The sequence below is a fragment of the Nicotiana tomentosiformis genome, chromosome 12 (assembly GCF_000390325.3).
Source record: "Nicotiana tomentosiformis chromosome 12, ASM39032v3, whole genome shotgun sequence".
NCBI lineage: Eukaryota > Viridiplantae > Streptophyta > Magnoliopsida > Solanales > Solanaceae > Nicotiana > Nicotiana tomentosiformis.
In genome coordinates this window covers 32929271-33000404 of record NC_090823.1, presented here as the reverse complement: position 1 = coordinate 33000404, position 71134 = coordinate 32929271, and the positions used below count along the sequence as shown (strand labels likewise).

At 38.4% G+C, this 71134-nt stretch overlaps 6 protein-coding genes across 7 annotated transcripts; 3 read left to right on the top strand and 3 right to left on the bottom strand.

Moving 5' to 3' along the window:
- Positions 1-7198: 7198 nt before the first annotated feature.
- Positions 7199-11184, top strand: LOC104097015 (ankyrin repeat-containing protein At5g02620-like). The gene is made up of 3 exons (XM_009603551.4): positions 7199-8017; positions 8868-9277; positions 9748-11184. Exons 1-3 carry the CDS (start codon positions 7627-7629, stop codon positions 10606-10608), a joined length of 1662 nt encoding a protein of 553 aa, XP_009601846.1. The 5' UTR covers positions 7199-7626; the 3' UTR covers positions 10609-11184.
- Positions 11185-11833: 649 nt separating this feature from the next.
- LOC104096945 (type I inositol polyphosphate 5-phosphatase 12-like) lies at positions 11834-19745 on the bottom strand. The gene is made up of 12 exons (XM_009603437.4): positions 18817-19745; positions 17182-17536; positions 16502-16754; positions 15587-16394; positions 14821-14945; positions 14552-14636; positions 14108-14273; positions 13982-14022; positions 13625-13892; positions 13398-13521; positions 12962-13322; positions 11834-12499 (listed from the first exon to the last, which is right to left on the bottom strand). Exons 1-12 carry the CDS (start codon positions 19342-19344, stop codon positions 12137-12139), a joined length of 3477 nt encoding a protein of 1158 aa, XP_009601732.1. The 5' UTR covers positions 19345-19745; the 3' UTR covers positions 11834-12136.
- A 19282-nt stretch (positions 19746-39027) lies between these two features.
- Positions 39028-39522, bottom strand: LOC138902444 (uncharacterized). Its single transcript, XM_070190312.1, has one exon. The coding sequence runs from the start codon at positions 39520-39522 to the stop codon at positions 39028-39030; it is 495 nt and encodes a 164-aa protein (XP_070046413.1).
- A 3668-nt stretch (positions 39523-43190) lies between these two features.
- LOC104088753 (probable thiol methyltransferase 2) lies at positions 43191-48811 on the bottom strand. Of its 2 annotated transcripts, XM_070191745.1 has the most exons (8): positions 48605-48810; positions 48003-48133; positions 47138-47224; positions 44905-45005; positions 44728-44827; positions 44248-44294; positions 44021-44099; positions 43191-43654 (listed from the first exon to the last, which is right to left on the bottom strand). In XM_070191745.1, exons 1-8 carry the CDS (start codon positions 48804-48806, stop codon positions 43601-43603), a joined length of 801 nt encoding a protein of 266 aa, XP_070047846.1. In that variant the 5' UTR covers positions 48807-48810; the 3' UTR covers positions 43191-43600. The 2 variants fall into 2 exon arrangements, with proteins under 2 accessions (XP_070047846.1, XP_070047847.1); XM_070191746.1 differs by lacking the exon at positions 47138-47224 and having other exon boundaries at positions 48605-48811.
- Positions 48812-57250: 8439 nt separating this feature from the next.
- LOC138902443 (uncharacterized) lies at positions 57251-57835 on the top strand. Its single transcript, XM_070190311.1, has 2 exons — positions 57251-57515; positions 57687-57835. Exons 1-2 carry the CDS (start codon positions 57251-57253, stop codon positions 57833-57835), a joined length of 414 nt encoding a protein of 137 aa, XP_070046412.1.
- Positions 57836-61814: 3979 nt separating this feature from the next.
- Positions 61815-69088, top strand: LOC104087734 (vacuolar protein sorting-associated protein 20 homolog 2-like). Its single transcript, XM_009592291.4, has 6 exons — positions 61815-62179; positions 63411-63563; positions 63708-63860; positions 65473-65556; positions 68594-68747; positions 68830-69088. The coding sequence occupies exons 1-6, from the start codon at positions 62078-62080 to the stop codon at positions 68853-68855; spliced, it is 672 nt and encodes a 223-aa protein (XP_009590586.1). The 5' UTR covers positions 61815-62077; the 3' UTR covers positions 68856-69088.
- The last annotated feature ends 2046 nt before the right edge of the window (positions 69089-71134 follow it).

Below are 71134 nucleotides of genomic sequence, written 5' to 3'. Positions count from 1 at the left end.
CTTTGATGTTCTCTAGAAGGTTTGTGCACATCTTTCAGTAGAATCTTATGCATACAAAATGTCGGACTGATCCCCTTAATATCTGTAATGGTCAAGCCAATTGCAGTCTTGCATTCCATTAACACCTGCAAAAGTTGTTCTGCCTGCACATCTAACAAATTGGATGAGATAATAACAGGTAAAGTGGATTTAGGTCCCAAGAAAGCATACTTGAGGTGAGACGGTAACGGTTTTAACTCCAATTATGGTGGCTCTTCAATTGATGGCTTAGCTGGAGGTGTTTTTTCTTTCTTCTAAGTGTAAGGGCTCGAATTCGAGCTCTCTTTTCTAGTACCATCTCCCTTCAAGGGCCAAAACCCACTCCACCAAGTTTTCACCATCCATTTCTTCTAAGTTCATGAGGTATGCTGCTAGAGGGTCTTTTGCGTTCAGAGTCTCATCTTCCTCCTCCAAGATCATATCCACAGCTTTTATCAGAGAGCAGTTAGCAAACTCACTGGGTCGCTGCATAGATTTATGCACATTAAACGTTATCTCTTCATCGTTCAGTCTCATCTTCTGCTTCCCAGTTTCACAATCAATTATGGCTCTCCCAGTGGCCAAGAATGTCCTTCCCAAAATTATGGGAATCTCCTCGTCAACTCGGAAGTCTAGAATGACAAAATCTGATGGGAAAACAAACTTCCCCACCTGTACTAATAAATCATCAAGGATACCAGGGGGGCTCTTAACTGTCCGATCGGCCAATTGTAATAACATGGACGTGGGTTTAGCTCTTCAAATGCCTAACCTTTTGTAGATAGCCAAGGGCATCAAGTTTATGCTTGCCCCCAAATCACAAAGTGCCTTAGCAAACGCATAGTTGCCTATTGTGCATAGGATTGTGAAACTCCCTGGATCAGATAACTTCTCAGCTATGGGTCTTATCACAACAACACTACATGTCTGAGTCAGTGTAACCGTGGCCAAGTCTAGAAAGTCGATCTTGCGAGACATCAAGTCCTTCATCATTTTTGCATAACTAGACATTTCCTTTAAGGCGTCAATCAATGGAATGTTCACCTGAATTTGCTTCAACATCTCCAAGAATTTCTTATATTGCTCATCTTTTTTATATTTGGCCAATCTCTGGGGGAAGGGTGGCCGCTTCTTTCCTGTGATTTGATTTTGAACCTGCTCTGGCACTGTTTCTATTACCTTCTTTTGCTCTGACTCAGTTTCTTTTGCGACTTCTTTTTATTTGCTTGTTTTAGCTGGCGCATGTTGTACCGTAACCCTGTTGAGTCATCTATCTCGATGGGTACTGGCACAAGTGTTTCAGTAGGCCGACTTTCGCGAGGCATCTCTTGCTCCAGATCTTGATCTCTACCATTTCGTAGACTCACTGCCATAAGCTGTTTTGGGCCCTGTTCTTTTGGATTGACTTGTGTATATGCAGGTAACATCACTTGGGGACGATTGTTTAGGGCCATAGAAATCTGCCCTAATTGAATCTCAATACCCTTTATCGCTGATTCATGCGAGTCTACCCTCTGTTGCATTTTTCCCGTGGATCCAATTAATTGTTGCAGCATTCTGTGGTTGTTGTCCATCATTCCCTCAAGTTTAGTAAACCCATCATCTGGTCTCATAATCTGTTGTTGTTGAGGTTGTTGATAAGTCAGGTGTTGATTTTGCTGGATGTAGCCATGTTGCCTTCTGTAAGGCGCAACTTGACCCAGTGGTCGCATAGCACCAGGATTGTTGTTGTTATTGTACTGTTGTCGCGTTGGTTTATATTGTTGATTATGTTGACCCCAATTCTAACCACCTTTTATCTGTCCCTCATAGTTGGCTACATAATTCATATCTTCCTGATATTGCTGGTTGTCACCTTCCGCACTCCACGAGAAAATATATGGTTGGTTAATGCATGGTGTATATAAGCCCCCATTAGTTGTGTCAACTATGTGAACCTGTTGCTTCTTGCCTGATTCATCAATCGTTTTGGTGATGATACTCATTTGTGTCATTAGAGTGGCCACATTCTCAGCTATGGAGTTGTTTGGGTCCAAAGCCATTGAGTGAACTACTAGAGTGATCGTAGAGGCTCTTGTCATCCATCCTGAGTTTTGGGCCATCTTATCAAGTAGGATCTTGCATTCTGCGAAGCATCAATATTGGCCTTTAAGCTGTCAGCCAGTCCCATGTAGAATCTCTGCCCCAAAATCTGATCTGGAATACCATGATGTGGACACTTAACCAGCATGCCCTTGAACCTCTCCCACGTTTCTTGTAGTGATTCTGTTGGTCTTTGTCTGTAGCTCAATATATCATCAATTTGTTGGGCAGTTTTATTTGGTGGGTAGGATTTGTTCAAAAATTGCTTGACTAATTCCTCCCAAGTAGTGATGGAATTTATGGGGAGTAAATTAAGCCAAGTCTGAGCTTCTCTTCTCACCGAGAATGGGAACAACAAAAGTTTTATTGCGTCCGGTGTCATGTTAGGTTGCCTTTGCGTTAAACATATCAATAGGAAATTCTTCAAGTGCTGCTGAGGATCTTCAATGTGTGACCCTGAGAACAGTCCCTTGTTCTGCAACAAATGTAGCATGTTGTTTGTGATTTAGAATGATTCTGCTTGTATCTGAGGGACTGCAATTGCGGTTGCCAGATTGTCGGTTGTGGGTTGTGCCCAATCATATAATGTTGCTTCTGGTACAAGAGGCACCACACCCCGATTGTTTGGTTCATTCTCATTGTTTCTATTGTTGATTGGATTTTCTATTCCGTCAGCCATGTCTGGTTCGATTTGTTCTGTCGAGTTTCGTTGCTATTTGCTTTTCTTGTTTGCACGATTTAGTGCCTTGAAAACTTTCTCAGGATCTGATAACGCTTCGAGCAATTCACCAATTCTTGAGGAGTTTCTAGGCATGCACTTGTAACACCCAAGACTACAAACGTTAGAATTTCAATGTATTTGATTTAGAATGAAGAAAATTGACTACACTAAGAATTCTAGTACTTCTTTTAGCTGCAATTAATAACACCGTTAATTTTTCCGGCAACAACGCCAAAATTTGATCACGCCCAACTATGCCTTATAAAAAGGACTTAGCGGTCGTTGCAAATATATTCTGGCTTATAAGTCCGGAGTCGAATCCCACATGGAATTAACCTATCAAACACAACTACTAGACTCGCACGAATTCACACAATCAATCTTCAAAAATATTTAAGTAATAATTTGGGTTTTTATTAACTAAATATTATGTAATGAAAATGCAATAATTAATAACTAACTACGAACGGGTTGTAAACAAGAATTGGAATGATCTAAGGTTGTGATTTCCCCTATTGTCGGAATCTTTTCCGCTACGTTTTCTATAAATTTGCCTAAATCTTCTCTATCGACCATGAGCACTCTAATTGTCGTAACTCTCTCCCGAGTAATTACCACAATTTACCAGACACATTCTCCCGAATTACGGTAGCTAGCATTAAGTACAACTCACTCAGATCGCACCAAGGTTTCGTTATCCCTAATCTCACCTTTAAACCTCCGTATTGATCCCTCATATACGTTTAGGAGTGATGTTGTTCAACAACTACCTAACTATGCACTCTCTCCCGAGTAATACATACTAAATAGGCACAGCTAATTGAGGGCCTTTCAATCAACCACAAGAATAATATAGTTGAACAAAATAGAGAAAATACTACGACAAATTTATATTAACGTAACAAGAAAATCATCCTTCAAAAGGTTCCATCAAAATCTTAGATTATGAATTTAGCTACTCATGATCAAAGTAACAATATCCAAAGTATGTTGCATAATTAAGTACAAGATAAAGATAAAGTGATGTAGAAATTATTGACTCTGACTCCCAGCGGATTGGACCTGGCCCCAGGCCTGACATCGCTAGCCTAACTCCAGGCCTGGCGTCGCCTGGCTAACACCTGGTTTTGCTTGGCCTTTGCCTTACCTCGCTAGCCTAACGCCAGCTTCAAGCCTGGCGTCGCCAGGTTCTCTCATTCACTGCTCCCGCGCACGCTTTCGACTTGTAGGTCTCATTTTTCTTCTACTTTCATCTCCAATTCATCTACACATAAATGGACCCTATTACACACAAATAAGGTGTAATTTATCATTAAAGCGTATAAAAAATGCAAGGTGAATAATGTGTTAAACCATGAATTATAGCCACACATCAAGCTTCCTAGCAGTTATTAAAAGATTCCCTAGATTGAATTCCCTAATTACCTCTTAAACCCTAATTACCAATTTCTTTCAGCATTAGGCCTGGGACAGAGGCCAATAAGCCCAGGATCGATCACTAGACTTGTTGCCCTTCTCAAACTCAAACTTTAATCTAACGGGTCCGTCTGTCAAGTAAAAACATGCCCAAATCTGAGTCCAACCCACGACCAAACAAACCAAGAGCTCATGCTCAGATTGAAGATTAGATAAATAATGTTTTGAATTCAGAACAGATTCTAAAACAAAACAAAATAATAAAATGCCATTATATTAAATTAACATATGAAATTAAACTAATTATCAAACGATTACAACTAATTAATCCCAATTACGAACCAAAACATGCTTTAGGCATAATTTCAAAAACTAGAACACACTTACAGAAACGGGAAGAAAATTTTACCAATTGACGCCAAAGAGTTCCGGCGAATGATATGAACTCTAATGCCAATCAATTAAACTCCGGCGAGCAAAGACTTTGGCAAGTAATGAAAATTGTAACATAAGCATTGGCCGAAATTTCTTCAAACGGCTAGTGCTTCATGTCACAATTCTCATTGCACGCTAAAAAAGAGGAAGAGACAGAGGTTCAAGGCGATTCTGGCCGGTCAACGGCCATTTGACCGGAATCCAGACGTCGTGAAATAAGTCGGAACCAACATCAATCAACTGCTCTCATCAAAAGTAGTCGATTAATGTAGGTGTCACCACCAAAAGGGGCCGGATTAGGAAGAAATCAGAAAGGGGATGAAAAGGTTGAATTTTTATTTTTCTGGTTCACTAATCGTGAAGTTTGGATGGGTTTTGGGGAAATAGATGATGGATTAAGGATGAGGAGTATGTGAGGAGTATTTTGTGAGATTTTGGGAGCATTTGGCGCTGGTCCGCCGCCAGGAGGCGAATTCCGTTCGGCGGAGGACGGCAGAAAGTGGACTGGGGCGGGTAATGTAAGCATTGGGCTGCTGAAAATTGGCCCAAATTGTTGAAGACTTGGCTAGCCTCTTTTCTTCCTTGATTAATTATCCACTTAAACTAAAACACTTTTTTTAGTACTAAATTACAAAACTAACCTATTCACCCATCTTACTCTAACAATGATTTAATTAACTTACCGGAGTTGTGGTTTAAGAAAAGAAAAAAAAACTAATCAATTTAACCTAGAAATGCTAATGTATTTTGTGATTTTGTGCTTGAGAGATATAATTATCATGCAACTAAATGCTAAAAACGAAATTAGCTCTATAATGTAAAAAGATGAAAGATAAAAATATTTTTGACTTTTCATGATTTTAAATGCTTTCTAATTATGCTAAAAATGTAAATAAATGCCAAACAAATAAAAATAAAAATAGAGTAAAATTCCATAAAGCAATTAAAAATTATTTTGGACTATTTTAGGAGTATTTTAAACATAGGACAAAAATTACGTGCTGAAAATACTTGTCCAAAAAATTCTTCCCCTAAGCAAAATTCTTAAACGCCTTATGCATTATTGTGGATGCCATTAAATGAGAAGGAAGGATTCTCAATTTATAGAAATCCAAAACCTTTTCTCTAAGAAAAAGGAATAGCCAAATATGAAAAAATTATATTTTTCTTTTCGTAAAAGTTAAAAAAATAATTGTGGTAAATATGTTGTCCTTCGTTCAAGGAATAGAAAACAAAAATATAGTAAAATTTTTTTAGGACAAACACAAAATAATTAACCCAATAACTGGTATTATTAGAGCCAATGGTTTGGCGGGACTATGGAGATGACGTAGGGGCCAGACCCGACTTAGTATCTTTGCCCGTCTACAAGGTTTACGATGACCTTTACCCATAGCTTTGAAGACACATACACAACCTTTGGGCTTTGGTGACCGTAAATACTCAAGACCACGTGGGTAGCACATAATCTCAACAAATTCTTGAGATTAAGGCCAATCATAGAATGGATATATTTACCCAACAATGGATATTTTAAATCTAGATCTGATGCTTCATAGAATCTAGTGTTCGGTTCGACATAAATATTGAGCGAAAAGTTTTTTTAAGTGTTGAATTGATTTTTTAAATAATCGTTTATGTATTTGGATAGAAGTGTTGAAACTGATAATAAGCTGTTGATTTATTTGGTAAAAAATGATGATAAATTGTTTATTTATTAAATGACTAAAATAAACTTAAAACTTTACAAAAGATTATAAATTTTAAAAAAAAATTTTAAAGAAAAAGTTGAATAACGAATAAGACACAACAATAAGAGGTCCTGAATCAAATTGAGCAAGCAAGTCTATATTCTATTCGGCTTACGGCTTCGTTCGTAGAGTATCGAGAAAGAAGATACAACGGCGGGGAATAGCTCCGAGGTATATAATGAAGAGAGAATTAGAAAATTTATTTTTAAAAAAGTATTTTGTGAATTAAAAAATATTATAAATAATAAATAAGTAAAAATATTGATCTAACTAAAAGTGCTTATAAGTTAAAAGTAATAAGTGACCAACTTATGATTTTAATTTATAAGTATTTTTGATATTTGTCAAATACATACAAAGTCAAAAAGTGTTTACAATTTGACAAGCTTAGTCAAACATACTCTTATTGTTGTGAAATTTATGATTTTTTTTTATAAGATTTATAATCTAAATATAGCATGAGATGTTATTGCATTGACCCTTCTAACTTATGTGTGCGTTCCATGACTTCCATCTACTCTGCCAACAGCGACCTTTCTTTTTATCTCCTTGTATTTTAGTGAATCTTTGAATTTTTAACTTTCAATGGCGGCCAAACATAGCTTCTTCCACTTACCAACTTCTGTCAACGTTTTACCAAAAATTAAGACTTTTAGAGACCTGACAAATGCAAAAGGTGAGAAAAAACCCAATGATTAAATAGGATACAACTATTTTATCACACGTGTTTTATATATCAAACATGCGTAGGAAGTTTCCTTTTACTGTTCTTCTTGATTTGCTGAAAAATTGTCTCTTTTGATATTTGGAGTGGCTACAAAATCAGAAGTTTGCACTACCCCATTACAAGTCCATGTGCCTTTCTTTTTGGACCTTTGAAGTTTCTTTCTTGCTGAGCTCTGAAAATCTTACAAATTTACAAGCTTAACTTGGAGTTTCCTTTTTGGTTTAAGATTTTGTGGGGTTGTGGATTTTAGTCTCTGAATTGGAAGTTTTCCATAAAAGTCATGTTATCAAGTGTTTTAAGCTAGAAATGGGAGAAAATATCTGATCTTTTTGCGTAGCTTAGTGCTTCAAAAAATTGACCTGGTAAAAAAGAAAAGTGAAAATCTTCAAGATTTACTGCAATTTGAAAGTGGAAAGAAGTTAGTACTGTCTTTAAAGAGAAGTGGCATTTCTGAAATTAGCTTCTTAGGTGCAAGAATGGAAAAACAACAGAGTTTTCGAAATGGGGTGATGGAAAATCAGAAAAGTATTAGGATAGTAATGGAGAGGCAAGTTAGTTTTGATGTTGAGAAGAAAAGGGATAAAGAATCACCGGGAAAACGAGGAGATTCGCCTCTTCATCTTGCAGCTAGAGTAGGGAATTTAGGAAAAGTGAAACAACTTATTGAGAAATTTGATGGAAAAGGCATCAAAAGTTTGCTATCTTTGCAAAACCAACAGGGTGAGACTGCATTATATGTTGCTGCTGAAAATGGCCACACTTTAGTTGTTGCTGAGATGTTGAAATATTTGGACCTTCAAATTGCTTCTTTTGTTGCAAATAATGGCTATGATGCATTCCAAGTTGCAGCAAAGCAAGGTCATCTTGGTAAGTCTTCTAACACAAAACAACCCCCCAACCCCCCCACCCCTCTCAAAGTAAGATATATATATATATATAACGACAACAATAAACCCATTATAATTCCAAAAGTGGGGTCTGGGGAGGGTAGTGAGTATGCAGACCTTATCCCAATAGACCCTCGGCACGAAAGACATATAAAGTATGATAAGAACTATGATAAGAACTTTGAAAAAAATGAAGATCATGTTTCAATTAATTGTATGAAGTTCTGTTCATATTGTCTTTAACATTTGGTGTTGATGCAATTAACTTTCAGATAAAAAGTGTGTATACTTCATGGGGTTAGTGCTTTGCTAGTATATTATGCACTTGACCTTGACACTTAGCGTGCCACTTCCATCCCGGATTTTAGCTTCTGAACCCTCAAATTAGATGGTACTTGGATGTCTTATAGTTTTTTTTTTTTTGTTAATCTTTTTGAAGTTCTCTAATCCATGACTAATGAACCTAGATAATTCCTACTTTTTTCTCCTCCCATGGGTATAAGCTCTAAATATCACATTATAAAATTGTTAGAGTTGTGAAACTATATTGTTCAAGACCAAGATAATGATACATCTTTAACAAAATGATGGGAAAAGACATTTTTCTGCGTCAAGAATGGACTTGCACCTGCCAATTGCCATCAATTGATACAATTGCTCAATAGTCCTTACTCCAAAGTATTACGGCTTAGGTGTTTGCGAGGACAAGTAAAAAAGAAAAATTGAGTGGGTAATTGCTTGAAGTTTGTTCTGTTAACACTTGTTCGTTACGTTCTTTTCTTACCTCCACTCTTTGAAACTCTTTTTTTTTTCTGGATATGACATTGCAGAGATACTGAAGGAACTATTGCATTCATTTCCAAACCTGATTATGGCGACAGATTCATCCAATTCTACAGCCCTACATACAGCAGCTGCTCAGGGACACACTGATGTGGTAAATCTGCTTCTGGAGATTGATTTGAACCTTGCTAAGATAGCTCGGAACAATGGGAAGACTGTGCTGCATACAGCAGCAAGAATGGGCCGCTTGGAAATAGTTAAATCTCTTCTGAGCAGAGATCCTGAGATTGGCCTTAGAACAGATAGTAAAGGCCAAAGTGCCCTGCACATGGCTGTAAAGGGACAAAATGTTGACATTGTGCGCGAATTAATCAAACCGAATCCTGCTGTATTGGCTTTGGAAGATAACAAAGGAAACAGAGCTCTTCACATTGCAACAAAAAAGGGACGGGCACAGGTTTGTCTCTGTCTGTCTGTATGTTTCCTTTTAAAACAGTAATCCAGAATTCATGTGTTTTGCGGTGAATGAATATTGTGTTTTACATCTTGAAGAAAATGCAGCTAAATTCAGTCAAATTGTTTGTTAATACAGGTTGAAATTAGAACCTTTGTTTTTGAACAAGTGGAGGGGCCTCCACTTATATGTGAATTTGATACTCCTCGTGTTTAAAGGGCAGCCCGGTGCATTAGCTCCCGCTATGCGCGGGGTCCGGGGAAGGGTCAAACCACAAAGGTCTATTGTACGCAGCCTTACCCTGCATTTCTGCAAGAGGTTGTTTTCCACGGCTCGAACCCGTGACCTCTTTAAGCAACAAAAAGATTAGGTTCTTTGGTTGATTAAATGCTCCATTTAGGAAAACTAGTGTCCTGCTCCTGCTCTTCTGTTTTTAGTGTTCATGTTGAAACTTTCCTATGTTGCATTTGCAGATGGTACAGTGTCTGATATCAGGTGAATGCATCGATCTTAATGGCACTAATAAAGCTGGAGAAACGGCTCTTGATATTGCTGAAAAGTTTGGAATGCCAGAGCTTGTTTCCATTTTGAAGGTGGTGGGAGCTACCCATTCCAAAGATCACGGAAAGGCCCCAAGCAATGCTAAGCAACTCAAGCAGACTGTCAGTGATATAAGACATGATGTGCAGTCCCAACTCCAACAGAGTCGACAAACAGGCTTCAAAGTACGGAAAATTGCAAAGAAGGTGAAGAAGCTGCACATTAGTGGCCTCAACAATGCCATCAACAATGCTACAGTGGTTGCTGTCCTTATTGCTACTGTCGCTTTTGCTGCCATCTTCACTGTGCCTGGTCAGTATGTTGAACAGAAAACAGATGGCTTTTCGCTTGGTGAAGCGCATGTAGCTGAAAAAGCAGCTTTCATAATCTTCTTCTTGTTTGACAGTATGGCCTTGTTTATTTCCATTGCTGTTGTTGTTGTTCAGACCTCTCTTGTTGTGATTGAACCGAGAGCAAAGAAGCTACTCGTGTTTTGGATAAACAGGCTCATGTGGGCAGCTTGTCTCTTCATCTCAGTTTCCTTTATTTCGCTTTCTTATGTGGTGGTTGGATCCAAGGAAAGATGGCTTGCTATATATGCAACTGCGATTGGTAGCATCATAATGCTCACTACTATTGGCTCTATGTGCTACTGTGTGGTTCGACATAGGCTAGAAGAGTCAAAGATGAGAAGCATAAGAAGTACTGGGACTCATTCACATTCGTACGCAATGTCTGTGGTATCAGATACAGAGCTTTACGCTGAAAACTACAAGAGGATGTATGCAGTATAGGAACAAATAAAGTCAGGCAACATTTTGCCTATAATTTCAAACCTGAAGCTCTGTGGACAAAAAGTACACGTCTATACCATGAAATCTGATAAACGTCTGAGCATGGCACCAGATTCCAAATGGTCAAGCATACGAGAGATTTATGCTAGTTAGGAGCAATTAAGGGAATGTTTCAAATAGAGTATAGTGCAGTAATACGGCAATTCTCTGATTTGGTGTTCTTGCAACTACTGGAGTGTTGCAACCTGAGGCAAGTCTTGCTCAGAAGTTCAAGATAAAGGCTCTAACAAATCTTTTGGTTTTGTTTCCATAACATTTAGCAGTTCAAGGGCAGTTTCCTGACTATATGGCTACAACAAGTAGCAAACCAGAGAGCAACTTGGTAACAAGAAGGTTCAGATGCCTGATATTGATCTGTACACAACCAATTTCTTAATGAAAGTGTACAAACAGAAAAGCTATTTTTTTTATTTATATATAATTCATTGTATTTCTTCTCTCTTCATAAAATACATGTTTTTCAGCTTTCTAGCCACTACTCTTCGAGGTGATGAGGTGGAAACTTTCTTACTCCATCTTGAGAGTAGCAACAATGCTTGATCAAATACTAACTCCTCACTCAGAGATGCTTCTGATCTATAGAACAAGAAGAGAAGGGAAAAAACTTTACCTATAGCTGGTGTTTACACCAAACCATACTAATTTTGCCATAGTTAAGTCATAAACAATGTGTAACTATGGTTTAGTCATAAGAGTGTACGTAAGACATGCGTCATACATTCATTAGAAAGTGTCAACACCAAGTGTAGGTAAGTTAGATAGTGTCAACACCAAGTGTAGGTAAGTTTTTACCAGAAGTGAGAAATACCACCCAAAGTAACGACCCCCACGACACACATAGTAATGAGATCTTTTGATCACTCATTTTTGGAAAACCCTTTTTGGTAGGGGCCTTTCGTTTTCCACGTGAATTTTCTTCCCCTTCTGGTGTTAATGCCTCTGAAGCACCAAAACCACAAGATCATAACGTTATCGTAGTTTACTTTTGTGGCATGCATATGTGCTGGCAAGCAGAGATTTCTAAAGACAGGTTTCTCCCTTAATGTATCAAACATAAGTACAGGACTGGAAACAACTTTAACTAAATATGAACTGCAGAATTAAGAGCTAGCTAGAACTATGCAAATCAAGAACAAAAATGTATTTCTGATGATGCACAACCAGATTTCAGATGACCGAACTGCAAAATTGATCATAAAATTCTCAGTTAAAAATTAGCATATCAGTACAGAAATTTAAGATTGATTCTACCAAAAAGAAGAAGAAGAGGTGAACGACTTTATACCCGTCTATCAAGATCTCTGAGGTGGAGACTCATCTCCATTCTAAATCATCTATGAGTATTTACATCAAGATCCTATCAAATAGTATTGCCAGTAAAAGAAATCCCAACGTTTAAACATCTGAGCATTGTCTTGGAAACTCTTGTGAATCAGTTTTTTTGTTTGTCTCACAGGAATTCATGTAGCTATCTAGGACCCCGAAAGCTTTCATTGTCAGTCATCATTTCAGAGCCACTTCCTACATGTCTAAGTGCAGATCTGTGGTGGGAGCTACCACCACCTTGACTTCTTCTCGAACTGCTTTTTGAAGTCGTGCGAACTGCATTAGCTGAGAAGCTGTGGCGAACATGCACTTTATGCGTTCTTGCCTCTGTCGAGCGACTGGCTGTCACATTGATCAGCAAAATCACCTCCTTATCTCTGGTGTCCTCACGCCACCAGCTTTGTGGAATTCCATCAACAGTGTCTTCTAATTTGTTGAACTCTTCATGACGTATCAAGATTTCAGCAGCTTGATCCGGTTTGATGATGCCAGCAGCAGGTGTGACCTGAATAACAAAAACATAAGATGTTGCTAGCAGAACAGGTCCGTTTTCGTCTAAAGAAGTGCATTTGAAGCTACTTTTAGTTTTTGGGTACAATCAAGAAAATAGAATTGAAGTGAACTCGGATTCTCTTAAGGACACTAACAAAGAAACAAATAGATTTAGGCATCAATCCAGAGAAAATGGCTTGCTTGGCTGATCAGATTAACCAATGCCTTCTTCACATTTCAAATTTGTTACGCTCTCCGTCAAAATTTATGTGTCACTCTTTCCTTTTTAGTCAGTACCAAAAAGAATGTCATCTTCCCTATGTAGAAATAATTTATATTTGGATTCTTACTTTATCCTTAATAGATTGATTTACAGCCACACAAATATTTATGGTTTGTTTTAGACCATAAGTTTCAAAAGTCTGCATAAATTGGGAGGGAGGGAGTAATATGTATCTAGTAAATTAGGAATCACCTCAAGCCACCGGGGAAAACCGAAGGAACCTCTGGAACGATACTCTGATTGTTGTTCATCCTCTTTGACGGTGGATTGACCTCCACAGGTTATCTGGAAGAAAAGTTTGTCTTCTCTGCTTCTACTGCTGATTCTTAAGCTGTATGTGTCTTGATTCTGAAGGACTATCTGGCTCGTGCTAACAATCGTTTCAGGAATATAACGAAATTCTTGTAGTGAAGACTTGATTTTTTCATTGCACTGGAAAATCTTCCCATATTCTTGTCTCCTTACTGATCTATCAACATGGGCTATTTCAACATTAAACTTACACCTTACCGGTTTATGATCACTTTCTGTCACTTCCATGCAAGCCTCATACCTATCACATGAGAAAAGTAAGTTTCAAGATGAGGCTAAAAATCACCAATGTGAAGAAAGCCTCGAGGGAACTTACTGTATAATGGAAGAAACTACGGGGCATTGTAAACTGCATTCTGTGGATGGAGTTGCCCTGCTGTCTCGATATAGTACTCGGTCACACCAAGCTGGAATTCGTTTTTTCTCCCCAGAATCATATCCTAAAATTGAAAAAGAAATGTATGTTTTAGTCCTTTTTAGTATCTCATCTATTAAGTTGGACATATTCCGGGAGGTCAATCTCTAACTACAAATATGTCTCACCTCCTAATCCTGGTTTTCCTCTTTCAAACTTGTACGTCGGAGGAAATCTTATGATTGCTTCCCGCATCCCTTGGAAAACCTTACCAGCTTTCATTTCTGCTCTCAACTGATCTTTTTCACGAAGCCAATCGAAGCATCTTTGCGAAACAAAGTCCCTTGCTTCATCATAAGATATTCCAAAAAGACGATAATTGAAATCACCACAGAATATCACCAAGTCAGCTTCAGCAAGCTCGGGTTTTCCCTCATCAGGATTAATTTGTGCAGCCTGTTATAATTAACAAGGGTTAGTTTTACATGAATTGGATTAGACAGCAAGATGAGTTGACAATTACTACAAGAAGTTCAGGTCTATACATTTGCACCGCGAAGCATCTGAGCAGAAGATGAGACACCAGCTGCAAGAGAGAGGATACATGCAAGTCAGACGAGTGAATAGACAAATTAAATGTGGAGGAGATAAAAACAGGTAAAGAAGCATACCAGCAGAATTAGTTAGAAGGTTGGAGGATTTGGTGAAAACCATTGTTCTAAATATATGGTTAAAATCAGCATTGCGACGGTTGACTGCTTCTAAATGTGCAGCAAAGTGACAGTTTGTAAAGCACATTATTCGATCAAAAACTCTTAACCTCAAACCAACTCCACCCTGCATTTTAAATGTATAACCATGAGAGAATTATATTAGACATTTTATTGTTCTGAGGGCAAAAAACAATAACCGGTTTGAAACGTCATTTATTATCTAAAGAAGCCGAGCCAAAATCTGTTATATATTAGCTTTAGTGTCTCAATTATCTTAATTAGATGAAGTGCGCTTACTGCAAAGTAAGTTCACCAATTTGAACACTGAAGTAGCTTGTTCAAATGCTAATCAAAATGAATGTTATGATTTACGATACAAGTTAACATAGAGAAGAAACTTACCTTATTACCAATTGCACGTCCAATTCCACATGCAACTGCTCCAACATCAAGGTCCCCCACATGAGTCCTAATAGATTTTCTAACCCTGTGTTTTGAAGTACAATCAAGAATATTAGTATACACAGGCAAGAGCCGATGAGACTGCCAACTCACCCCATTTAGTCAGAAAGACAAAGCTTAACGAAGGATGAGGTTCGATGAGGTAGAGTCCGGACTGCAGCCAAAAAAAATAGAGAAGAGATTACCCAAGTAACCTAAAAGGTTCTTACCATATAGCAATAAGCAAGGCAGCTAGTTGCCTTGATCCTACTCGTTCAAAAGTTGATCCTTCGTTCAATGCCTTCCCTATAGCATCCTGCCACCATTGTCCAACAGAACTTCCTTCTAGTCCTACCTAAAGTTGACATGAGTTATTAGGATACTGCTACATACATTATATAAAATGAAGAAAGAAGAAGGTTACAATATCTAGATTGGCCCTAAATTGTGTATCCCCAATCATCAACTCTATCAAATACAATATGTAATTAAAGATAAACTTGACTACCACTAAGATAAAAAGGGCAGTCCGTCACGCTAAGCTTCTGCTATGCATGGAGTCCGGGCAAGGGCCTGACCACATTGGATCTATTGTGTGCAACCTTACCATGCGTTTCTGCAAAAATCTGTTTCCACGGCTTGAGAACTAAAAAGAGATGCAAAATTTTGAACCTAGATCATTTCTTGCAATTTACCATTTAAAGCCATGTAGTACTCCACTTTCTGCAATCAATTAATTATTTTTTGAATTGCAAAAGTTCAAAAGGGCAGCCCGATGCACCAAGTATCCCGCATTAACGCAGAGTCCAGGGAAGGGCCGCACCCCAAGGGGTGTGATGTAGGCAGTCTACTCTGATGCAAGCATCAGTGGCTGATTCCACGGGTTCAAGCAATGATGATCAATTCTTTTTACTGCTAGCAGTTGCAGAAGGTGTTTAAATTCGTTAAGCTGCTACAATCCTAATAAGATGTAAAGGGTGTTAGTTGATAGCTTACCGTTTCTTTTGCAGCAGACATAGCAAGAAATCCTGCTCCCATTTCTACTTCTTGCAACCCAATAACTACAATCCCGACATCTGAAACTGTAGAACCCAACCATGTGGCAAGTGCTTCTTGCGAGGCTCTTCCTTGGCCAACATTCCAGGTGCCAACCAGAACCCTGAGATTTTCTTGACTCGTGTATGAATATTCTTTCTCGGCTAATTCTGGTCGTAATATGTTGTCAATAGGTCCTGGAGACGTAAGGTTCCATCCACGAATACCACCATGATTTGCTAAGCTAAACATATAGTCATTCCCAACTGCCATTTTTATTACAGGCCCATTGTGTGCAACCCAACCAGCTAGCAAATTCCCGTCAAGGTCCAATGCCTGTACCATACCACTTACATAGCCAACCCAGATTCGAGAACCATGAGCGCATAAGCACAGAACTGCACAACGGTGATGATGAAAATCTTGCAAACGGTTGCCATTCCCATCCCACTGCACAAGTAAGCCACTTGAACATCCACTCCAAATCATCCCATCAGCTGCAAGCACAAGAGCCTCTGTTTTCTTACTATCTTCTACAAATGCCCCCTTTGTCGCAACTCGACGAACAGCATCTGCAGCTCCCATTATAGCATTACGTGACCTCTGCAAAAAGCTACTTCCTTGTGACTTTTCTTTTTTTGATTTGGAGACAAACTTAACATTCAGATCATCTTCCGTTGATTGGTCTTGCACTGATGATATATCAACCCGGTTCTCAATCATACCTTCTACATTATAAACTTTCAGGAGTTCCCTACTCCGTGCATCCCTGCAGTTTCGCAACTATCGGAGTTATTAGGAGTGACAACTAATCTGTAAGGAAACTCTTGCCTATTTCATAAAAGATTCAGATGGAAGCAATAATGAGGAACATACCATAGTGAGAAGGATAAAGAACCAGCTGCCCACACTTTTGCCCTTACATGATCAGATAACAGACACTTTACCTCAGATGATGAGATGTTACATACACCATTAACCGTAACTAGGCTCCTAAGGTCAATTGCTGACCTCTCCACGAGTAAAGCAGCCATGTGTTTTTCTTCTGGTGATAAAGAAAGGGATTTTTCAACAGATTCCCATGGCCATACCTTTATGATACCACCCTCAGATCCAGACCATATATCACCTAATATCGACAAACAATTAGTCATAGTTGTTGTTTGGAACAAAATTAGAAGCAACAAATCATTTCACCATTATTTGATACGCTGATAAAAGCTAGCAAGTGAGTTTCACCATTTGAACTTGTAATTTGTTATCTAGGAGATATCACTTCAAACTGAAGCATTCTACAATTGTAGATTCCTCTTTAATCCTTTCGTCAAACTTCAAGCGCAAAAATTACAGCTATACTAGAAATGTAAAAGCAGAAAGAGTACGTGATTCTTAGAAGTTCAGAGTTCATCGGTGCATCAAAGGACAAATAAAGAACAAAATGACTGCTATGTATATCCAAATATTGAGCTCATGAAGAGGAGAAGCTATCTATAAATTGAGTTAATAATAAACATGGATCAGGATCAGATATGTTCGTTCGGAAATCTAGATATTACCATAAGAAGATATGACCATTGAGAGAACTGGACCGCGATGAGCCTGCCAAGAGAGTCCTTCCTTAAAAGGAGAATCATCAGAATTAGGTTGGTCCATCCTCCACGATCTGATCTTTCCATCCTTATGTCCAGTCCACACCAGCTTACTCCCGCTATCGACGGTCAAGCATATTGCAGGTGATGTATTTACTGACTCGTAAAATGGTGCAGCATCCTCATCTCCTCTCTTTGCCCTTCCATTAATTCCCAGTCCGGCTTCATATTGATCCGAAAAATTCCATACTCTTACACCACATTCTTGTCCTGCCCATAGTTGTGTTTCTGTGCAGGCAATGGTCCTTAAAAACCTCCCAACCTGGAGTTATGTTTCATTCATTACTAGAATTGAAAGAGGAAAAAAAAAGGAAAAGGGAGGAGAAAATCAACAGAAAGACATTCACTGCTCATCAAAATCTCTCCTTCCATTTCAATGTTGTTCAACTTATTTCTATTTATTCCATACCATGGACATCATTCGAGAAATGTAAATAAAGGAGGTTAAATATTGCTGCTCCCATTTCGCGCGCCACTACTTCAGGAATCAATTTTGTTTCTTTTTTCCATTCAATACGAAATATTCGAGCAGTCGATTCATTTTTTTTTATCTTAACTCACTGGCTGGTGAAGCTGTTATGGATCAACCTAGTCAAAGTGCCAAGGTGAAGACTCGCAAGCTGGTGACATGGATAGCATGACAACAAAGATGTCGTCTCCCTCTTTTCTCTCTTTCTCTATTGCATTTCGTCCACCTTGGGACTTTGACTAGGTTGTTCTGGCCCTTCCCCAGACCCCGCAGTTACTTAAGCATGAGAGTCTGATATATATCATATGATAACTTCATATCCAAGAATGAACAAATTCTACTTTGCATCGTTTAGCAAGTCAACAATTCAATCAAATGATATTGAACATGTTTCCCATGTCTTCTTAAGAAAGAAATACAAATTCAAATTTCTGACTATTTGACTAAAAATATCAACAGCAAATTCTCTACTTAGCTATAATAAATATCTTATTGTTTGATTAATCTCTCTGGGTAAGTTACGGAAGTTTGCTCATCAAATCAGTCTTTATCTTACAAAAATTAAATCCATAAACATGAAAACAAACCTTTGGAAAGAAAATGAACCTTGAACCTAACTCAACCCAAAAAATTAGCTCATTCATGAGACTATCCAAGACCATACAAGGAGACAACAGTCGTTTCCTCAACCAATGTGGGATAATCTAACTCTTCATACCTATACATCTAAAGCGCTAAAAACATAAGATGGGAGCATATTTGCTGGACTTTAAAGGAGCTCCGACATGGATTATGTGGAATCCACGTGTCAAAGAACTTTAGGGAAAAGGTCCAAATTTACTCATCTATTCTTTAAGATGGTTCAAAATAACTTAATTTCCTTATACTTCAGGTCAGAGCTCCCCAAGATAAGGGCAAATACAAGACAATTTGTTAATGGAGAGTATAAGGAAGTATAAAATTTAAATTATATAAATGGGATGCTTTTTACCCTTTCCAAAATATCATGGACAAAAAATAAAACCAAAAAAACAATAACATAACAAAATTGACAAAATTAAAGATTTTGTCACCTGGGATTCTCTAAGGGGGTGAGGTCTCAATTCATGGCAAGTTGGACGAGAAGGATGTACAGCAGCACGAGTAGGAACCTTAAACATTCCAACACCACCACCCGTTGCAGCGAATTCCGGCAAAGGAAGCTGTTGATCATCATCCAAACAATCAGGAATCACACCAAGCCCAGCAAAATTCTGACTCATCAAATGAAAATCTTGGCGATCACTTCCACCAACAACAGGGCCCGAAGCAGCAGCAACACTACTGCTAACAACACCGCTATTTATAATGTTGGAATTTGTAGAATAAGGATAAAAACCTTCATCATCGGACGAATCCTCGTATAAACCGGAGTTGTTAATGCTGTTTGGCATGTAATCATCGTCAAGACTGTGTTTGCGGATTTGGTGGTGGCGTTTGTGATGTGTTCCTGTGTTTGTTCTGAGTTGGTGGCTGTAGGAATGGGCTTTTCTTCTTGGTGGTGGGACTTCGCTTAGACCTTCTAATGCATGCTTCTCGTCGTCTTCAAATTTGTCCTCCATTTCGAACAAAAACTTTAAACGTGGAATGACTATAAGTTACGGCCACACAAGACGGATCCACAATTTAAACTTTAACGGACGAGGTACTAACGGGGGATGAAGACATTCTCTCATACAAATCTTGAACGTGAATTTAAACGCGGAACGATTCGAAGGTACAAATAATTAGAGATGGATCCAAAATTTTAACGTGACAAGAATGTGGTTCTAATGGGGCTTCAACACATGATCTCATACAAATCTTGAACGTTTTAAATCATTACTCTAGAGAAAGAAAATGTTGGTAACGTTGGAAAAGGGGAAAAAAGGAAAAGATGAACGTGGGAGAGAGAGAGAGAAGGAGAAAGAAAGATTCAAGAAATTAGGATAAAAAAATATGGGAAATATGAGTGAAGAAGAGAGGGAAAAGGACATGCATGGGAATAGAGAAAATTGAGAGGAGAATTAGGCGAAGCTTACTGAGATTGTACGGACAGAAATGTTCTTAATTCCCCCCCCCCCCCCCTTAAGAACTGTCACTGTTGGGTATATTCTAGGAGGTAATGACGTCGCTAATTAAGGGTGTGGTTTGGTGATCCCCGATTAGAAAATTACTGACATAATTTTATACGTGCAATAAAACAATAAGGAAAAGAACAAAAAAAAAAAGAGGTAATTCTTATTCAAATGATTTAAATAGCTTCACTTAGCCACAAAGTAACAAACTCTTTAAAAGATAGACATTCACTCTAAGTACAATTCTATTTATAATACCCTCTTGAATGTATATTCAATAGATAATGTGCCTCGTTAAAACCTTAATTAAAATAAAATACAGTGAAAAAAATGCTAGAGAAGGAAAAAGAGTACGCATGTTTAGAAATACACATTTTGGTTGCCTCGTTAAAAAACTTGCAAGGAAAACCTAGTGGGACAAAACCTTGTAAGGGAAAAAGAGTACAACGCATATTAACTCCCCCTGATGAGAGCATCAATTCACATCCTTGAGTCTTCGCATCCCAATCTTGTACACTAGTTTCTTGAAGGTTGACTTTGGTAGAGATTTTGTGAACAAATCAGCCATATTATCACTTAAACGAATCTGTTGCACATTGATATCACCATTCTTTTAAAGATCATGTGTGAAAAATAACTTCGGTGAAATGTGCTTTGTCCAATCTCCTTTAATGAATCCTCCCTTCAATTGGGCTATGCATGCTGCATTGTCTTCATACAAAATCGTGAGTAGTTTGTCACATTTTAAACCACATTTGTCTTGAATAAGATGTATTATAGACCTCAACCACACACATTCTCGACTTGCTTCATGAATAGCAATTATCTCATCATGATTAGATGAAGTAGACACAATTGATTGCTTAGTCGATCGCCAAGATATGACAGTGCCTCCACATGTAAACACATAGCATGTTTGAGATCGAGTCTTGTGTGGGTCAGATAAATACCCAGCACATGCATAACCAACAAGGTCGGGATTACAATCATTGCCATAAAATAAGCCTATAACGGTAGTCCCTTTTAGATACCGCAATATGTGTTTGATTCCATTCCAATGTCTCCTTGTAGGAGCATAACTATATCTTGCTAAGGAACTAACTGAAAAAGTTATGTCAGCTCTTATAGTATTAGCAAGATACATTAGTGCACCAATTGCACTAAGATATAGTACTTCAGGACCAAGTAGCTCTTCATTCTTTTCTTGAGGTCGGAACAGATCCTTATTCACATCAAGTGATCGAACCACTATCGGAGTACTTAATGGATGTGCTCCATCTATGTAAAACCGTTTTAATACCTTTTCTGTATAGGCAGATTGATGAAAAAAAATTTCGTTTGCCAAATGTTCAATTTGCAAACCCAAATATAATTTTGTCTTTCCGAGATCTTTTATCTCGAATTCTTTCTTTAAATAATCAATTACTTTTTGGAGTTCTATAGAAGTTCCAATAAGATTTATGTCATCAATATATACGGTAAGTACAATAAATTCCGATGTTGTTTTCTTTATAAAAACACATGGACAAATGACATCATTTATATAACCTTCCTTTAATAAATACTCACTAAGGCGGTTATACCACATTCTTCCTGATTGCTTTAGACCATACAAAGATCTTTGCAATTTGATTAATAATATTTCCCGGAACTTTGAATTATGTGCATCTGGCATTTTAAATCCCTCGGAAATTTTCATGTATATCTCATTATCAAGTGAGCCATAAAGGTAGGCGGTAATCACATCCATTAAATGCGTGTCAAGCTTTTTCATGGACAACAAAACTAATGAGATAACGAAATGTTATTGCATCCATAATAGATGAATATGTCTCTTCATAATCGACACCAGGCCTGTGAAAATCCTTGTGCAACAAAGCGTCCCTTATATCTTTGTATCTCATTTTTCTCATTTCTCTTGCATACAAAGACCCATTTATAGCCAACAAGCTTAACACTGTTAGGTGTTTGGACTATAGGCCCAAAAACTTCACGTTTCGCAAGCGAATCCAACTCGGATTGGATTGCTTCTTGCCATTTGGCCAATCACGTCTTTGTCGACATTCTCCAACAGATTGAGGTTCAAGATCCTCACTATCTTGCATAATGCATGCAACATTATATGCAAAGACATAATCCACCACTATATCTAATCGATTCAAATTTGTCTCAATATCGATTGGATTTATTGGTAGTTCCTTATTTTCTTGAGTCTCATGCTCAATGATTTCATCATGAATCTCAGGATTGGTTAAATCATAGATTTCTTCATGAGACTCTTTCGTAGTTTCATCTTGATCATTTATTTTTCTTTTTCTAGGATTTCGATCCTTATAACCCAATGGTCTGCCACGCTTTAGGTATGCTTTTGACTCATTAGCTATGACACTAGAAGATTGTCCAACAGGAACATCAATACGAATTGGAACATTCTTTGTAGGGATATGTGATTTTGTTATCCTTTTCAGATATGTAAATGCGTCTGGCATTTGATTTGTTATTTTCTACAAGTGAATGATCTTTTGCACCTCTTTTTCACAAATAGAAGCACGTGGATCAAGATGAGACAATGATGGATTTTTCCATAAAATTTTTCGTTTGGTTTCACCAATTTCTCCCCTTAATTTTTGAAAAAGTGTCTTATCAAATCGACAGTCTACAAATCGAGTAGTGAACAAATCCTCCGTTAATGTTTTGAGGTAGCGAATAATGGAGAGTGATTCAAACCCAACATATATTCTTTGGGGACTCATTTTGGTACGATATGGCGGTACTACATGCACATATACTGCGTATCCAAAAATTCTTAAATGGGATATATTAGGTTCATGACCCAAAACTAATTGCAACGGAGAATATTTATGATAATTTGTCGGTCTGAGACGAACTAGCATTGCTGCATGCAAAATGGCATGACCCCAAACAGAAGTAGGTAACCTCATTTTCATGAGTAACGATCTTGCTATCAATTGCAGACATTTAATCAAAGACTCTGCAAGGCCATTTTGAGTGTGAACATAAGCTACATGATGTTCTACTTTTATCCCAATTGATAAGCAATAATAATTAAATGCTTGTGATGAAAACTTAGCAGTATTATCAAGTTTAATAGACTTAATTGGATTATCGGGAAACTGTGCCCGTAATCGAATTATTTGTGCCATTAATTTAGCAAACACGAGGTTGCGAGATGATAATAGGCACATATGAGACCATATAGAATATGCATATATTAAGACCATAAAATATCTAAACGACCCACTAGGTGGGTGAATAGGACCACAAATGTCCCTTTGTATACGTTCCAAAAAAGCAGGGGACTCAAACCCAACCTTTGTTGGTGATGGTCTAATAATTAACTTGCCTTGATAACGAGAAGTGCAAGCAAATTCATTATTTAAAAGAATCTTTAAATTCTTTAATGGATGCTCATTTGAGTTTTTTATAATCCGTCTCATCATAATTGATCCAGGATGTCCCAATCGATTATGCCAAAGTACAAAAGTATTGGAATCAGTAACCTTTTGGTTTACGATAGAATGTGCCTCAATTGCACTAATTCTTGTCCAATAAAGGCCACAAGATAAAGACGAGAATTTCTCAATAACCCTTTTCTGGCCAGAGATATTTTTGGTAATGATGAGATATTCAATATTATTCTCATCTATTATCTCAATATGAGATTCATTTCGGCGGATATCTTTAAAACTCAACAAATTCCTCTTGAACTTGGAGGAGAACATTGCATTATCTATGATAAGTATTGTTCCCCTAGGCAGAGTTATAGTAGCTTTTTCAGAGCCTTCAATTAGATTACTACTAACAGAAATTGTAGTAACATCTACCTTACACATACTTAAATGAGAGAAATATTTTTTTTCTTTGAATATTGTATGTGTCGTACACGAATCAACTAAACAAATATTTTTACAATTGAATTTTGATCCAAGTTTGCTTTGAGAGATATTCATATTTGCTTCCCATGGTTTGACATACAAAAATAAATATACGAATAAACATTAGTATTTTCAAAGAAAAGGGGGAAAGAAATAAAGTTGAATCAAACATTTTAATGCAATTTCGAGCAAACTCTGATTATGATACAAACAATTACGTAGCAAAAAAATAATAATTATGCTTTTCATTGAATGACTTAATAGTCTTGCACAATAAGAAAACACGGAGGAAATTGGATCATTTAAAAATATACTCAATGACTTGTTCAATTAATGTGTCGATAATCACTACTTCGAACTTTTCGTAAGACACTTTCTTTGATTGAACAATTTAATTAGAAAATAAATACTAAAATTTCAGTTTGACATGTACTCAATCACTTATTCAATTGGTAGCATTTTGACTAATCAAATGTGTCAGATTTAATCCAACATACGCTAATTTAGGAATGAATTATGATTAATTGATTGAGCGGAAATCCGTATTGGTGTTTGTGACATAACCAAGTTTTGTTTATAAAAGAAACTATAATGGTTCACATGGACATGCGTGTATATGGTCGAAACTGATTTCCCCCTTCGTATAATTGATCGAGATGGGAACATAATGGACCGAAAAAATTCTTCGTAATATCAAGATGGGATCCGAAGAAGGTACAAACGAGCTTTGAGTTTCAGGGACAGGACAAATACCGAGCTCGAAGTCATTATCGAGCTCGGGTCCAAATCGAACTATGATGAGAAGCGGTGGAATCGAGCTTAAGGGCCAAAGGCCAACCAATATCGGCCTAATACTAAGCCCCGAGTTAACATCGAGCTCGAACCCACATCGAGCACTAAACCTGAAAACCGACAGATACCGAGTCCGGTCAGGATCGAGCTCATAGACAAGAGCTGTTACAACCGCACTAAGGGAGAGAATCTCGACGGAAATTAAGGAAATACTGATTTATCATGGGTTCCCTACTATGTATTTTTAATTATATCTAAAGTAGGATCCCTCCACTATAAGAGGGATGGCTATATTTTTGTAAAGCATCAAGTTTTGCATACATTGTAACTCAGATATCATACATTCCCATATTGAAGAATTATCCTTTTTTAGTTTCATAGGTTGATTCATCTTGCTTAATCCATAAATTATCCTCTTCTCAGCTTTGCTTATTTTTCATCCTTTACAGTCAATATTCGATATTTCTATTTACTCTTACGATTTGTGTCAAGTTATACCACATACCCTTAGAACTATGTACAAATTCAACTATATCCGTTTCTCGGGTAAACAGTTTGGCGCCCACCGTGGGGCTAAAGATAATAGTGATTATTTGATACGAATCTACAAAAACACACCATTTTACACTTGTTTTCGGAAGTATCTTTGATTTCGGATTAGCTACGACGAGTTCTCAATTAAATGGTCTTACCTATCGACAACGAAGATGGCATTCAAGGTAAGAACAACAACTTGACGCCCAGAGCTGGAATGCCATTTGTCGACGCCGTTGGAGCTCAAGTCGAAGTACCATTATATGTTAATTTGCATGTGGCCATTGAGGCAAACCTACGTTCTGAACCTGAAAATAGCATTCATGGTGGTACTCGATCTGAAGCTCGAGAAACCCATAACGCTGAGGAAAACAGAATTAGCTTGCGTATAATTTTCGAAATATTGCAAGCTCAACAGGTAGCGATAGCTCAGTTGCAGAGTCAAACCCAGGTACCGAGCAGGCTTGAGCCCAGTCTACCCCGAGAAATCACCCACAGAATGGAGCCAGCAATAATAAGATCAAATGAGCAAGAGCCGGGGACTAATTCTAAAATTGCTAAGATACTCGAGGAACTCACAAAAAAGATCGAAGCAAACGATAAAAAAGTGAAAACATATAACTCCAGTGTCGATCAGATCCCGGGGGCACCACCAGTGTTGAAAGGGTTGGATTCCAAAAAAATCATGCAAAAGCCTCTTCCACCAAGTGCAACTCCAAAACCGATCCCCAAAAATTCCGCAGGCCCGAGATTCCTAAATATAATGGAACGACCAACCCCAACGAACACGTCACCTCTTACACATGTGCCATCAAGGGTAACGATTTAGAGGACGATGAAATCGAATCTGTGTTGTTGAAAAAATTCGGAGAGACCCTCTCGAAGGGAGAAATAATTTGGTATCACAACCTACCACCAAACTCCATCGACTCATTCGCCATGTTAGCAGACTCTTTCGTAAAGGCACACGCAGGAGCGTTAAAGGTCACAACAAGGAAATTGGACCTTTTCAAGGTAAGACAAAGGGATAATGAAATGCTGAGAGAATTCGTGTCCCGATTTCAAATAGAACGCATAGAATTTCCACCGGTCACAGTTGATTGGGCCGTTCAAGCTTTCACCTAAGGATTGAACGAGCGGAATTCGGTAGCATCACGTAGGCTGAAACAAAATTTGATTGAATATCCAGCTATAACTTGGGCAGATGTGCACAACCGATATCAATCGAAGATCAGGGTCGAGGACGACCAATTAGGAGCCCCTTTCGGTTCAGTACATCCAAACAAGTCAATAGTTAAAAACCAGAGGGACGTCGCGAGGGATTCAAGGTCGAACAGAGATCGATATCAACCATATATAGCAGATCGAAGGAACAATGGTTCAGAACGCAATTCTGTCTAGAACAATCCAAGAAGTGATCGAGTACAAAATTCTCGAGGACTTATGAGCAAAATTGGTTTTGAAAAGTATGTCGATCCCACAGAAGCACCTCGGTTATCAGAATATAACTTTAGCATCGATGCATCGAACATTATGTCAGCAATCGGAAGGATCAAAGATACTATGTGGCCCAGACCCATACAAACCGATCTTTCCCAAAGAATCAATGCCCTGCTCGGAAGGCCTTGGATCCATAATATGAGGTCAGTCCCTTTAACTCTCCAATAGATGATGAAATTCCCAACGTCGAACGGTGTAAAAATAGTATACGGGGAGCAACATGCTGCAAAGGATATGTTTACGGTCGATGAGGTAACACCGATATCAAAACTATCAACCTCGGAAAGGTCGAACATCAAAGGTAAACAGGAAGTCAAATAGCAATCACAACCACCAGCTTCGCCCGAATCAAGGAAGCAAGATGTGGAAGAAGAAGAGGAGGATTTTTTGACCCCTCGAACTTTTATCGTTCCCGAAAACTCTGACGCCACCAAATCAACGGTCAAAGAGCTGGAGTAGGTTATATTGATCGAGTACCTGCCCTAGCGAAAGGTATACCTGGGAACGATATTAACCCCTGAACTCAGGAAAAAGCTTATTCAACTTCTTATTGATAATATAGATTATTTTGCTTGGTCCCATTTAGACATAACAGGGATCCCACCGGATATAACGACGCATTGGCTAAGTCTGGACCCTAGGTTCAAACCGGTGAAGCAAAAGAGAAGTCCCAAGTCCGAGGTAAAGCACACATTCATAAAGAACGAGGTAAATAAACTTCTCAAAATAGGGTCCATTCGGGAAGTGAAATATCCCGAATGGTTAGCCAATGTAGTTGTAGTCCCTAAAAAAGGGGAACAAACTTAGAATGTGTGTAGATTATAAGGATCTAAACAAGGCATGCCCTAAATATTCTTCTCCGCTGTCTAACATCGATCACATAGTCGATGCCACGACAGGCCACGAGATCCTTACTTTTCTCGATGCCTATTCCGGGTATAATCAAATCCAAATGAACTCGGAGGACCGAGAAAAAACTTCATTTATCACCAAGTATGGAACATATGGTTATAATGTAATGCCATTCGGGCTAAAAAATGCAGGAGCTACCTACCAACACCTAGTAAATAAAATGTTCGAAGAGAAAATAGGTAAATCGATAGAAGTTTATATTGATGACATGCTAGTTAAGTCTCTGCGCATAGAGGACCATTTGGCTCATTTGCAGGAAACGTTCGAAATCTTAAGAAAATACAACATGAAGCTCAACCCCGAGAAATGTGCTTTCGGGGTCGGTTAGGTCAAGTTCCTTGGCTTCATGGTATCAAATCGGGGGATCGAGATCAACCCCGATAAAATCAAGGCCATCGAAGACATCACCATCGTAGACAGTGTAAAAGCCGTGCAGAGGCTAACCGGAAGAATAGTTGCCTTAGGCCGATTCATTTCGAAGTCACCGGATCGAAGCCACCAATTTGTCTCTCTACTAAAAAAGAAGAACGATTTTGCCTGGACCCCGGAATGCCAACATGCATTAGAGGAATTGAAGAAATACCTATCGAGCCCACCGCTGCTTCACACTCCGAAGGTAGATGAGAAACTTTACTTGTACTTGGCAGTATCAAAAATAGCGGTAAGTGGTGTCCTAGTTCGAGAAGAGCAAGGTACGCATTTTCCTGTTTATTATGTAAGTCGAACCTTAGGGGAAGCAGAAACTAGATATCCACACTTAGAGAAATTGGCACTTGCACTAATACGGGGGAGGAAGATGAGATCAGCTCAGGGGCTGTCATTCAACTCTCGAGATCAGTGATCGAGGAATTTCATGCCGAGATAAACTCTACAAGCTTAACCTGGGATTAGAGGAATAAGTATATTTAATACTTGGAGAACGGAAAGCTCCCATCGGACACTAAAAATTCGAGGGCCTTACGAACCAATGTTGCTCGATTCATGTTGACTGCAGATGGAACATTATACCGAAGGACATTCGATGGACTATTGGCAGTATGCTTAAGACCAGGAGACATCGACTACATCCTACGTGAGATTCACGAAGGCACTTGTAGATATCATTCTGGTGCCGATTCATTAGTCCGAAAAATAATCAGAGCATGATATTATTGGATCGATATGGACAAAGATGCAAAGGAGTTTGTTCAAAAATGTGAAATGTCAAAGGTTTGTACTAAAGATCCATTAGCCCGGAGAGCAACTTCACTTAGTCCTATCCCCATGGCCATTTATGAAATGGGGAATGGATATTGTCGGTCCTTTGCCATTGGCCCCAGGTAAAGCTAAGTTCATTTTATTTATGACTGACTATTTTTCTAAATGGGTTGAAGCACATGCGTTCGAGAAAGTAAGAGAAAAAGAGGTTATACACTTCATCTGGGATCATATCGTATGTCGATTTGGGATACCCGCCGAAATAGTGTGTGACAATGGGAAACGATTTATCGGCAACAGAGTGACGAAATTTCCCGAATCCAAAATAATAAAGATATTATCAACACTGTATCACCCTAGTGGGAACGGACATGCCGAATCGACGAACAAGACTATCATTCAAAACCTAAAGAAAAGGTTGAATGACGCTAAGGGAAAATGGAGAGAAATTCTACCCGAAGTTCTTTGGACATATCTGTTACACCCTATATTTTTTTGTACGTAAAACTGCGTCGTGAGCAAACTAATGTAGGACCCAAAAATGAGATCATCTTTGAAAATATATAAAGCAAGTTAATCATGTTACCTCGAAAGTTACAAATATTGAATATCATGAACAACAAGTACAAAGAGGGTTGGAAGGTTTAGAAGCTAAAGGAATTGAAGAAAATAATGTTTCGTCGAAAGCCGACAAATTGGGAATGTTATAGCATGTACTTTTGGGATGAGATCAGGGTGTTTTATATGATAAGGAGGTTATGCTACGAGTTATGTTATTCGTATGATAGTCGTATGTTATGTTTTGAAGTTAAGCGAGTGGTGGAACAAAAGTCGATGAAAGTCATCACAAGTTACGTTCATAAATTTTACTGAAACTTTGGGTCAAATGTAACTGATATTTTCTCCCAATATACTTAGAGTTTTGGGGTGTTCCACCCATAAATTTAAATATCTATGAGTCTACTTTCCAATTCATTAAAATGTTTGTCAATACGATATCTGAGTAGAGAGATATGGGTATTTTTTCGAGACTGCGTAGACTGTCACCTACTTGCTTAAACAAGAATCCAAAACTGGGACAGTTCGGGTCGTCCAAAACTGGGCCAGTTCGGGTCAATCAAAGATGCCTTTTTAAATGCCTATCCCCTTCATATATTAGGATGATAATAGGGCATAATAACCAGACTTAATCTCTGCAAAAATCCTCCCAAAACTTTCCCACAAACCCCAATTGATTTTCTCTCCCTTTCAAGTTCTAATTGGAGGTAAAGCCTAGAGTTTGAAGAGCCAAGATAGGAGCTGAGTTATCCCACAAATAAGGTACGTTTACTGCTCTCTTTCATCCATTCTTTACTGTTGTAGATGCATGTCAAGTTTTTCTATATTTGTAAGAACTCACGGGACGGTGATCGGAAGCTGTGAGTTCGAGTTATTCACTTGTAGCGGACTGTTTTATGGATTGTTTTGTGGACTGTTTGGTGTTGCTGTTGGGCTGCATGATTTACTACTGTTTTGTGGAGTTTTGGAGGAGGAAGGGTATGGAGAAACACCACATAAATGCAGGATGTTGGGCTATTCGTTCGTCGTAACATTTTCGGGGTTATTGATACTACTACGGTGGTTGTTTTGTGTATGAAGAGATTGGGGTGTGCTGGGCTATTTTGTAGTATTGTGTGGTGTACATAAGGTTGAAAAATAATGTATATATGTTGTTATTGTTGTTGTTGGTGTTATCTTAAATTTGGAGGAAGTAAGGATTATAGGGGAAATGCTGTCCGTTTTAATACAAAATAAGCATGTCGTTCGTTGTGCGATAGTTATACATTTCATAACTTAATGATAGTATTATTATCGTTGTTGTAGATTAAGGTGAGAAGAGGCGAGTTCAACTTGGTGATTGAAAAGAGTGTGATAAGGTATGTTAAGGCTAAGCCTTCCTTCATTTTGGCATGATCTCATAACTACATGTGTTAGTAATGAGACAAAAAGAGAAGTTCATATTCATGAATTTATTCACACTATTCTAGTCTCATAAGTTACAATATTATTCCTTATCGAGACTCTATATTCAATTTAGTATGGTCTTCTTCCAGTTAAGAGAGCAGCAAGCCTATATATACAGTATTACAGTATTTTCATTACCATCGAGCTATAATCGATGGGCAGGCCCCTATTGGGCAACCTCTGATCAGATGGAAAGTTATATACCGAGCCTACTGTGGCCGAGCGCCTATGAGCAAGCCTAGCATGGTCGAGATACATAGCCTAGTATGGAAGAGCGCCTATGAGAGAGCCTACTACGGCAGAGCAGTTATATATACCGAGCCTTATAAGGCCGGATAATTATTTTACTTACTATATTGAAGGAGTTGAGTCAGTATATCAACAGGTAAGTATATCTCCAGATCATCTTTGACTCCCAATTACTTTCAGTTATTATATTATCAGTTCAGTTTCAACTTTCAGTTATGTTATTGCCTTATATACTCGGTACATTATTTTGTACTGACGTCCCTTTTCTGGGGACGCTGCATTTCATGCATGCAGGTTCAGATAGACAGACGGGTATACCTCCTCAGTAGGTGTTTCCAGAGTTCAGCGTGATCGGTAAGCTCCACATCCTTCAGAGTTATCGGGTCTAGGTTTTCGTGTACATCTTCTGTGTGTATGTATATATATTATGGGTAGGTCGAGCCCCTGTTCCGATCACAATATATCTATCAATAGAGGCTTGTAGACATATCCTGTCAGTTAGTGCACTATATTAGGCTTGTAGGCCTGGTATGTATATTTTGGTGGTTTGTCAGTTGTAGTAGTTATGACGGCCTTGTCGGCCCAACTTTATATTGATGTTTAGTCAGCGCTAGTTTTCATTCAGTTTTATATTTTGCTTCGCAAATTGTCTTGCAAGGTGGCCCCATGGCCAGATTATGACATTATATGTTCAGAGTCCCTTAGTCGCAATTTGGTACACTAGGTTAGTTGAGGCACAGAGTGCCAGTCTCGCTCCTAGGTCGGGGCGTGACAATATCGAACAACATCAAAATCCAGTATGGGGGCAACCCCGTTCTCCTTAGTATATGGATCCAAAGCCTTGATTCCAATCGAAGTCGGGGAACCCAGTGCCAGGTTTTGATATACAACAAAAGAGTCAAATCACGAGGCTATGAATACTAGCCTCGAATTATTGGATGAAAAACGAGAAGCCGCTCTCATCCGATTGGCTGCCCAAAAGCAGCGGATCTAAAGATACTATAATCGAAGGACCAATCTTCACCATTTTAAAATCGGGGACTTAGTGCTAAGGAAAGTCACCCTCAATACCCGAAACCCAAATGAAGGAAAATTGGGTCCAAATTGGGAAGGACCGTATTAGGTTCTCGAAATCGTCGGGAAAGGATCCTACAAGCTCGGTATTATAAACGGCAAACAACTACCAAGCAATTGGAATGTGTCGCACCTAAAATGATACTACTGCTAAGGTACGACCCTCCCATGTTCGTTTATATTTTGAAACTAACCCTTGCAGGAGTTCGATCAGGAACAAGGATGGATTATTCAACACGAAGCCTTAAGTCTAAAAGCACGAGTTGCACTCTTTTTCCCTTGGACCGGTTTTATCCCAAATGGTTATTCGGCAAGGTTTTTAATGAGGCAACCATTGATCGTGCTAACTTAGAACAATTCAACAGTATCCGATGTGTCTTTACAATCAATCTCGAAATACTGGGGGCATACCGTCGAATATATCAAGTTCGATTATCAAGTTCGAAGGAAGAAAGTTACTTCATGGCGACAAGATTTCGATAGGAAAAATTGTAAGAGCCAAATGGTCAAAACGAACCATGTTCATGTAGTTTGCTAGATCCCTGGTACATAATATAAACACATGTATAATGACATAAAGAGAATATTTTACTGATATCTCATATCTCAGAATCGATCCTCTATTTCGAGTTCGAGCAAATCGCTCACTCAACCATTAAGCCTACAGGCTACATTACTTCGAGTTCGAATCACTCACTCGACTACTAAGCCTACGGGCTACCTTTCTTCGAGTTTAAGCAATCACTCACTCGACTACTAAGCCTACAGGATACTCTTATTTCGAGTTTGAGTAAATCACTCACTCGACTATAAAGCCTATGGGCTACCTTACTTCGAGTTCGAGCAAGCACTTACTTGATTACTAAGCCTACGGGCTTCCATTACTTCGAGTTCGAGCAATCACTCACTCGATTATTAAGCCTACATGATACATTACTTCTAGTTCGAAGCACTCACTTGACTACTAAGCCTACGGGCTAGCTTTCTTCGAGTTCGAGCAATCACTCACTCGACTACTAAACCTTCGGGCTACTCTTATTTCGAGTTCGAGCAAATCACTCACTCGACTATTAAGCCTACGGGCTACCTTACTTCGAGTTCGAGCAAGCACTTACTCGACTACTAAGCCTATGGGCTTCCATTACTTCGAGTTCGAGCAATCACTCACTCGACTATTAAGCCTACGGGCTACATTACTTCTACTTCGAAGAACTCACTCGACTACTAAGCCTACGGGCTAGCTTTTTTCGAGTTCGAGCAATCACTCACTCGACTACTAAGCCTTCGGGCTACTCTTATTTCGAGTTCGAGCAAATCACTCACTCGACTATTAAGCCTACGGGCTACATTACTTCGAGTTTGAAGCAGTCACTCGACTACTAAGCCTACGGGCTACCTTTCTTCGAGTTCGAGCAATCACTCACTTGACTACTAAGCCTACGGGCTACTCTTATTTTGAGTTCGAGCAAATTACTCATTCGACTATAAAGCCTACGGGCTACCTTACTTCGAGTTCGAGCAAGCACTTACTCGACTACTAAGCATACGGGCTTCCATTACTTCGAGTTCGAGCAATCACTCACTCGACTACTAAGCCTACGGGCTACATTACTTCGAGTTCGAAGCACTCACTCGACTACTAAGCCTACGGGAAACCTTTCTTCGAGTTCGAGCAATCACTCATTCAACTACTAAGCCTACGGGCTACTCTTATTTCGATTTCGAGCAGATCACTCACTTGACTGTAAAGCCTACGGGCTACCTTATTTCGAGTTCGAGCAAGCACTCACTCAACTACTAAGCCTACGGGCTACCTTTCTTCGAGTTCGAGCAAGCACTCACTCGACTACTAAGCCTACGGGCTACTCTTATTTTGAGTTCGAGTAATCACTCACTCAACCTCTAAGCCTACGGGCTACTCTTATTTCGAGTTCGAGCAAATCACTCACTCGACTATAAAGCCTACGGGCTACCTTTTTTCGAGTTCGAGCAAGCACTCACTCGACTACTAAGCCTACGGGCTACCTTTCTTCGAGTTCGAGCAAGCACTCACTCGACTACTAAGCCTACGGGCTACTCTTATTTCGAGTTCGAGCAATCACTCACTCAACCTCTAAACCTACGGGCTACCTTATTTCGAGTTCGAACAAGCACTCACTCGGTTATAAAAGCTACAAGGTCCGAATTCGATCAAATTGCCTTAAGCCTTATGAAAACCTTCGTAAGGCATGAATGAAACAAAATCTTCACAAGACATAGAATAAAACAGAGGCAGTTTGGGAAAGGAAAAAGACATATATATATATATATATATATATATATATATATATATATATGTATGTATGTATACGCCCGAACAAGGCCCTACACAAGAAAATAGAAAAAATAACTCTTAAGTCTCCTAGTTATCTCCGGGGGCAGTCTCTTCTCCATCGGGTTCCTCCCCGCTCTCGGACCCACTCTCACTTTCATCATCATCATCGGAAGCCAAGGCTTCAGCATCGGCTTCGAGCTTTTTAGCCCTTTTTATCTCTTCGGTGAGATCGAACCCTCGAGCATGGATCTCCTCGAGGGTCACCCTCCGAGATTGGCATTTGGCAAGTTCAGTAGCCCAATGTGTGTGAGTTTTAGCGGTCTCAACTACCTCTCTTGTTTTTACCTGAGCAGCTTCAGCACCGGCCCGATAGACGGCCACGAATACATCCGCATTGACCTTTGCTTTTTCGGCGTCAGATTTGTCCTTGGCAAGTTCGGAGGCCAACCGAGCCTCGAGCTCCTCTATTTTTCTTGCTTGAACCAAGATCTTCTCCATCATACCTTGAAGTTGGTTTTTGGCCGATGATAATTGGGCTCGAGTAGTTTCTTTTTCTGTGGCGAGACGGTCCATACCATCTTTCCATCCCAAGGTCTCTGCCCTTATCATATCGACCTCCTCACGAAGCTTCCCAATCACCTCAAGCTTCTGCTGCATCTGTGAGATCAAAATATTAGCCACCGTTCCAAGGTCGATCCCATGGGTTTTTAAGATTATCATTACCTGCTCGGTCAGGTCGGCCTGATCTTGATGAGCCTTGGCCAACTCAGCTCGGAGGTCCTTGATTTCTTCTTCCCTTTGCCCAAAGAGGAGTCTAAGGGCGTTCCTATCATCCGTGACCTGTCGAAGGTCAGCCTCGTATCAACGCAGCACAGTCGAGACCAAGAACATGCTTCACGATGAACCGAGTGGCCTACGTAAGAAAGAAGAAAAGAAGTTAGAAAAGAATAGCAAACATAAAAGTAATATCAACGAAGGGAGTTAAAGCTTACCCGATTCAGAGCTTGCTGCAATTCACAGAAAAGGCCCGAAACATCACTAGGGCCAGCAACATCCTTGACACCTATAAACAAATCATAGAAGGGGTCCTCCCCTTCATGAGACCAGTTTATCTCGAGGGCCCCCAAATCTTGGGCTTCCCAAGTCGCTCCTTCAGAAAAAGCCGGGAGAGTGGGCGAGTCTCCGATTACAATTGCCCTAAGCGACTCGCTTGGGGCATTCTCTTCAGTTCGGAGAGCTTCAAGACCGGCCCCTTCAGATATACCCACCGTTTGTTGACTTCGGTGGGAAACATCCTCGATCTCTAACGATTCGGGGACTCTGCCCGAATCTTTCTCCGATATCTCCTCAGTTCGAGGCATAGCTTCATAAACCACCATCAATTCAGCTGCCTTTGGGGCGTCGATGGTTTTCTTCATTCGGGCCACCAGTACGGACTCGTCTTCTTCTTCGTCGTCGTCTTCATCCATCAGACTCCAAACTGATTCTTCGGTCAAATGGATGGTATTCTTCCTCTGCTTACGAGCCGTCCTCGTCTTCGGTTCTGGATCTTCGGAAGTAGAGGCCCTTTTTCTCTTATTATCCTTCACCGGTTTTGGAACAAAAGTCGAAGCCTCTTCCTCGCCGGACGGGGGCCTCAAAACCGTATCTTTGCCCAGGTCTACTCACAAGAAAATTGATTACGCTATGGAAAACGCTTCGTTTGAACTATCAAAGATACGAGAAAAAGGCTTACCATGATTTTTGGCCTCTCATCGGCCATCTGACAAATCACGCCATGAGCGCTCGGCATATGTAGAGGTCAAAGCCAGGTCTCGTACCCAGTTCTTAAGGTCAGAAACTGCACCGGGCATCCAAGGAACTGCTGCATCACAAAAGGGGATATTAGTGAGAAAGAAACAAAGGAACAAACAATAGGAGATAACAGCAGAATTACACTTATGCTTCATGTTCCACTTCTCGGGAAATGGCATCTTCTCGGCCGGTATTAGGTCCGAAGTCTTCACTCGAACGAACCTACCATCCAGCCCCAATCCTTCTCCTCGTCTATACTCGAGAATAGAACCTTGGTGGCCCGACGCTGAAGTTTTATTAACCCGTCTCGAAAGAGGCGGGGGCTGTACAATCGAATGAGATGGTCGAGGGTGAAAGGAATCCCTTCGATCTTGTTCACAAAGAAATGGATCAGAATAACGATCCGCCAAAATGAAGGATGGATTTGGCCTAGGGTTATTCAGTATTGACGGCAAAAATCAATGACGACAGGGTCGATGGGGGCCAGTGTGAAAGGGTAAGTATACACACTTAAAAACCCTTTCACATAAGTGGTGATATCTTCTTCGGGGGCCGGGATTATCACTTTTATTTTTTTTCAGTTACAGTCTTTCCTCAGCTGCTCGAGATGCCCCTCAGTTATCGAGCATATATACCTCGATATTGGCTCGCATCGATCGAGAACCGACAAGCCTTTATCGACCTTAAAATTGAAGGTAAGAACACACGTCCCTGAAACATACTCCTCAGGTCGTGGCTCCACCGGTGTTTTGTCGACGGTAGGTTGTGAAGAAGAAGCTTTTTCTTTTTAAGGAACGATTTTAGATGTTTTCGCCATTTTTGATTTAGAGATGGAAAATAGAAGGAGATGACAAAGATGTGGTGTTTTGAAGAAATATTTTGCATTGAAAATCACAGAAGAAAGATATTTGCAGAAAAATCACAGACTTACAGATGAACTCAGAAGATGCGAGAAAGAACTTGAAAAATTTGGAGATTGAAGATTGAAGATGTAAAAGTGATAAATGGTAAAAAAGAGTGGCTATTTATAGATTGAGAAATGGCGGTTTAATATCAGTGGTGGCTGACCACCGTCTGACACGCATTAAATGCCTTAGTAAACTGAACCGACGGGACAGCTATCACATACGTCATGGTCGGGCTCGATGCAAACGTCAGTGTATATCCAATCGAGCCGTTGGAAAATCATATCGTTTCTCGCCATATCCTTCCCGAAAAATGAGGGGACTATCTGTATACAGTCGAAATTGATTTTGGCCTTCGTACGACTGATCGAGATGGAAACATAATGGACCGAAGAAAGTTTTCATAATATCGAGATGAGATCCGAAGAAGGTACAAACGAGCTTCGATTTTCAGGGACAGGTTAAATACCGAGCTCGAAGTCATTATCGAGCTCGGGTCCAAATCGAACTATGATGAGAAGCGGTGGAATCGAGCTTAAGGGCCAAAGGCCAACCAATATCGGCCTAATACTGGGTCCCGAGTCAACATCGAGCTCGAACCCACATCGAGCTCTAAACCTGAAAACCGACATATACCGAGTCCGATCAGGATCGAGCTCATAGACAAGAGCCGTTATAACCGCACTAAGGGTGAGAATCTCGGCGGGAATTAAGAAAAAATTGATTTATCATGGGTTCCCCACTATGTATTTTTAATTATATCTAAAGTAAGATCCCTCCACTATAAGAGGGATGGCTATATTTTTGTAAAGCATCAAGTTTTGCATACATTGTAACTCATATATCATACACTCTCATATTGAAGAATTATCCTTTTTTAGCTTCATAGATTGATTCATCTTGCTTAATCCATAAATTATCCTCTTCTCAACTTTGCTTATTTTTCATCCTTTACAGTCAATATTTGATATTTCTATTTACTCTTACGATTTGTGTCAAGTTATACCACATACCCTTAAAACTACGTACAAATTTAACTCTAACCATTTTTCGGGTAAACAATGTGCCTTTTGTGTGATGCTGAAATTTTTCATACAATTAGCAACTTAGCATGTCAGTTGCGGAAAAATAAACCACAAAAGAAATTGAAGATTTGAATTTCCTTGGAAAAAATTTAAGTAGCTTTCGCATGATCTGTTAACTTGGCTATTTGCAAATGTTAAATTTTCTTTTCACAAAATCATAACGTTACTTTAATAAAGAATATATTAATCTTTGGAAACTAAGCAAACTGAAGCATTGTTTAAAACGGATACTAATTATATTTAATCAAAACAAATTAACACTATCGCATAAAATAAATAATACGAATTGATACTATTCATGTAAAGAACTGTGATTACATGATGTTTATTCACTAGCCAATACGAATATGCAAAAATAATCAATCATCTTTAACCACGGATCCATCACCGATCAAGTGATCTATTTTTTCATCAGAGTGCTCAAAGAAATCTGCCACATCCAAGTGGGTGATGTCAAATTCATTATCATAGACAAAATTAGCTTCAGGGCCTTTATTCTTTAGAGATGCTTGATAAAGTCAACCAAATGTCTTGGTGTACGACAAATATATGCCCAATGCCCTTTTTCACCGCAACAATAACATTCAGTTTCTGAAGCATTTGCCTTTCGCTTCTCATCTTTCCCTTTCCACTTTTGGTGGTTATTTTTCTGCGGGGATGATTAACACCAGAAAAATTTCTTTCTTGTCCATGGCCGCGGCTACGACCACGACCACGAATAGGGTCACGGCCGCGGCTACGACCACGACCACGAATAGGGTCACGGCCGCGGCTACGACCACGACCACGAATAGGGCCACGGCCTTTTCCACGCTTAGCATAATGGGAATTCACCCCATCCACTTTAAGCAATAGTGTAGACCTAGTGGGTCGATTATCATGATTTCTCATGAGCAAGTCATTATTTTGTTCGGCCACAAGGAGAAGAGAAATCAACTCAGAATACTTCTTGAAACCCTTCTCTCGATACTGCTATTGCAGGACCATATTGGAGGCATGAAACGTTGTGAACGTTTTTTCAAGCATATCATAGTATCTCCACAGAGTTTCAATTTAGAAGTAATTATGAACATCGCCGAATTGTATTCAGAGACAGACTTAAAGTCTTGGAGCCTCAGATGAGCCCAATCATATCGTGCTTGTGGAAGTGTGACCAACTTTAAGTTGTCATATCTTTCCTTTAAGCCATTCCACAAAACAAGTGGATCTTTGACTATGAAATATTCTATTTTCAACTCTTCATCAAGGTGATGGCGCAAGAAAATCAAGGCCTTAACACAGTCTTGGATAGATGCTTTATTTTTATCTTTAATGGCATCTGCAAGACTCATTGCATCAAAATGAATTTCAGCATCCAACACCCACGACATATAGTTCTTGCCCGAAATTTTAAGGGCAACGAACTTTCGTTTCATAATATCAGACATTATTAAAAGAGCAGAAAAGCTATACCTTAGTCTTCTCAAAGAGCTTCTTGAGACGGTAGAGTCTCGTGCTGATAACGTGAAATAAAATAATAAGAAAAAGAATAATATTGCAAGGAAAAGAGAGAGGTAATTCTTATTGAATTTCAGATGGTTTACAATGGGGTAAAGCCCCTCTATTTATAGGGAGAAAAATAACTTAGCCACAAAGTAGCAAACTCTTTAAAAGATAGACATTCACTTTAAGTACAATTATATTCATAACAATACGTTAATTTTAATTATTTTATACCGAATTTAATATGAGCTAACCTATATGGAGATTAACTTTATGTCAGGAAAAATTATGCGACATGGCAAATATATACGTTGTATTTACTATTTGTAGCTATACTTTCAGAAAATTACCATTCGTAGCTATATTTAAATTTTATAGCAAATCCATATGTAGTACGGAAATAAGAGATCAATTATTTTTAACTGAAACAAGAGAGCAACAAGTTCTTATAGTTCAATAGGTTAGAGCGCCCATTTAGTAAGCGGAGGTCTTGAGTTTGACTCTTAATGAGAGCATTCTATTTTTCTATATTTCTTTATTTCGCCAACGAATACAGTTGCACGTATGAAGTGATACAAGCTAATAACAATTTAACACTAGCTACGAAATTGTATAAATTGCCTAAATGAAGACAATTGATACACAATAGCTATGAATGTTAATTAGGCAAACTATAGTTACATATGGTGATTAGACTCTAAACTATAGTGCTTTATGAAAGTTTATCTTTATGTTATGGGGATAAAACACACAAAAGAATACCTTGATTTTATCTTTCTAATTTTTATTTACTTTAAAAGTTAGTGTAAAATAAACCTAAAATATCTTAGTTTCTATGCAATGAATCAGACATTCGTCAAAAGAAAAGCATATGAACTATATAATACAATGATTGTCAATTTTTATATTATCTACATTTATATAATATTCTTTGCATCCTATTTTGAATTAAAAGAATATTATACAACTATAGTATACTAATGTATCTTCTTTCCTTTTTTGGTTATATTTTCTGTGCTGAAATTAGTATACTATATTTTGAATTAAAGGGAAACATTGAAGGACGTAGTAAAGTTACATTTGTCTTTCAATAAAAAAGGAAGGAAATCAATAAAATAGGGGGGGAAATGTAAAAGAAAGACAAGCATTTGTATTTACATGCAATAGCAGTTTGACGCTATACTCAACTTGTGCAAGATTCATATCTCGATCTTTTTTCCTCCTTGGGTTTCATTTCCTATTGACCATTGTCTTACTCTTCTTTAAAGAAAGTATACTTTAAAAATATTTAATTAAAAAAGAAAGGAACAGCACGAAAACAGATAACAAAAGAACTTATCAACGTATTTGGTTCTAAAATCATCATGGTTATCACTACACTCGTTGACATTGACTGCTCTTCCCTCCCAATGCTTCTCTTTTTTGTTTTTGTTTTAATTTCTCTTATTAGTTTTTTTGTTCTTCTTTTGGGGTGGTTTGGTAGGTAGGTGAAGCGGATTCAGGATTTGAACCTGTATTTAACCCTCTAAATCAATTAATTTCTCTGTTTCAATTTAAATGACATATTTTTTTTATTCCAAAAAAATGATACATTTTTTTATTTAGAAATAATTTAACTTTAAATATTTTATTTTATTTACTTTACCCCTAATGAAAAGCTTTTATAGTCACACAATCACTAAACTTTTGCCCATTAAAAGCTTTTAGTATTACATATTTCAAAAGTTTTCTTCTTTTTTCTTAAAATTTGTGTCAAGTTAAATTACATCATTTAAAGTCAAACTATATCACTTAAATTGAAAACGAAGGAGTAGTACTTATGTTAATCCTTAACTACCCCTCGTACTTGCGTTAATCCTTAACTACCCCTCTGCCACTGCAATGATAAGACATTTTAGTGGTGTTGCTTTTTGGGAGACTTGTTAGAGAGAAGTCATATTTGGCCACTTGCCTACACTAAAATAGAAATAGATCTAATGGAATTATGTTGCTAAATCTTGGAACATTGGAGATCATGTTTCACATTATATGTTATTTTAATAAGGAAAAAGGTTCACCACAAAGATTATTTTTGAAAATTAAACTTCGACGTGCACAATGCATATATAGTTATACTTATACAACACTTTTCCTTGTTAATTGTGAGTGAACGTCTTTAGTTGTTATCCAATAGTTATCCCAACTAGTCCACTTGCTTAATAAAGAAAGTTTAATACTTTAATACTCATTGACATCTTGCACGGTTCTATAATTCAACTTCTTAATTTTGCGATTTCTCAATTAAACATATTAAGATGGTACGGACACATGCTTTAAATATCAGTTGCACTTACGTGCATAGCACATTCATATCCATGCCATATAAAGCGTATCACCTATGGGTTAATGAAGTGGGTAATAAACTGAGAATCATGGAAAATGAGAGTTCAAATTCTAATAATTTGGGGATGTTTTGATTAAGAATTGGGCTTCGTGGGAAATGATTTTGTAAGAAATTCTCCCTTCTACCCCTCCCATCAAAACAGCTTCATTGGAGAACTAGACATTCGAGGAAGAAAAATGGAGATAGGAAAAGTATTTTTTCCACCCTTAGCCTTAGGCGAATCCAGCATTTAAACTTTATGAGTTTAATTTTAAAAGTTTTTTACTACTGAACTCATTATATCCTTAAAGTTATGTGTTCATATCTATAATTTATTGATTTTAGTGATTTTTTGCATATAAATTTGTACCCCGCGTCGAAAGTTATGGGTTCAATTGAACCCGCTATTATAAGGCTACATACGCCCCGGGCCTTAGGTGACAAGTTTTTAGCACATTTACTGATTCTAACAAACTATCTAACTCAATCAAATGAACGTCACATAAGAATGATCAACGATTAAAAGACATGTTCTGATCAACTTTAGGCATTTAGTTTTTTTTTTTTTAACCCCTCCTTAGAAGCTTCCCTACTTTGCTCCCTTGGTGACTGAAAACCGCAATCTTAAGGTTGGAGGTAGAGGTGCTTGTCAAGTATTTAGTTGAAAAACAATAAAGTAAGTAAACTGTGCAAGTAAAGATGTTAACTTGTGTATAAAGCCATAAAAAATAAACCTTGACCCTAACTTCACCCCAAAGATTCATAAGATGGAGATTACTCAAGATCATATAAGAAGACAAGAACTCTTTTCTCTCAATACCTTGAGCATGAACATAACATGGGGTATCAACATTGAGTAAACCAAGACATAAATAGGCTTAGCTCTAATACTACATGAAGGGGTCATCTGGTACAATGGTGGGATATCCCATAAGATTAGTTATCCCACCTTCTGTATGTGATAACTAATCTCACCATTTTAGTGTAAAAGGTATCCCGGAATTAACTAATACCCCAAACAAACATGGGTTAAAATTAATTCCAAACTTTATCCCGGGATTATTATTTTTATCCTATGTACCAAACGACTCATTAAAGAAATTAAACGCCAAGTCTAACTCAACCCTGAAAGTTATCTCATGATAAGGATTACACAAGACCATATAAGAAAGACAACTAACTTCCACAACCAAGACGGGAAACTCTAACAACATGCATGTCTACATAATATAAGCAAGTTAGACACTAATATGACTAATAAAAAAAAATGGATGTATCCTTTATTTATAATATAATATGGTATGGACATAGTTACACGATTCTGTATTATTAATAGCATCTTTTAAAGCTTTTAAAAAACACTATATCTTCCTCTTTGGCCCAAACAGCTAAGTATACCATTAGATGGACCCAAATTGAGTACCCATGAGAAATTTTAATACATGCCTTGCATAACCAAACACAAGGTACGTGAGATTGGTTTATTAATGGACAAGAGGACTTTAATAGGTCTCACTTGCCAATTTATCAGAACCAACTCCCACTATTAATTTCCTGTGTAAATATAATGCTTTGTGTGTTTGTTAACAATATACATTGGGAGGAACCACAGAACAGATGGCACAACCTGAGAATGAAAACCAACAAGGTTGAAATGATATTCAAAGGAAGGATTTGCATATGGACCTTTTCCACCTTCCCAGCTTCTCTCTTCCCTATAAAGATAACAAGAAAGCATAGTACTTAAGACTCCTATGGCAGGGAGAAATTACCTTAGAGAAAACTACATTCCCAATAAGATTACAATTCACGTATGCATAATTTCATTTTCGATGGCATGTCATTATGCAGAAATCAAGAGGTCTCAGATTCACATACGCAAAACAACAACCAACCAGGTGTTCACCAAATATCAGTCTTTAATATGAATGATTCCTAGCGTTGTTCTTATGGGAATGCGCAGGAAGAGCTAAGGCTCTCGATAGCAATGAACTTTTCTCAAAGAAATATGCAAGTGTCGTGCAGCGAAGCAAACGAAATATGCCAAGTGTCACTGCTTAAATTTAAGCAAATGTACTCACTCTCCGAGGTGGAATAGCCAAGTTATTCTCCACGATGGACTCTGCCCTGATCCCCAGGGGGTGCAAGACTTCTTCATAACTACTCAGAGAAATCATAACAATTAGTCATTCATTTGAATGAACTCATGAAAGAAACTAGATAAATATTCAGCAAACTTTAACACAACAAGATGAGAAGTCTCTGAGGGGAGCAGATCTAGAAAGAGACTAAAGAAAATAGAGATTACTCGGAAACTGATACTTTATATGGAGGCCCGCCTTCATGGTCGCTTATCTGGAAAACAACAAGAATCTCAAAACCGAGGGAGAAGTGAAAGGAAATAATGCCAAGAATAGCAAATCTACCAACTCATAGTAAATTGTTACAGTGAGCTACTAACCCTTTTAGCATATTGTAGGTTTGACCTGGCAATGCGACTATCTTTTGCCCCTTCCCCTTGGGGGTAAGAGCACATGTAAATGATGTTTCCATCAATAGTACGAAAACGTTTAACACTGATAATTTCACTGATATAATGTAGGATACTTACTTGAAAAATAACGAGTCCTATATTGGATCTATTACATGAGCATAACATAAAATTTCCTATGATATTATAAGTAACTTCAATCATATTATTAACTCTTTATTTCATAAGAAATTAAATGATCATACGTTTGTAAACGAGAAGGGAAGAAATTTAATGGAAAAAGAACTATTGACAAACCGGAAAAATCAGTGTAATAAGCACCCCGTCTGGTTTTAGAAGATCTCGAATTCTACTGGCCCATTGTGCTCTCATCTCTGGTTCAATGGCACAAAAGAAACTGCCAATTTGAAAGTAATGCTGTCACATAACTGGTCATTTCGTAAGATAATAAACACATGGTCATGTCAACCTTACGTGTAGTCAAAGATAAGATCAAACAAATGAGTGGGACGCCAGGTGAAGAAATCTGCCTCTAGAAAAGCAAAATACTCCGCACTTTTTGATGATGAAAACAGCTACCTTGTGCAAAAATAAGGTGTAGATACTTTGAGAAATCATCAGAATGTATGAACAAAACCAACAGAATCACCACTATAAACCTGGTCTCTGAACTTTCAAGAAGTTAGAACTATATATTGAAATGGGTCCTCAAGAACAACAGACAACATATGAAGCATTAATGTTAGTGTTGGCTAAACTACTACTCCAAAAAGCATTTCCTTTGACCAAAATGACAATGGAAAAGTTAAATGCAGAGTCTCATGGTTGAGCTTCTGTGTCACTCAAAATTCTGGACGAAAAGCTGAAACTTCCAATATCAAAATCACACAGCAATATCAACAACCAAACTGAGAAAGACTTAGCTAAGTGATCAAAGAAGTTTATAACAGACCGAAAGCTAAAGCTCCTCCTTCAAGTGAAGAACGTAAATTTATCCACCCAATAAAACAAAAGGGAAGGTAATAAGCATACGCATGCAAGAGAAAATTTGAGAGTTGCATTCCGTCCATAGCTGGCTACTTCTAGCTCCTTATCAGTTTCTATTTTTAGGTTCTCAAGGATCCAATCATTCTTTCTTCCAGAAAGAGATTATTTTGCACGCCAAATTACCTAAACTAAGCCCCCTCTTCCTTACACCAGAATGGTGGCTCCTAGCAAACATTACTCTCAAACATCATCACCCCCAGGGTTGCTCAAACATAAAAGGACAGCCAGAAGGCATACAGTGATAGCTAAGGCACTATGCGTCCAGCTAAGATCAAAAGCACCTTCCATCATCCAATTTCCAAGAAATTGTTGCCACCACATAATCTCAATCAGGGGCGGACCCACATGGTGTCAAGCGAGGTTGAACCCACTTCGCTGATAAATTACATTGTGTATATTGGTAAATTATATTTGAAAGAGCGAAAATATGTATAGAAATAAAAATTTGAACCCACTTGAAACCAAAAGCGTTGTCTGTTGAGGTGGTAAAGAGGGTTCAAAATGTAAGTAAGGTGTTGTGTTCGAATCCCTCTTGTGGCGCTTGTAAATTTTGTTTTGTAATTTCTAGCGGGCCAGAGTTATGTGCGTAGTCCCTTATGAATTTATTATTCTTACTTTTATCTTTTTTTTTATTTCACTTTTTTTTTTATTGAAATCAATAAAAATTATTCTACAATGTTACCTACTTCAAAAATTAACCTATCTACAAAGTGATTTTGGTTGTTTCTTTCTTAAATTTTGATAAAACATGAAAGTACATTTGCTTAAATTATTTAAGAATTCAAACCCTACTTTTTTTACCCAACACTACTTATATGAATAGTCACTCATCTTTTACTGAACCCGCTTGTATAAAATCTTGGGTCCGCCACTGATCTCAAATGGTTTCAGAGCTAGGACCTCCCCTAGTTGGATTCTGAGAAAGGGCATTTCTCCAGTAGTCATGAATCATGATCCTTTTAGTCTACAGGGAACATACTCTAACATTATATTTAAAGAGATTTGTTCAAATTATTGATCCTCGACAACGAAAAGTCAAATTTCCAAAGGAAGCAAGAAGATGAGTATCGTTCACGGAATCGAATTCTTCAGCCAAAGATAACAGTCGGGAAGTTATTTAGTTTCCACTGCACATTGCATTAACAAGTAAGCTATACATCAAGATAAGAGTAAGTAGTGAAGAATAAGCAGAGGGGTTGCATAATATTCAGTTTTGGAAGACAAGTCTTTGAACCATTTCTATAAGGAGGTTTTAGACAGTGTTGGGGAAACCGCTCGCTTCTGCGCTTAAAGCGAGAAGCAAAGCTAAGCGAAGCAGTAAGGAAGTCGCTTCAGATGGGGAACGCGATGCGGCTTCGATGAAGTATACGCTTCTAAGAGTGAAGCGTGAAGCGTGAAGCGTGCGCTTTACTTTCTTTTAAGTTTTAAAGGGTTTAATTTAGAGAAAAAAACTTTCTGAAGAGTTTAATTTTTGTCTGCTGCACCTGCGAGTCCACATTCAAAAGCTGTGCGACTCAACGGAGCTAGGGTTTTCATAAGTTGAAGACGTCTTCAAGGCTCAGATATGGGGCCTTGTCGCTTCGCTTCGCTTTGCTTCACGCTCGCCCCAACGCTGGTTTTAGCACACCAGATTGAAGTGATCAAAAGTATTAGCTCTTACTTTTGTAGCTTGCTTAATAGCATTTTCTGATACATCCAAGCCAACAACAAAGCGTTCAGGACATGCAATTGCCACCACGTCATGACCCTGCACATATACTTCACTAAGCAAAACGAAACAGTATCAAAACAGTAAAAGAGAAAGAGAGGTAGCTTTTGGTGCAATGAAGAAAAGAAAAAAAATCGGAAGACCAAATCAGTTGATTAGACCCATGAACATTTGGTGTCAAATGGCCTAATAACAACAATATTGGAACCACATGTTGCATATAAATAAATGGTTGATCACATGTTCTTTTTTTAGAAATCCTAAGGGCCAATAGCGCATGGCTCAAAACTCGATGAATAATGGGTACGCCACTCTACCCTTTTCCACTTAATTACCACGTTTTCTCTACGGCAGGGTTTGAACTTGTGACGTGTGCCTAACCCACACATCAAGCCCTGCGCTCTGGCCAATAGATCAAAGCCCTGGGGACAATCTCAAGTTCATGTATTAATCAGAAGAAAACATTCTACTTGACTTTTTTTTTCTTTTTCTTTCTGAAAATGAACATACTACTTTTCTCATGAGGAAAAATCAGAAACTATAACAGTCAGCCATCCTTCCATAATTATGCAAATTGAGCATGCATGGCCTCTTAATTTCTGGATATTACCATTACACAATTAGCAGAGAAAACCTAACTTTTTTCTTAAAGCATAAATCATTGAGTATTATAATGAAACTGGCCCGATCAAACCGGACTGAATGTAGAGGATTCACAAAACAAGTTATAAGACACAACGAATGAAGCAAGAAGTACAACATCATGATGTAGTTTGATCCCCATGAACGAATCAGGAGATAGAACAAAACAACTTACACTGCCACAACCAGGGACCAAAGCCCTGCCTTTGGGAAGGGCACCTCTCTGATGAAGATCAACAAGTATTGGGGTAGGCTGCCCTAAATCCCAGGGTGTCAACCCCTTCTCCCAGCATTTCTCCCAACCACCTATCAATTACATATGTGAATTTGTAACATTAAGAAAAAAAAGATCCATTTTTTCTTGGGGAGAATATAAATTATTGGAAATTGAAAAGAAACAGATGCAAATGGAGCAAAATGATGTGACATATTTTCCTTTTTACTCTGTCCAAAAGAGCATCATACTTTAGTTATTTAAACACAATTTGGTATAAAACTTTCCATTAGATATTTATAGTCATATAAATATCTATAACTTGTTTTATAACACAAGTTTCAGAAGTCTCTCTTCCTTTCTTTAAAACTAAAACTATACCACATAAAATGAGACGAAAGAAGTAATAAAAAGATTCAATTTTTCTTGAGAAAAATCATAATTATTGAACATTGGAAAGAAACAGATGCAAATGGAGCAAAACAACAGTAAGAATTCATATAGCCAATCCCCCCCCCCCCCCCACCGCCCCCCCCCCCCTCCCCCCAAAAAAAGGGTTTTACCAGAAGGGTCAGAATGAACTAGCTGTTGCATTTTGTCAACTTTAGGCTGTGAATCCTTCGACGAGTGGCTTCTTGCCATTGCAAGTCTACTGAGGGGAGCAGTTAATAATGGCGCAGTGTTGAAGAGAAGGGCATAGGAGGAGGAACACAAATGGGTCCTCATTGGTTGACCCGTCGGGAATGTAAGAGTGGTTGTTCCCATCGGGTCGGATCATTTATAAGGTTGGCAGTTGCTGCGATTTACTTACTACAACAACACCAACATACCCGTTATTATCTCACACCGTGAGGTTTGGGAGATCAATGTGGATGCAAATATTACCCCTACCTTGTGAGAATAGACATGTTATTTACAATAGACTCTTGGCTCATGGAAGTATAAGCACCACATTAATGAAAATATAGACAAGAAAGGACAGTACCAAAAAGCCATATAAAAGCAGAGTAAAAACAACAAGACAGTAAAGTGATCAACAATGAAAGAAAATAACAATTAGTCATAAAAACCTATTACCAACAGAAAGCGAGAATACGTGTCAATACTACTGTTATGAATACTCTAGACTACCTACTCTACTACCCTAATCCTCGACCTACATACCTTCCTATCAAGGGTTATGTCCTCGGTCAACTGATGATGCGCCATGTCTTACCTAATCACCTCTCCCCATCTCTTCTTTGGCCTACCTCTACCTCTCCGTAGGCCCTCCAATGTCAACCTCTCACACCTCCTCACCGGGGAATCTGTGTTCCTCCTCCTCACATGACCAAACCACCTAAGTTGCGCTTCACGCATCTTGTTCTCAATAGGGGCCACACCCACTTTGTCGCGAATAACCTCATTTCTGATCCTATCTAACCTGGTGTGCCTGCACATCCATCTCAACATACTCATATCTACTACCTTCATCTTCTGGACATGAGCGATCTTGACTGGCCAACACTCATCCACATATAACATCGTTGGTCTGACCACCACTTTATAGAACTTACCCTTAAATTTCGGTGGCACCTTCTTCTCACACAAAACACCGGAAAAGAGTCTCAATTTCATCCATCCCTCCGCAATACGATGTATGACATCTTCATCAATCTCCTCATCCTCCTAAATACTAGACCCAAGGTACTTAAAAGTCTCTCTCATAGGGATGACCTGCGAGTCCAGCCTCACCTCCCATTCCCATCCTTGAGTCTCGCCACTGAACTTACACTCTAAGTATCCTGTCTTGGTCCTTCTCAACTTGAAACCTTTAGATTTCAGGATCTGCCTCCATACCTCTAATTGCGCGTTCACATCGTCTCACGTTTCGTCAATCAATACAATATCATCTGCAAATAGCATGCACCACAGCACCTCTCCTTGGATGTGGCACGTCAGTACGTCCATCACCAGAGCAAACAAAAAAGGGCTGAGTGCCGACCCCTGATGCAATCTCATCATAACCGAAAAATGGTCCGAGTCCCCACCTACCGTCCTCACTCAGGTCTTTACTCCATCGTTGTAACGACTCAGCCAGTCATTTTGAGTATTATAACCCCGTTCTCTCATTTACTGCTTAATTTATGCTCTGTAATTATTTTATAACTTACCGGGTTAGTTTATTCGGGTCCGGAAGAAATTTGGAGTGAAATAAGATACTTAGTCTCATAATTAAAAATGTAAGTTAGAAAAGTTGACCGGATATTGACCTATGTGTAAACGACCTTGGATTTGAATTTTGATGATTCCAATAGCTCTGTATGGTGATTTTGGACTTAGGAGCGTGTCCGGAAAATTATTTGGAGGTTCGTGATGGAATTAGGCTTAAAATGCCGAAAGTTTAATTTTTGAAAAATTTGATCGGGGGTTAACTTTTTAATATCGGGGTCGGAATCCGATTCTGAAAATTGAAATACCTTTTTTATGTTATTTATGACTTGTGTGCAAAATTTGAGGACAATCGGACGTGATTTGATAGGTTCCGGAGTCATTTGTAGAAATTAGAAATTTCAAAGTTCATTAGGCTTGAATTGGGGTGTAATTCATGATTTTAGCGCTGCTTGAGGTGATTTGAGGATTCGACTAAGTTCGTATGATGTTTTAGGACTTGTTGGTATATTTGGTTGAGGTCCTGAGGGGCTCGGGTGAATTTTGGATGGTTAACGGATAAAAATTTTGGACTTGAACAACTGCTGGAATTTTCTAATATCTCATGTTGCTTTCCTTCTACGCGATCGCGTGAATGCGTCTGCGATCGCGTAGGCTTAGTTGGTCAGTGGGGGTTTTGTTCTACGCGATCGCGTAGGAATATTTACGATCACATAGGGTTAATTTGAGACAGTGATATTTTGTGTTTCGTGATCGCGTGAAGCGGGACGCGATCGCGTAATTATGTGAGTTTGTTATTCGCGAACGCGTGAAGAAGGTCGCGTTCGCGTAGAGGAAATTGGGCGAAAATGGCAATCACGCGTTTGTGCTTCGCGATCATATGGTTTGGTCCGCTATCGCATAGGTGTGTGATATTGTGCATCGCGATCGCGTAGGGTTAAATCTGGGCGATGGAAAATTATTCTTCGCGATCGCGTGGGAATGTTCCCGATCATGTAGAGCAAATGTAGAGCAAATTATTCTTCCCATTTTCAATTTTTTACGGATTAGAGCTCGGGAAGAGACGATGTTTGGGAGATTTTCAGAGGAAACAACGGGGTAAGTGTTCTTAACTCAATATTGATTAAATTACTCAAATCCATGGTTGTTTTTATTATTTAATTGGTGAATTAAGTTGGAAAAGTTTGAAAACCCTCTTGGATAAATTTGAGGATCTGAGAACCGAATTGTTATCAGAATTTAGTAATTTTGGTATGGTTAAACTCGTGGTGGAATGAGAGTTTATATTTTGTAACTTTTGTCGAGTTCCGATATGTGGGACCATATGTTATTTTTGAGCTAAATTTCGGATTTTTATGGAAAATTAGCATTTTCTTATGGAATTAATTCCAATAAATTTTATTGACTGAAATGAATTATTTGTGACTAGATTCGAGGCATTCAAAGGCCGATTTGCGAGGCAAAGGAATAGCAGAGTAAAGAATTTTACGTTTTGAGGTAAGTAACAGTTTTAAATCTGGTCCTAAGAGTATGAAACCCCAGAATGTTGTGTCATGTGATTATTTTGGAGGTGACGCACATGCTAGTGACGGACGTGTGGGCGTGCACCGAGGGAATTGTGACTTGGTCCATCCCGGAAAAACTGTATAGTTTAATAATTTATTGTTAGCTATATGCTCTCTATGTGTTGAAGAAATTTGACTGTAAATCATGTTAGAAATCATGCGTAGGCTATGTTATAGTATTTTTGGGGCCCAAAGATGTCGCGTACTTGTTGAGTTATTTGCTAATTGTTATCTTGTACTCAGTCATGATTTTTCTTCCATATTATACCTCAGTCTTTCTGGATTTTTGTTGATCCACTGTGTTATCTTTGCTTGGGCTAATCTTTGTAAGTTCTGAGAGCCCGAGAGACTAGAGAGGTTGAGGACTGAGTAAGGCCGAGGGCCTGTCGGTGAGGTAAGGATATTATGGCACGTGAGTTGTCCGTGTAGGATATTATAGCGCAGGAGTTGTCCGTACAAATTATGGCGCTTGGGCTGTAGGAGCCCCCCCGGAGTTTGTACACCCCTCTAGTGAGCGTGGGGTACCCATTGAGTGTGAGTGTTGAAGGTTAAGAGCCGAGTGGTTGAGTTATTGTGACGAGTATAGTGATTGTTGTCCTGAGAGGCTGTACTTGCTTTTCATTTGTTGTTGCACTTAGTTGCTAGTTGCCATTGTTGTGAAATTCTCTAAAAGATTTTATATTTGGATTACATGAATTGTATAAATTGATTTGACTTAAATTGCTGTGTTGGAATTTCTGAAAATGAACTATAAATGTGTAGCTCGTCACTATCTTCAATTCTTTATTTATTATTGTTACTTGCTGAGTTGGTTGTACTCATACTACACCCTACACTTTGTGTGCAGATCCAGGTGCTTCTGGATATAGCGGGTGTTGATTTTCTTGTACAGTTGATTTTCTGAAGATTCAGAGGTAGCTGCCGTATTTTCGCAGACATTGTCTCTCCTTCCCTATCTCCTTGTTTACTGTATTTGGTCTTAGACTATTATTGACCATTATCTTTTGACTTGTATCCATATTAGATGCTCATGCACTTAGTGATACCAGGTTTTGGGGAGTGTTCGTATAAGTATTTGTGAGATTTTGTATCGTATTTAAATATTATATTTTCAAACTTAAGAGAAATTATGTTTTATTGAGATTATCGGTTTGCCTAGTATCGAGATTGGCGCCATCACGACATGTTGGGATTTTGGGTCGTGACAAGTTGGTATCAAAGCCCAGTTTACATAGGTCTCACGAGTCATGAGCAGGTTTAATATAGTCTTGCAAATCGGTATGGAGACGTCTGTACTTATCTTCATTCAGTGCACTATCAGCGCAGAGTTCTCATCATGCCTCGTCTTCTCGGGCTTCTACAAGTAATTCTTCGAGTTATCAGGAGCAGCAGTTCCGTTAGAGGAGGGGTTGTTTCGAGTGCGGATAATTGAGTCATTTCAAGAGAGATTGTCCTAGGCTATTGAGTGGGGCTCTGTAGCAGAGTTCTCGACCAATGACACCAACAATTACACCACCCTCTCAGCCAGCTCGAGGTGGGAGTCAGACAGCTAGGGGTCGCCCAAGAAGGGGAGGCCGGTCAGGTGGCGGTCAGGCCCGATTTTATGCTTATCCTGCCAGGCCAGATATCGTTGCCTCAGATGCAGTGATCACAGATATTGTTTCAGTGTGTCACAGGGAGTCTTCTATATTATTTGACCATAGTTCCACTTATTCATATGTATTATCGTATTTTTCTCATTATCTGAATATGCCATGTGAGTCCTTAGTTTCACGTGTTTGTGTATCTACATCGGCGGGCGATATTATTACTGTGGACCGTATGTATCGGTCGTGTGTGGTAACTTTTGGGAAATTGGAGACTGGAGTTGATCTCTTATTACTTGGTATAGTTGATTTCGATGTAATCCTGGTATGGATTGGTTGTCTCCATATCATGCTATTCTGGACTGTCACGCAAAAATCGTGGCGTTGACGATGCCGGGGTTGCCAAAGGTTGAATGGAGAGGTTCTCTAGATTTTGTTCCTAGCAGGGTAATTTCTTATTTGAAGGCCCAACATATAGTGGAAAGGGATGTCTGTCATATTTGGCCTTCGTGAGAGATGTTGATGCTGATACTCCTATTATTGATTCAATACCGGTCGTGCGAGACTTTCCGAATGTATTTCCTGCAGATGTGCCGGGTATGCCATCCGACATGGATATTGATTTTGGTATTGACTTGGTGCAGGGCACTCAACCCATTTCTATTCCTCCGTATCCTATGGCACTAGCTGAGTTAAAAGAATTGAAAGAGCAACTTCAGGAACTCCTTGAAAAGGGGTTTATTAGGCCTAGTATGTCACCTTGGGATGCACCGGTTATGTTTGTGAAAAAGAAAGATGGTACTATGCGGATGTGCATTGATTATAGGCAATTGAACAAAGTGACAATCAAGAATAAATATTCGTTGTCGCGTATTGTGACTTATTTGACCAGCTTCAGGGAGCGAGAGTGTTCTCCAAAATTGATTTGAGATCTAGGTATCACCAGTTGAAAATTCGGGATTCGAATATTCTAAAGACGGCATTCAGAACTCGTTGTGGCCACTACGAATTTCTTGTGATGTCTTTTAGGCTAACCAATGCTCCAACAGCATTTATGCATTTGATAAATAGTGTATTCCAGCCATATCTTGATTTATTTATCGTAGTGTTTATTGATGATATTCTGGTGTACTCACATAGCCAAGAGGAGCGTGCACAACACTTGGGTATTGTATTACAAAGATTGAGAGAGGAAAAACTTTATGCCAAATTCTCTAAGTGTGAGTTCTGGCTTACTTCAATGGCATTCTTGGGACATATATTGTCCAGTGAAGGAATTAAGGTGGATCCGAAGAAAATAGAGGCAGTTCAAAGTTGGCCCAGGCCATCTTCGGTCACTGAGATTTAGAGTTTTCTTGGTTTGGCCTGTTATTATCGTCGTTTCGTGTAGGGATTCTCGTCTATTGCATCGCTTATGACTAAATTGACCCAGAAAGGTGCTCCGTTCAGGTGATCGGATGAATGCGAAGAGAGCTTTCAGAAGCTCAAAACAACTTTGACTACAGTGCCAGTATTGGTGTTGCCTACAGGTTCAGAGTCTTATACTGTGTATTATGACGTGTCGTGTATTGGTCTTGGCGCAGTGCTTATGCAAGACAGTAGGGTGATTGCCTATGCGTCCAGACTAGGGCTGGCAAGTGGGCCGGTCCCGGGCCTAAACGGGCCAAGTAGACCGGTCCAAACGGTCCCGGTCCCGTCACGGGCCGGTCCCAAATTAAACGGGCCAAACGGGCCCGGGCATAAACGGGCTTTTTGTAGGGACCGGCCCGGGATCGGGACCGTTTGGTCCCGAGCTAAATGGTCCTGGCCCGCAGGCTAAACGGGCTAAGTGGGCCCAACATATTTAAAAAAAAATATTAAATAGATATTAGAGACAAAAGGATGTTAAAAAACATATCTAAGACAATGCTTTATAAATTTTATTATAGAATTGTGACCTAAATTTTAATATTCAATATTTAATATCGAATATATATAGTATATAAGATGAATATATAGTATATATATATATAAGCTATATTCGATAAGCTATATATACATCTTATATACTATATATAAGATGTATATATAGTATAGTATAGTATAGTATAGTATAGTATATATATTAAATGTATAATATATATATATATATCGATATAAGATGTATATATAGTATATATATATATAAGTAATAAGCTATATTCGATAAGTTATATATACATCTTATATACTATATATAAGATGTATATATATATATCGATATAAAAGCTATATTCAAATTTTATATACTATATATAAGATGTATATATAGTATAGTATAGTATATATATTAAATGTATAAAAAGTTTGTGGTTAAAATAAAGTTGGGGGGGTTAAATAACTTTTTTATAAATAGCCAACAGCTATTTTTGACAGGCCAACGACTATATTTAAATATATATATATATATATATATATATATATATATATATATATATATATATATATATATATATATATATATATATATATATATATAGCCCGAATAACCGTTTGGCCCGCTAAGGGACCGGTCCGGTCCCGGACCGGTCCCTGGCGGGCTAAATGGTCCCGGGCCTGGCGGGCCCAAATCATAGGACCGGCCCAAGTCCACTAAAACCGGGCCAAACAGTCCTAGCCCGTTTGGCTCGCGGTCCCTGGGCTGGACCGGCCCACTTTCCACCCTTAGTCCAGACAATTAAAGGTACATGAGAAAAATTATCCAGTACACGATCTTGAATTAGCAACTATTGTTCATGCCTTCAAAATTTGGCGGCATTACTTGTACGGTGTCCAGTGTGAGGTATATACCGATCATCGGAGTCTACAACATCTGTTCAAACAGAAAGATCTTAATTTGCGGCGGCGATGGTGGTTAGAGTTGCTTAAGGATTATGACATTATCATTTTCTTTCATCCCGGAAAGGCCAATGTGGTGGTCGATGCCCTGAGTCGCAAGGCAGAGAGTTTGGGTAGCTTAGCATACTTACCGGTAGCAGAGAGGCCTTTCGCCTTGGATGTTCAGGCCTTGGCTAATCAGTTTGTTAGATTATATGTTTCCGAGCCAAATCGAGTTTTGGCTTGTGTGATTTCTCGGTCTTCTTTATATGATCGCATCAGAGAGCGCCAGTATGATGATCCACATATGTTTGTCCTTAAGGACACGGTTCAGCACGGTGATGCCAAGGAAGTCACTATTGGAGATGACGGTGTGTTACAGATGCAGGGCAGGCTATGTGTGCCTAATATAGATGGGTTGCGCGAGCTGATTCTCCAGGAAGCTCACAGTTCGCAGTACTCCATTCATCGAGGTGCCACGAAGATGTATCAGGATTTGAGGCAGCATTATTGGTGGAGGCGGATAAAGAAAGATATAGTTGGGTTTGTAGCTCGGTGTCTAAATTGTCAACAGGTAAAGTATGAATATCAGAGGCCGGTAGGATTGCTTCAGAGACTTGAAATTCCGAAGTGGAAATGGGAGCGTATTGCCATGGATTTCGTAGTTGGGCTCCCACGGACCTTGAGAAAGCTTGATGTTGTTTGGGTGATTGTAGATCGGTTGACCAAGTCCGCACATTTTATCCCAGTTGGTATTAATTATTCTTCGAAGCGGTTAGTTGAGATTTATATTCGCGAGATTGTTCGCTTACACGGTGTGCCAGTGTCCATCATTTCAGATCGGGGCACACAACTTACATCACATTTTTGGAGAGCAGTGCAGCGAGAATTGGACACACAGGTTGAGTTGAGTATAATATTTCACCCTCAGACGGACGGGTCGTCCGAGCACACTATTCATATATTGGAGGATATGTTACGCGATTGTGTCATTGATTTTGGGGGTTCTTGGGATCAATTTCTGCCACTCGCGAAGTTTGCTTACAATAACAGCTACCGGTCAAGTATTCAGATGGCTCCGTATGAAGCTTTATATGGGAGAAGATGTCGGTCTCCAGTGGGTTGGTTTGAGGCGAGTGAGGTTAGAATATTAGGTACTGACTTGTTTCAGGATGCTTTAGAGAAGGTTAAAGTGATTAAGGAACGGCTTCGCACGACACAGTCTAAACAGAAGAGTCATGCCGACAGGAAAGTTCGTGATGTTGTTCACATAGTTGGGGAGAAGTTTCTGCTCAAGATTTCACCCATGGAGGGGGTGTTGAGGTTCGGGAAGAAAGGTAAGTTGAGCCCTCGGTATATTGGGCCTTTTGAGATACTTAAGAAAATTGGAGAGGTGGCTTATGAACTTGCTTTGCCACCTAGTCTATCAGGTGTTCATCCAGTCTTCCATGTATCCATGCTCCGAAAGTATGTTAGGAATCCGTCTCATATTCTGGATTTTTGTACAGTACAGTTGGGCGGTAATTTGACTTACGATGTGGAGCTGGTGGCTATTTTAGACCAGCATGCTAGAAAACTGAGGTCAAAGAGCATAATACCAGTGAAGGTGTATTGGAGAGGCCAACTAGCTGGAGAAGCTACTTGGGAGATTGAGTAGGAGATGCGGAGAAAATATCCACACTTATTTGAAACTCCAGGTATTGTTCTAAACCCGCTCGAGGACGAACATTTGTTTAAGAGGGGAAGAATGTAACGCTCCGTTCGGTCGTTTTGAGTATTATAACCATGTTCCTCCATTTACTGCTCAATTTATGCTCTATAGTTATTTTATAACTTATCGGGTTAGTTGGTTCGGGTTTGGAAGGAATTCGGAGTGAAATGAGACACTTAGTCTCATAATTGAAAATGTAAGTTAAAAAAGTTGACCGGATATGGACCTATGTGTAAATGACCTCGGATTAGAATTTTGATGATTTCAATAGCTCCGCATGGTGATTTTGTACTTAGGAGCGTGCCCGAAAAATTATTTGGAGGTCCGTGGTAGAATTAGGCTTGAAATGCCGAAAGTTTAATTTTTAGAAAGTTTGATCCGGGGGAGGGGGGAGGGGGGGAGGTGACTTTTTGATATCGGGGTCAAAATCCGATTCTGAAAATTGGAATACCTCTGTTATGTCATTTATGACTTGTGTGCAAAATTTGAGGTCAATCGGACGTGATTTAATAGGTTCCGGAGTAATTTGTAGAAATTAGAAATTTAAAAGTCCATTAGATTTGAATTGGGGTGTAATTCATGGTTTTAGCATTGTTTGAGGTGATTTGAGGATTCGACTAAGTTCGTATGATGTTTTAGGCCTAGTTGGTATATTTGGTTGTGGTCCCGAGCGGCTCGGGTGAGTTTTGGATGGTTAACAGATAAAAAATTTGGACTTGAGCAACTGCTGGAATTTTCTGATATCTGATGTTGTTTTCCTTCTACGCGATCGCGTGAATGCGTCTGCGATCGCGTAGGCTTAGTTGGTCAGTAGGGGTTTTGTTTTATGCGATCGCGTGGGGATATCTGCGATCACGTAGGGTTAATTTGAGGCAGTGGCATTTTGTGCTTCACGATCGCGTGAAGAGGGACGCGATCGCGTCGCATAACTGTGTGAGTTTGTTATTCGCAAACGCGTGAAGAAAGTCGCGTTCGCGTAGAGAAAATTGGGGAGAAATGGAAATCATGCGTTTGTGCTTCGCGATCGCGTGGTTTGGTTCACGATCGCGTAGGTCTGTGATATTGACGGATTGGAGCTCGGGGAGAGGCAATTTTTGGGAGAATTTCAGAGAAAACAACGGGGTAAGTGTTCTTTACTCAATATTGATTAAATTACCCCAATCCATTGTTGTTTTTATCATTTAATTGGTGAATTAAGTTGGAAAAGTTTGAAAACTCTCTTGGATAAATTTGAGGATTTGAGAGCCGAATTTTTATTGAAATTTAGTAATTTTGGTATGGTTAGACCCGTGGTGGAATGGCGGTTCATATTTTATAACTTTTGTCGAGTACCGAGGTGTGGGTCCCACTGATGATGTTTGAGCTAAATTTCAGATATTTATGAAAAATTAGCATTTTCTTATGGAATTAATTCCAATAAATTTTATTGATTGAAACGAATTATTTGAGACTAGATTCGAGGCATTCAGAGGCCGATTTGCGAGGCAAAGGCATAGCAGAGTAAAAAATTTCACGTTTTGAGATAAGTAACAATTTTAAATTTGATCCTAAGGGTATGAAACCCTAGAATGTTGTGTCATGTGATTATTTTGCAGTTGACGCACTTGCTAGGTGACGGACATTTGGGCGTGCACCGAGGGGATTGTGACTTGGTCAGTCCCGAGGAAACTGTATAGTTGAATAATTTATTGTTAGCTATATGCTCTCTATGTGTTGAAGAAATTTGACTGTAAATCATGTTAGAAATCATGCTTAGGCTATGTTATAGTATTATTGGGGACCACCGAGGTCGCGTACTTGTTGAGTTATTTGCTAATTGTTGTCTTGTACTCAGTCATAATTTTTCTTACGTATTATACCTCAGTCTTTCTGGATATTTGTTTATCCACTATGTTATCTTTGTTTGGGTTGATCTTTGTGAGTTCTGAGAGCCCGAGAGACTAAATAGGTTGGGGATTGAGTAAGGCCGAGGGCCTGTCGGTGGGGTAAGGATATTATGGCACATGAGTTGTCTGTGTAGGATATTATAGCACGTGAGTTGTCCGTGCAAATTATGGCGCTTGGGCTGTAGGAGCCCCTTCGGAGTCTGTACACCCCCCAGTTAGTGCGGGTACCCATTGAGTGTGAGTGTTGATGGCTGAGAGCTGAGTGGTTGAGTTGTTGTGACGAGTAAAGTGATTATTGGCCTGAGAGGCTGTACTTGTTTTCATTTGTTGTTGCACTTAGTTGCTATTTGTCATTGTTGTAAAATTCTCTGAAAGATTTTATATCCGGATTACATGAACTGTATAAATTGATTTGACGTAAACTGCTGGATTTGAAAGCATGTATATTCTGTGTTGGAATTTTTGAAAATGAACTATAAATGTGTAGCTCGTCACTATCTTCAATTCCTTATTTATTATTGTTACTTGCTAAGTTGGTTGTACTCATACTACATCCTGCACTTCGTGTGCAGATCCAGGTACTTCTGGACATAGCAGGTGTTGATTTTCTCGTACAGTTAATTTTTTGGAGATTCAGAGGTAGCTGCCGTGTTTTCGCAGACACTGTCTCTCCTTCCCTATATCCTTGTTTATTATATTTGGTCTTAGACTATTATTGACCGTTATCTTTTGACTTGTATCCATATTGGATGCTCATGTACTTAGTGACACCAGGTTTTGGGGAGTGTTCATATAAGTATTTGTGGGATTTTGTATCGTATTTAAATATTATATTTTTAAACTTAAGAGAAATTATGTTTTATTGAGATTATTAGCTTGCCTAGTATTGAGATAGGCACCATCACGATATGTTGGGATTTTGGGTCGTGACAATCGTACATATTCTTAATCATCCTAATGTAGACAACGCGTACACCTCTAACCTCCAAACATCTCCACAAAATCTCCTTCAGAACTTTATCGTACGCCTTTTCTAAGTTGATGAACACCATATGCAAGTCCTTCTTTCTCTCCTTATACTTCTCCATCAATCTCCTCACAAGGTGGATGGCTTTTGTAGTTACTTACTTAATCAATTTTCTCACAGAAAAAAAAAAATTTCTCTCTTTTTATATGATGCACTTTAGAGCTTGTTTGGATGGTTGTTATATGTCGTTTCATAATGTATCGTATTGTACTATATTGTATTGTTTGGTGAATACAATGTTTGGATAGATTGTATCATTTGTCATCATTTCATGATGTCACACACCAAAAATGCGAAGAAACATTACTAAAAAAAATTAAGATACGAAGTAGAATTATTATATAAAAAAATAGGGTAAAGTAAAAAAAAATGCGAGTATTTAATAATAAAGAAGGGTAAAATGAGAGAGAAAAGCAAGGTAATAATGCCACCACACCAAATTCGTCATTACATAAAGTGATATTTTTTGTCGTTACGTGACGACGGATTTAACGATACGATACAATAAAATTTAAGTAACAATCAAAACAAATATTACATTTAAAGTAACAATACCATGCAATACAATTGGTAACAACCATCAAACAAGTTATTAATTGTGTAGGAAAACTTTTAAATATTTGTGTGACTATAAATAAATTATGAAGTTTAAAAAATTTAATTTTAAAAATTTGTATGGCTATAGATAAAATTTAAAATTTAAATTTTTTTAGTTTTAATATTTGTGTAACTATAGATAAAATGTAAAATAAAAAACTTTTAAATTTGAATATTTATGTGACTACAAATAAAATATGAAATTTAAAAACTTTTAATTTTGAATATTTGTATGACTATAGATAAAATGTGATATTTAAAACTTCTAAATATAAAATATATACTCATTTGTTTAACGTTGTGATAATCGAAAATATTAACTTAATAATCTTATTCTCAATGAATAATTTCTTCCTTGTTGCCTTGCTAGGAATCTTTGTAAAATTATATTCCAAAGTCCAAACTTTTCTTTTCTATTCCCCATTTAGTAATTTCTTCATATTGTCAAAATTGGCCCCCTTAATCTCAAACTCCATCATCCAACAAGGCCTCTCCCATCTCCGAAGGAGATCAATTACGGATTTTCAAAGGAGGGGTTCTACATTTTGACCAAAGGGTTTTGCTTTAAATATGCAAAACCTCATAACTATAGCAGAATCATCAGTTTGAAAATAGAAAAATTCATTCTTTTTACAGCCCCTTTGGGATTTTTTTTTTTGTGGGTGTTAAATTTGAAAAATGGGAAATATATTTGTCAAGAAACCCAAGATCACAGAAGTAGATAAAGCAATTCTGGCTTTGAAGACCCAACGGCGTAAACTTGCACAATATCAGCAACAGGTGTATACCCTTTTATTGTATATTACAATTGTTTATGGATTCATTGAGAAAGGTTCTGGCTTTCTTGTTTTTCTCTTTTCTGTTGTTCTGTTTTGTGTTTAAATGCACTTTTACTTTTGTTGTGCTAGTATTTAATAAAGTATTTAATTTAGACTGCCTAATTTTATCAACTCATTTGCTGGTAGAATCATGGTCAGTGAGATTCATATAGCCGAGCCGAACTTGTTTGAGAGTGAGGCATAGTTGTTGGGTTCATCCTTTTGGAGGATATCCCAGGAGTAAGGCTCTTAGTTTTCTTCACAAATTCATACACACAGAGAGGGACATATGTACATACAATATTTCTGTTGTAAAGTGATGATCAGAAGTTGCAACCAGAGGCGGACCCAGGAATTTTACGCCACATTATTCTGCTCAACCAGTGCCCCCTAAAGGCTTTTACTGTTCAGGGTACCAAGTGCTTTAAATTAACCATTTTCAAGGTATATACATATACATATACATATACAGGATTTCTGCCGAAGCTTATGGGGTCCGGTGACCCCTCACTATAACACATAGGTCCGCCTCTTGCAAGTAGTATCTTTTTGGTTGTTATATCAGCGCGGTACAATTCGATATCAGTGTTACTACTTACATCAGGAAGCATGCTTCTCTCACCTTGATCCCTTCACCTTCTTTTGTTTTCCAGAGATTAGAGAGGTCCTTTGTACTTGGTTTGAATTCTCGTTCTTCTCCTTTATTAAGAAATTAGAGTTCATCACTCTTTTTATTCAAGTTCATGAATTTTATATTTAGTGATATAAAAAGGTTGCTCAACCTGCTGTGTGTGACTCTGCAGTTTCCCCGAGGTACAAGACAACCTCCATCACAGATCCTTGAAAAGACATAATGCTAGAACAAACTGAACTGGGCTCTTTTTCCCCTCTTTTTACACCTGTAGATCATTGTTTTGCGCTTCAAAATCTGTAACAGCTAGTGTTTTCTCCCCATAAATTAGGCACCATGTAAAGGCTTTTATGTCGGATTTTGTATGAGGTAGATTAAGTTCTTGGAGTTCCAAGAAAGAGAGATAAGGTGGTCATCCATGAGAGCTTAAACGATCTCCATTTTTGTAGAATCTTTTTTCTTAGTAAAGTGCAATTGTTCAGAATCTTAAACTAAGAAAAAAAAGATTACCGATTCACATGTTGGTCTCATGCCAGTCGCAACTTTCTGTTATTGCTTTCAGCTGGATGCTGTCATTGAAGCTGAGAAACAAGCTGCGAGGGACTTGCTACGTGAAAAGAAGAAAGATAGAGCCCTTTTAGCATTAAAAAAGAAAAAAGTGCAGGAAGAATTATTAAAGCAAGTTGATGTCTGGCTCATAAATGTTGAGCAGCAAGTAAGCAATTCTTTTTAAATATAGTTCCATACTTGTCACCATACGTTGGTATTCTTTCTATTAAGCATATTCATTTGCTTTCTGCCAGTTTCAAAAAAAAAAAATATTCATTTTCTTTCTGACTTGGGATGCAAATTTGTTTAGTTGGCAGATATAGAACTAGCAAGCAAGCAGAAGGCTGTGTTTGAGAGTTTGAAAACCGGAAATAATGCAATTAAAGCAATTCAATGTGAGATCAACCTGGAGGATGTTCAGAAGTTAATGGATGATACAGCAGAGGCAAAAGCTTATCAAGATGTAAGCTCTTTCACAATATGGTTCTTTTCTTGTCTAAAAATAGAAAATTCCCCGCTTGAAAATTTCAGGGTCTACTTCCCTAAATGTTTATACATCCATCAGTTTAATACACTTCATTCTGATAGTTCAAATGTCAAATAATTGTCCGTCTGATGTCAAATCTGCATTTCTTTTCAAACTTTTGAAATGCTCATTTGAAATGATAGAATGGTATTTTGAGAAAATAATCTTACTTCCATATAACCTTTTAAAGGTTACTTGTCATAGATAATAGCCAATCGACTAATATTGCTCTGTGGTTTCTTTCATCTTCAAATGGTGCTAATTATGGGGATACTTAGAGATATGTTTGGGCTATATTAAAATAAAGACTTTTAATGATCATAGCAGAATTTTTTCATCAACGTTGAATAAGGGAAGGGTCGTAGTGCATATGAATCAGATAATTTTCTCCTTCTAAGCAATATACGTGAGGAAGATTCCCTTAATTGATGTAAATCCTGCTCCTCTCTCTTATCTCCCTATTTCCACCATCTTTGCTTTTCCGATCAGTATTGTTGTCATCACATGCTCATAAGTATGGACCTATTCTAAAACAGTAGAGGTATTTCGAATTGTTTGTTGACATGGACATAAGAGTTCAAAATTGAATCTCTTTTTAAAGAAGATCTGTTGTCTCTATACACCCAAGGATGTGAGCTAGTGGTCAATTGAGTGGGCGTAGAACCATGAGGTCTAACACTAGGTGATTTCTTCCCATTTGCCTAAGCCTTGGTGGGCAGAGTTACTTGGTGCTTGTGCTGGTAGGAGATAGCAGGTACCCGGCGGAACAGTCGAGGTGCACACAAGATCGCCTTGACACTAGCGTCATGAAAACAAAAATAAAGGGATCTTTTGTCTCATTGTAGCCTGCTCCATTCCCCTTAAATACTTTCATCACTAGGTTAGCCATGCATTTCACATGTTTTTGGCAGTTCACATGGCATCATCAAATAATACGTCTCAAATAAGAATCTACAATGCACTAGGACACCCTTTTTATCTTCATCGGGGACTTGATTAAGGAGTAGACCTTTTTATTTTGAGGTTTTCTAGAGCTTCAAAAAGAAAATTCTTTTTTTTATTGCGTGTTCTCATTGTTTCTGGTGAGGTCCCAGGGAGTTGTTCTCAATTAGTCACTTGCACTTACTACCTAACCATGTCCATAACTTCTTTTTTGCTAACTAATTTTAAACTGTTTCCATGCAAAATTAGTAATTTTGATAGGTGAAAGCTCATCACTCATGCACCTTGGTCTTCTAGCTTGTGATTTTACTAGGTGCAACATATGAAGATTAGGGGGTTGATTATATGCTGGTGGACTTTTTCACTCCTACACTTCCGTTTTCATTTCTTTCTCCACCTATCTTCATGCTTTTTCTTCTCTTTTCTGAATTTACAATACTCAGTTTGATAGACAGAAATGTTCTACTATTTTGTATGTTCCTGCGGCTGCTTATTTTCTCGTAGTGAATAACAAGTGCTATCTCGAAAGATATCAGCTTACTGTACAGCATTCTCCCTTTTTAACTTCCTTTGGTTTGGCTACTTGACTGCTATTACCTTTTTGCAGGAAATCAATGCAATTCTTGGAGAGAAGCTATCTGCAGAAGATGAAGATGAAGTTTTAGCCGAATTTGAGAATCTGGAATCTCAGGTCAGTTTGCTTTTAGTGCAAGAATTTTGTGCTAAAGCTCTTTTTTATTATTTTTTCAACCAATTTCCTTATATAGGTAAATAAATTTATTAATACTGGGAACAACTCCCATATACAAGTAGTACAGCAAAAGTAGAGAACCTACAAAAAATGTATGATTCTCCATAGAAATGTCTTCTATTCAAATTGAAATCTCATGGTACACAAAAGGAAACTAGCAACAAGAGACTACTCCTCAAACGCATGAAGTCATTCTCTATCCCATTAAAAGTTCTTATTTCTTTCCCACATTAGCGCTAATGGGCAACATATACGCCCGTTGTGTCTTATCGACTCTATTTGGTTTGGTATGGTTTGTATATTTAACAAACTCATATAATTGGTTTGGTTTGGTTAGTATTTTTAACAAACCCATATAGTTGGTTTGGTTTCTGTTTAGATGAAAACCGAACCATGAATCCGCTACCTGATCACTTCACCTATCCTAAAACTCATCTTCTACATTATGAAGTCCAGGTACCAGTTTGTGTGATTGTAAGCATTCCACCTATCCTCTTGTTTTCCGCTCTCTTCAACCACTCCCTCTTATTCTCCTCTATTAGGTGGAACTCGAGCCTTCCTAACTTAGTCCTCAAACCAGCCTCCTCTGTGGATAATACATAAAATCCCACTATTGCATCTTTAACCTACTCCTCTCAAAAACCACATGTTCACTCCCACAAACTCTGAAATTTTTCTCTTCCCATTCGCTACTGCTGCCTTATTGAAGAATTTTGTATTAAAGTTTCCTTTTCCCACAACAACACTCTCAATTTGTTTCAAGCTTGTTTCTCCTCTTCGGCTTTGTTGGCATAGCTTGCTGTCTTTTCAAGTCCTTCCTCTCTCTCATTCCCCCTCCCCCAACTCCCTCCCTCTTTCACTCTCTCCACCTCACTAGCTCATTTGTGTAATACATTTATATTCACCTCTGCCCACCTCAAAACATCTCTATTCCACACACTGATAACCCCTTTTAGCATCTTCATCTTCTTAGCAAGCTGAAATGATTGTTTGTCCATTACCTCGTAGCTACTCTACTATCTTGTTACTTTGCCTTTGAAATTCATTGCCTTCAGTCGCAGGTTCTCGAATTTAAAAGGGGCTCTCATGCATCTACCTTTACTTCCGTCTAGCATGATAGGTGAGTGGTTTGAGCTGGGAATGGAATCTGAGCACATTCGGTGACAACTTTTCCCATGCTAAGAACTCCAAGAATCTGTCAAATTTTGATGTTGAGTCCTCCGCCTTGGCTCATGTGCATCTTGTCCCTTTATGGAAGATCAACAAGAAGATAATTATATAGAGATAAGTTCCGAAAGATCATCCATTGCACTAGTCATTGTCCTACACATCATTCTTTCCTTGGGGAACCTTATAGTATTGAAGTCCTCTCATAAAACCCAAGGAATATACCACTCCATCGGAGAAAAAGACATGTCCTCCCAATAACCTTCCTTAGACCCCTTGCCCACCGGTCTGTACATGCCCTTGAAACCCCACAGCTCTCCACTTTCTTGGTTTCTAATGCGGGCCACTATGATCCATACCAACTTCTGGAAAAGGAAAGCCGAGACATGCCTCAGAGCTAGTGTCGAGATGTAACAAAAATGCATCAATATGAGCATTACTGAGGTATTTGCTCCTTCACGTGAGGTACTCACCTTTGCTTTTAGGTGTGCCTCCAGGAGAGGCATGCACCGCTCTATATCTCCCTCTCATTCAGTGAAGAGATGCCACACTTAAATGATTGATTCCAATATCCAGCCTGACGGCGTGCAATGTAGCTAGTTACTTGTGTCTACAATTAGTAAATGACAAAACGTTTGAATGTATTTTTCTGAAGTAGGTGTCTCTGTGCTTACTATCTTGTTCTATTTGAAAAAAATTCAAAAGCTTTTTCTCAAGCCACATAGATGAAACTCTTACGAGACAACTGTAAGCCTGCTAGAAACTGTTCTCTTGATGCTTTCTCCTTCATTTGGAGGAGCAAAAGATGGAATTATTAACAACTGTATTGAAAAACTTTTATTTTCCTCACCGCTGATATACTGATACTATCATAGGCATTATTTGTGTGATCTCTTGTCATCACCAGTCTGATGTATTTGGTGGTAACAAACGGTACTTGAATTGAGAAATGGAAAGAATTCGCTGCACGAGAATGTGTTTGCAACTGATTGTTTGTGCAGTGTTTCATTTCCCTCAGCATGATAAGATTATCTTAAATTAGCTGTCAATTTGTTCTCTTATTTCATCCCACAAAAAAATAGTTTGGCACAATTTTTTTCGGATTTCGTTTACAAACTTCAGTGACATAGGCAGATTCTGTTATTCTTGTTTCAAGAGTCAAGCGTCAGAAGCTGCTAGCAAAGCCTATCTTCTGCACGTCCGGTGTTAATCATCATAGGTTGTGGATTGATTTTACCACCGAAAAGATGTCCAGTAAAGAATAAGTCTAGTGAGAAATGTTAAGCAGCAGGCTCGAATACCCCTGGTTATGGAAGGCACATGAGTCCGAACGCTATGTTGAATGTGCGACCGAGACTACACTACGTAGGTACCTGTGCAGGTGAGGCGTCGGTCGGTCCTAGAAACGGCGGCAGCGGCGCGAGGAGTTAACGATCGGACGTGCTGCAACCTAGGGGTGTAACTTTGGTTGTTCTTTCCTTCGAGCTAAGATAGACCCTATCAAAAACTAGTTCCAGAAGCATCTTCCATTCATCTCGACCTAGACAGAGAACATACACGTAGAAGTTGCTAGCTCTGTAGAATTGTTAAATACTTTCTTATACTGAAGTTATATTATATTTTTAAAATGTCAGGAAAGAAGATATTTTAGTTGTAAAATATTTTCTTTTCCTTTTTTTCCTTAGTTTTCTTCCAATACCTCTCAGTTGATCATTTTCTATTTCCACTCTCCAGTTTCTGGCTAACATCAATGTCGTTCCTTTTTTACCTGAATTATTAACATTTACTTGATGCCTAAACTTTTTTGTAGTTAACTGTGCAAGATCTGCCAGAAGTTCCTTCTGCTGAAAATGTGGAAGAGAAACTGGATCTTCCTGATGTACCTACAAAAGCTCCAGTCATTGCAGATGCTGTTACTGAGGATGGTGAAGATACTTCAGCAGGAGTTACTGTGCGAAAGAAAGGTTTCTCCATTTCTCTTACTTGAATCTATACAAGCATGCTTTATCTGCATAAACTATGTCTTCTGATAATCTTTTTTGTCAGTTATGGAGGAACCATTACCTGCTTGATCTCGTCGCATCTTGGTTCAAGTTTCATGCTATTGAAGTCCTCTTGATGTTAAAAAGGATTTCTAATTCATGTAATTTATACAGTTAGCAGGTTTTTGCATTCTCTCTTGTGACTCTACAGATTGTCGTCTTATTTCTATTTCTGACGTAAGATTCGAGATATCATATTTGTACAGTGTGTTTTCTGTCATATAGACACATTCTAAGTCAGTTACCAGTATTATTGATTGTCACATCTGACATTTTCCCTTCTGTTAATCTCCATACATTGTTATGGCTTAGTACAATCTAAGCCAGTCTAGTTTTGATGAACGAAGTGGCTAGGTTACATGCTTACCCTAATACCCTGGATTGATATTGGATAAGAAAGTGTTTGTGAAATTGCAAGTAATTACAGTTGAAAATAAGATGAAGAAAAATAAATAAATATTCTTCAGGTTGAGGAGCGGACATCTCGCTCTCTTTAAAGATATTCAAGCCCATTGTGGTAGCATCTTCACCGGTCCAGTAGTAATACTCTTGACTTGTCCCCTCCAGGATACAACAACCCGACAACGTTGTATGACTCGAACAAACTCTGGACAAGTTGTTGAGTCCAAAGCTCCACCAAAATGAACACCTTCCTTCAATAAAATAATACTCTTTTTTGTAGATAATAAGTTGGAGACTTAGATTTTATCCTTCTCTTAACTCTCTTTTTCACTACACCAATTTTCACTTTTTACATGCACACTACAATATTTTCCCATCTACAACACAAGGAAAAACACCACTATTTATAGGTGTAGAATATCTTTCATGAAATAAATAATAAGGTAGTGGGATAATAAAATTGTAGAACATAGTTGGTGGTTACAAAATTTAATCTTTTGTGGGTAATTAGTGATAGATCATGACATTAGTGGTTTCATGAGTTACACCAAAATAATGATCACTTTCTTGCCAATTTATAACCACTATCTCACAAGAAATAATGCACTTTAATATTATAATTTTAATATTAAAATGTACTAACACCAATATTCCCCCACTCATTTAAATATTAAAATAAGAGAGTTTACCATTTGAAGGGAAACTATTATGCATAATGAAGGTGTGCTCTGCATTGAACCTCCGCTTAGTAAAACAACAATCTCTACTCCAGAGTCAGTAGTGGTCTCAGACTTGAACTATGACTGCTTTAGGGAAATAAAATATCACTGCTTACATATAATAATCAAGGTGTTGACATGAGCTTTATCAGCCAACACATCACAGCCTTGTGCTATCCCCGTTTTCATGAGTTTTTTAGAATAAGCCCAATTCTTATAGGAAGCAGCCTACTTCCACACTCACATAGGTGAAATCTGTCAAGGGTGCTCCTGTAACTCTAACACCCCACTCATACGAGCTACATATTTTCATTAAGAGTTAATAAAATTCAACCTCACAAATCGTTACAGGATAAATTAGGGGCGGCTCAAGCACATGCGAGGCCTAAGGCCAAACTTTAATACGAGGCCTAAATTTTTAAAAGGAAGTTATAAGATATATTGTTATTTGAAATCTAATCTTCTAACTTTTTGAGATAGAAAGTTGTTAATGACGACTCCATTAGTCTTTCTTGAGATATCGTTGATTTTAGATAAGATATTATAGAGCAATAGAAGTATAAAACTATTGAAAGTTTAAAAGTATTATTGAACACTTATAAAATCTTGGAGAAAGAATGTGAGTAAGAGTAATAAAGAGAAAGACAAAAAATATGTAAGGTTTTTGAAATATGAAGAGATTGGAAAAAAAAAAAAGATTGGCTTGAACAAATTAAGAAAGGGAGAGTAAAAATTTTACACGTTCTCTAATGAAGGAGTAAAAAGTAAAAAATTAGAACGTTGGAAAACTATTCATCTACCCATTTTAAGTAAGTCAAATTATTACTTTATTTGTATATGTATAAAGAGCTTTCTTTCCTTTTATATTAAAACTCTACTTTTGTATTAAAAGTATTAAATATTATTTTTTAAACACCTATAAACCTTTTATTTTTTAAAAATAGCCCCCCCAAATTTGGGGGCCTAAGGTATAGGCCTTACCTCTTGTAACATTAGAGCCGTCCTTGGGATAAATGCACTCACATCATAAGGATGGAACAATAATAAATATAATAGTGCATTTCAAACCAAGCCATCATATGATTCGTTCTTCTCATTAAACCTGGTTATAGAATCTCTAATACCTAGGTTGGGTTTCCTCATATATGACTTATGAATTTATGGGCTTCAATCCCACCCCCTCGATGT

What these genes read in the sequence shown, in the direction of transcription:
- LOC104097015 (XM_009603551.4), top strand. Translation starts at nt 7,627, where the DNA reads ATGGAAAAACAACAGAGTTTTCGAAATGGGGTGATGGAAAATCAGAAA. An exon ending in AGCAAAGCAAGGTCATCTTG is followed by an intron (nt 8,018 to 8,867) that starts GTAAGTCTTCTA and finishes ATGACATTGCAG; the next exon opens with AGATACTGAAGGAACTATTG. An exon ending in CAAAAAAGGGACGGGCACAG is followed by an intron (nt 9,278 to 9,747) that starts GTTTGTCTCTGT and finishes TTGCATTTGCAG; the next exon opens with ATGGTACAGTGTCTGATATC.
- LOC104096945 (XM_009603437.4), bottom strand. Translation starts at nt 19,344, where the DNA reads ATGGAGGACAAATTTGAAGACGACGAGAAGCATGCATTAGAAGGTCTA. An exon ending in TCTTTATCCTTCTCACTATG is followed by an intron (nt 16,395 to 16,501) that starts GTATGTTCCTCA and finishes GCGAAACTGCAG; the next exon opens with GGATGCACGGAGTAGGGAAC. An exon ending in AGGAAAACCAGGATTAGGAG is followed by an intron (nt 13,522 to 13,624) that starts GTGAGACATATT and finishes TTTCAATTTTAG; the next exon opens with GATATGATTCTGGGGAGAAA.
- LOC138902444 (XM_070190312.1), bottom strand. Translation starts at nt 39,522, where the DNA reads ATGTCTGATATTATGAAACGAAAGTTCGTTGCCCTTAAAATTTCGGGC.
- LOC104088753 (XM_070191745.1), bottom strand. Translation starts at nt 48,806, where the DNA reads ATGGGAACAACCACTCTTACATTCCCGACGGGTCAACCAATGAGGACC. An exon ending in TTATTACACTGATTTTTCCG is followed by an intron (nt 44,295 to 44,727) that starts GTTTGTCAATAG and finishes GTTGTTTTCCAG; the next exon opens with ATAAGCGACCATGAAGGCGG. An exon ending in TGGCTATTCCACCTCGGAGA is followed by an intron (nt 43,655 to 44,020) that starts GTGAGTACATTT and finishes TTATCTTTATAG; the next exon opens with GGAAGAGAGAAGCTGGGAAG.
- LOC138902443 (XM_070190311.1), top strand. Translation starts at nt 57,251, where the DNA reads ATGGCTCCGTATGAAGCTTTATATGGGAGAAGATGTCGGTCTCCAGTG. An exon ending in GTTGAGGTTCGGGAAGAAAG is followed by an intron (nt 57,516 to 57,686) that starts GTAAGTTGAGCC and finishes ATTTTTGTACAG; the next exon opens with TACAGTTGGGCGGTAATTTG.
- LOC104087734 (XM_009592291.4), top strand. Translation starts at nt 62,078, where the DNA reads ATGGGAAATATATTTGTCAAGAAACCCAAGATCACAGAAGTAGATAAA. An exon ending in TTGCACAATATCAGCAACAG is followed by an intron (nt 62,180 to 63,410) that starts GTGTATACCCTT and finishes TATTGCTTTCAG; the next exon opens with CTGGATGCTGTCATTGAAGC. An exon ending in TCATAAATGTTGAGCAGCAA is followed by an intron (nt 63,564 to 63,707) that starts GTAAGCAATTCT and finishes AAATTTGTTTAG; the next exon opens with TTGGCAGATATAGAACTAGC.